This window comes from Talpa occidentalis, unplaced genomic scaffold (assembly GCF_014898055.3).
Source record: "Talpa occidentalis isolate TD23 unplaced genomic scaffold, MPIMG_talOcc4v2.1 talOcc4.5, whole genome shotgun sequence".
NCBI classification, from domain to species: Eukaryota; Metazoa; Chordata; class Mammalia; order Eulipotyphla; family Talpidae; genus Talpa; species Talpa occidentalis.
The window spans coordinates 31,345,415-31,417,503 of record NW_023604861.1 but is presented as its reverse complement, the minus strand read 5'-3'; positions in this window follow the sequence as shown (position 1 = coordinate 31,417,503).

Below are 72,089 nucleotides of genomic sequence, written 5' to 3'. Positions count from 1 at the left end.
TAGTTTGTTTGCTACTTTCATTTACATTTGACAATTTGTTCAAAATAAATGTTTGCCATTTATTTCATGTCAAAGTTTCTATTTTATTCCCATTGCATCTCCTCCCATGTTTATCTTGTAAACAGTCAATTATTTTGTGGTTCTTAAAACCCACCCACAGTTTAAATTCCCATACACACATCTTTAACTCCTTTTTCCACTGTCACCCAAAGTATTGACATTTTCTTACATGTTCAAGATCACTCTATCATGCTCAAATGTAACAACTGTCCCGAACTTTCCAAGTTCATTATGTCTCTATGTACCTTCATTTTTAATATTTTTCATTTCTATCACAAATGTTGATAATATTTTTGGTCTTTCAATATTTGCAAAGCACTATTTGATAACAACTTTGTGCCTAATCTCAAATTTCTTTCTTTTAATACAAGTGATTTTGAGTTTTGATGAAAGAAATCAAGAAATTGAATTGACTAAATGGTAAATTTGATAGTTCTGTTGTTATCATCAATTTCAATCTTAGTAAAATTGAAAAACTTTTTTTTCTTACCAAATTAGATACACCGCAGAACATTGAGTCTGTAATACTATCCTTAACCACCATACTGATGTTATAGTTCACTCATTTCTAAAGTTTCTGAATAAAGTACAAGTTAATATTATACTTGTATTTTATGAAAGCATATTTTTCCAAAGCTATAGGACAGACTTCATAATAACGATGTATCTTTAAAACTAATACCCATTCCTATTTCAGTAAGAGTTTATTTATAGTAAGTAAAACATATAAATATCATTGAGTTATGAAAGAATTGCTAAAAATTATTTGAAAATTTCCAGATTAATCTGAAACATAAAATATAACATGATGGGCCTAACATGATGGGCCTCCCTGGTGACAGCACTGTGAAGCTGTCAGCAGCCTCTGCAGCGCCGGTTCAATCCCAGCCAGCCGGCGAGGGTCCCACTGGGCTCAGCAGACCTCTCCTGTTGCACCCACTACTCCCCTCAGTAGTGAATTTCATCAGTCTGCCTGTTCTGTTCCCTGCTCTGTCTCTGGTGAATCCTTTCACCCTCCCGTGAATCTGGCCTGTACCCCAGTTCTTGTATAAATAAAGAATCTTTAAAAATATATATATGACATGATAATTTACTTTTTATTTTTTTCTCAACTAATGTGTAAAGTAACAAAATTGATAAAATCAGGTACTCTTTTTTTTAAAAAGATTTACTTATTTATGCCTACAAGAACTGGAGTACAGGCCAGAGGTGTGGGGTGTCAGAGGATTCACCAGAGACAGAGTAGGGAACAGAACAGGCAGATTGACAGAAATATACTGCTGAGGGGAGCAGTGGGCAAGTCAGGACAGGTCTGCTGTACCATGTGGGTAGCTCTGGGGCCGGGGTTGAACTTGTGTTGCAGTGGCTGCAGATAGCTTCATAAATTGTGTCTTAATCCTTTGCACCACCAGGGAGGCCCAAAATCAGCTACTGTGAAAAAAGTTGAGTTTTTATGAATCTGTATTGAATTGACATTCAGATTTGTGAACCTTATTGAATAAGCAAATCTTTTATAAAAATTGCAGCTTTAACAGAAAAAAAATTCAATGAATATTGATGCTTCAAGTAGTAATGTATCCAAATGTAAAAGAAAGTAAAGATGTTTTCAAACTTTATGGTCATGTCAAAAGTATTTAGGAGTCAAATTGAAGTGATTCCCATTGATCAAGAGGGGTAATCTGAGCTTCAATAAGAACTTTAATGAATTGAAACTAATCAAATATGTTTAAGCTGATGAGTTTTTAATGATATTGAGAGAAAAGCAAAACCAATTGGTCGCCTTCAAGATAATAGAAATAATTTATTATCTGGAAAACTTTTAAAATACAGGAGAAAAAGTCATGAATGTCCCCCTTCTGTCTTAACTCAATTGTGCTCTAGATAACTGAATAAAAGAAGGGGACAATATTGTAATATTATTATATATTATTATTGTAATATTATTATAATTACAATATTGTAATATTATTATATATATTATTGCATATATTATATATAATAATATTACTAAAACTGGAAACAAAAGCAAAACATGTATTAATGAGTTAAAGGACTTGAACATCCTTTAATAAATTTAGGATTTGAGAAACAGTGGCTACTAATATCATATTAAAGACAAGTGTCATTGAAAAATGAAAAAGACTGGGCACCACCAATAATCTTGTCAAATGAAGTAAACCTGAATCTGTTAAGTCTCTGAATTCATCTTCTGATTTTCATGAATAACAGAGGTCAGAGGAATAATATATACAATTCCACAATGAATTTGTAATATGTAAATTCTATATTATGGGGCTAAATTGCTTATTACTTCAGTTTGTCAAAATTTAATTTTCCCCTGCAGAAGTTAATTCTGGGATAGTTTTTTGTTCAAGTTTAAAAAGATCCCTGATGTTCTTCAAAGCTCAACTATCCCTCCATTATACAATATGTAACAGACAACTCAATAGTCACCTTCCTGGAGACAGGACTACAAGGAGTGACCCTCTATCCTGGTCACATTTTGTTTCCTTCTCATTTCAGACTTCTTGAATTCTAGCTTGCATTACTGAAGTCATGTTTGTGATGTTATTATAATGTAGAGGCAAGAAGTATAATCACAGCTCTTTTAAATTTACATGGTATTATATTTCTGTAGAAACTGGAAAAATTAGTATCTTCACTTAAATTAGGCCAAAATGCTAGGAGTTTTCTCTCTTTTTCTTTTTCATTTATTTTGAAGAAAATATAGCATATTCCATATCCACAAGATTAAGAAAATATTTTTTCATAATTACATAGCCTACGTCTTAATACAAAATTATATTTTTTGCCAAGTACCTCCATATTACTCAACTTACTGTTCTTCTGTATAATTCCTTTCTTATGGAATGGTAAGGAATTGATTGAATAGCATCCATTAGATTTCAGTGCCTGGGTTCCTGCAGCCCTGTCCTCCCCCAAATCTCTAGGTATGTGTTATATTCCTGAATCAAGAGGGTTTGGCATGAGAAGGAGAGTGTGGTTTCATAGGACAAAATTTTGCTTTTAAATGTTGCCTGCTTAAGATAGGTTTTTCTGATGAAAAGGTTGTTTCTGGAGATATTCTTAAAAATCTAGGTAGTTTTTATTCTTTAAATTACATTAACAGTGTCTTCTAACACACAGAGGACCCTAATCGACCTTTCTCTATATACAACAGTGACATCTTGGGAAAGCCTGTATGAAGCTTTTTGGGACAACAGTTCCTACAACTGGTAATTTTTAAAATATTAATAGTTATTTAAAGGACAGCTGATAGTGGAAAAATAATAACAGTGTAATGTGGAATTTATAACTTTTTTTATTTTTTAAAAGATTTATTTTATTTATTTATGCATACAAAATAAAGGTAGGCTAGAGATGTGGGGGGAGGGAGGGAGAGGATTCACCAGAGACAGTGGGGAGCAGAACGGGCGATCTGCCGAGATACACTGCTGAGGGGAGCAGTGGGCAAGACAGGAGAGGTCTGCTGCGCCATGTGGGTAGCTCCCTGGCTGGGGATCAAACTTGTGCTGTAATGGCTGCGAATAGCCTCATAGTGCTGACACTTAACCCATTGTGCCACCAGGGAGGCCCCAGAATTTATAACTTTATTAAGTAAAATATATGACTGCAGCTATGAAAAGAAAGGGAATTATGCTGTGGAAAACTCTTACATAATAGATAAACCAATGTTCTATTAAGTAAATGATAGCTGTGTGATGTTAAGGATATATTATAATTATGTATTATAATACCTAGAGCTACTGTTATGTGTGACTTAAAAACTCAAAAGATATAAAAAAAGGGATTCTCAAATATTCAAATCAATTTTAAGGAAAAAAGAAATGAGAGAAAAATATGAAATAAATGGTAAAATGGTAGATACAACTTTTTTAATTACAACTGAATGTAAAACATCTTTTTTTTTCCCTCAGAGCCTCAGCCATGGTATCCTGGGCAATGTTCTCAGCCATCGTGAGTGCAGAAAAGTTCTGAAACTGGTGGATGAAGCCAAGACTGTCACAGGTGGTACCCCTGGAGGGGACTGCTGGTGAGGATAGATAGCCCCAGGGAAAATGCTAAAAAGTATCATATTTCAGTGTTTTGGGATCTTCAGCATTGTGGGGCCAGTGGATTTCAGCTCCACCTAGCAGATCTTCCAGAAGGCAGTTGTGGGCTTCTGAAAGTGGAGGCCTCCTGATATCAAGACTGAATGAATTGGCACCCTTTTCTGCAGTACCTTATATTACTTATCTGTTGCTCCACCCCCAGAGGAGATACTATTTGGCATTTTCCCTGGGGCTATCTATCCTCACCAGCAACCCTCTCCAGGGGGCACCACCAGTAATAGTCTTTTGGACTCAGTTAACGGCTACAGTTCCAATTCTGTTTACTCAGTAAGAAGACTGAATTATTGAGCGCCAAAAAAATTTTTTTCTCGGATTATTGAGCGCCAAAAAAAAAATTTTCTCGGGCCTCCCTGGTGGCACAGCGGGTTCTCTCTCTCTCACACACACACACACACCAGATTTTATCTTTCCTATCATATTTATATTCTAATAAAATATAGCATTTTGGGTACAAAATTACTTTCTTTTGAAAATGTAAGAATCTTCGTTATCTTTTATTTTAATAATACAAATGTAAATCTAATGGCCACATAACATTTGTTCCATTGCAACCAAACCACTTTTTATACTCTCAATATTATTTTAAAAGTTTCTTTTATGTTTAGGATTATGATATTTTAACATAACATGTTCATCTCTATGTTGATTGCTTTGAACAGTCTATTGACAGAAGGCAAGAGGACTATCATCTGACTAGGAAAAATTTTCTTCTATCATTTTTAATAATCTGTTTCCTTTTTTTTTTTTAACCTGTTCAGTAACACTGATTATTTTATTATGAAGATGTGGAACAAGTAAACAAATTTTCTGTGTTGCTGATCTCTAAAACTGCCTTTTTTGTATATTGTGTTTTCATTGTTGAAGATTTCCTTAATCTAACATGCTAAATCAATTAGTAAGTTATAATTGGCAAGGCAATTATGGTTAGAAAAGTGAAGTGGAAATTTTTGGAAATAGACGTCACTCTCAAAACAATAAAACTGAGACCTGCAGGTATAGCCATATTTATTAGCACCTTACATATTTGAAGAATCCATGGTAATAGATTTATTTTCTCACTTAATTATCCTTTGATTTTACTGATGACAGATGTACCTTGATGCATCACCACTATTATGAACCAAGTTAGAATATAGTTCAAATATCAAATGATGTTTCAAATACAGACTTTTTGATAAGACAAAACAACACAATGCTAGTATTTGTTGAATAGCTAATGATTTTTTAAAATTATATCTTTGTGAATATGACCTGAGAAGAATAGATGCAATTTACATTCCCATGAAAAGGACAGCATGGTAGTTTCAATCTAAGTTATAACAATTTTGCTAAAGGCTATATCAACACTTTCCACTGTGTCTCATAATTAATATACAAAGACTTTCATTATACTGACCCATATCATTAATGAATTTTCAGGATCCCTTGATACTTCCTCTTAGGAAAAAGTAAGACCTGCAGCCCACACTTACAGAATGAGTGAAATATTTTCAAAAAATATTTTGAATTTTTCATGGGTTATTTGTACATTGTTTCAATTATTCATTTTTTAATTGTATCATTGGTATTTATCCTGGATATCTTTTGAACAATTTTGATATACTCTAATATTCTGTATTTATTTTATTGTTCAAAATTTTCTAGCATTAGCTATTAGTAGCTATTTCAGTTATCTCTTACATCCTTTTGACAGAGACCCATTGTCATGCGTTGTTGTTGTTAAACACTTTATTTTCTGGCATGACGGGGTGCTCTAGGATCTTCTTATATGTTTCATGTATGCTCTACAATCAGTCCTATCTACAAGCGGGTCTGGTTCCCTTTTTGGGGGGGTATGGGGGAAGAACATTAGAAACCAGTATCTGGCAACTAGGTATGCTTATTGCTATAGACTATCTTTGTTTCTAGGCCCATTTATTCAGCAATGAAAGATATAGATATACTTACATATATATTTATGAATAATTATCTGTAACCATCTCAATCTCTGTTAAGCTAAACATGAGTTCAGAGTTCATACTAATATCCCAACTTTAATCAATTACCATGTGGATCATTTTAGATAATTCCCCTCACTTATGTGTAATCTTCTACTCTAATACTGATCAATCTTTTTTATATCATTGGCCATTCACTAACTAATTGTTCATTTTCAATATACATTTACAGTGCTTTAGGAGTTGTTAAGCATACTTCCATGGGAAACAGCTTTATCAATTAGAGTCTTTATGTACATCTCCTTTTGACTTTTCTTATAAACTCTACTTATTTCCAGTCACTTAAGTTAGCATCTTCCCCCATCCCATGTAGGGAGGATGTTTCATATATTTGCAATATAGGTAGATTATTGTGCTATATTCTACATTCATTATAGTATTCCTGAATATTCTAAATCATTTTTTTAATTTACATACAGTAAAGTTACTTTTTGCTCAAGAAAGGTCTATAGCATAATGCCATGTACTCACACTACTGTAATACAGATTATTGTGTAGCAAAAAGTTCTCATGGATTTTGCTAGGTACAACACAGAATTAAAAGGTGTATTTCCTCTTTTTTAAGAAATCAATTCCAATTGTTATTATTGAAAATTAAATAAGCAATTGCAAAATAATGTAATAACTGCTATACTAAAATACTGTGAGATTGGGCTTCTCCGTTGGAAGCTCTTCTAGGCAGATTGGATACCTTTTAATCTGAATTTGATACCGTTCATGGTAGAGGCTATCCTTGTTTCAATTAAGTATGATACACTGGATTTCCTAAGTGGCACTGGATTGCCTCAGTCAGAATTCATGCTTCCATAGTTAAGTAAGGCTATTGGAATACTATCCTCTTAATATTATTAATAAATTAGGTGATAGTTGGTGATTATATGGATCACATGTAAGAAGTTAGAAGGGAATGAAAAGATGAATATTGTCTCATAGTTATTCTGAAAATAAAACGAGGAAGTTCTCTGAAAACAATTTGAAATTCAGTAAAATAAAAGGTACATTCATCAGGCATCCCACAAAATTTATGTTATCTAACACTTTAAGGGAGTGAAGATGACTGCTAATAAATAATTTAATATTTCCAAAATTAATCGCTGTAACTAAGGCATTCTGCCTGAGAATATATTTTCCTGAGTACTCCTTCTTATGACCTACACAAATAAGAAAAGGTAAAATAAATTGTTCATGTATACTCCCACTCCTTGCAAAATTCTGGCCAGAAGAAAAACTCTTGGTAAAGAAATCTACAAGCACATAAAAAAAGTCTTATGACCCATATCACCTACATTATCTGTACTGTGAAAAATAATATTGGGATTCAGCACTCTAGTGTTGACAGGTAAACTGCACTGTTTTTAACCAAATATGTTCACAAATGGGCTATGTCATATTTCCACATATATTCTGCTTTTGTCTCACATTCAACTGGGAATCCTTTTTTTTGGCCTGTTATATAAGCAGGCCAAAAATAATATGGTAAAGGTACTAGTGACCTTGATGATTATGAAATGTCTCTGTGCTCTTGTGTCAAATAGAAGTACAAGTTTTTTTTCAGTTTTATACATTTCAACAAAAAACAGTGCTAGAGTAAAATTGGAGAGAAAATGTGTGCTTTGTTATACCTCTGCTGGATGTTAATGATGTGCTGGCAAGTAAGAGTCCTTTTACTCATGACAGATGAAGATACCATTTTAAGATTATGAGTGGGAAGGAAACATGATAAAATGGTCTATTTCAAAATAAAACCAGATTAGAAATTCTTTACATGACATATAAAGTCATAGTAAAGTAGTAAAATCTTCTTTGATGTTTGTTTTGTGTAGAGGTATGAGATTCAGAATCTTAAGGAATTCTGATAAGATTTGGAAATTTTAGAGGATTGTTAACTTATCAGAGAACCACAGCTTATCATGTAAATGTGATGCATGCCGATTTACAAAGATAAGTAATAGACACCTTTATAATCTTACTCAGAGATTTTGATACTTGCTAGGTGAGATGAAAGTATACTGAGAGTACATCTATTTATTGACTGGTGCTGGATATAATGAATGCAGATAAACTTCACTAATAATTGAAGAAAATAAACAGAAACTGAAGATTTTTCAATAGTGTAGGAAGTAAAATTTCTTCAGAGAGAAGGCAGATATCTTGAAAGATAGAGCCCAAGAAGGAAAAAAATTAAGAGGTAGATGACATAGGACTTTGGGACTTTTTCTGTCAGGGGAAAAAAATAAAATGAATTAGTGTTGCAAAACTTAAACTGTGCCACTTACTTGTCTTTAATTATTGCTGCTGCCAGGTATTCTTATATCTCTTTCCTGAAAAAAGTGTCCTCCAATTTAGCAAATTTCATCTCCAGTTCAACAATTGAATTCCCAAATTATAATTTAGACATTGCTACAAATCTGAACTGTTCTACTACTGAAATAGGGAGCTCCGTGTGTACCTGAACATAGTCCTTGGATAGACTCACATATCTTTAACTGCTTTTAGTTTTATGTAATTTCACTTATATATGCTCCATAGGGAAAGAAAATGAATAAACTAAATAAAACAAAAACAAAATTCTGGACTAAAAGATAAAAAGAGTCAACTCTATGGTGATAGATGGAAGCTAGAAATTTAGTGACTGCCATAAGGTAGTGTATATACATATTGATTTGAAATGCTGTATACCTGAAAACTATATATATAGATAGATATAGATATAGATATATATACATATGCATAAATCAGTGTTATTACAATAAAAAATAAACATCAGAATTGTCACAAACTGTAACACAAACAGAAATAAAAGAATTACAGAAAGAGAGAGAGAGACACACACAGAGAGAGAAGAGAGACAGAGAAGAGAGAACAGAGGAGAGGGAAGAAATAGGAGAGAATTATTTGTGACCTGAACCAGGCTCATGGCATAAGGAGGGGCAAATATGCAAATGTGAGAAAGACTTGCTACATAAAATTAGATTGTCATGTTAGAAAAACAAAGAATGGGGAAGAAGTCAGTAATACATTTCAAGTTTTTAACTTTATGTATGTTTGCATCCAATTAATAAATATAAAAACAAATAGTAAACTTTTTTTGATAAGTGAGGAGTTTCTGTTTTTATTATTTTGACTATTAAGCTTCTAAAGGGGATCTATAAACACAATTGTAAAAATAGATCTGAGGTTCAACAATGTTTTCTATGTAAGTACATTAGATTCTGATGTTCTAAGTGACACATCCAAAGCCTGAGAGTGCATGGTACATCTTGGGGGAGAATGTAACTTGCAGTTCCCAAAGTCAGATGCCTATCCTGATCATCCAGATAGTGAAAACATGTAAAGTTTTTCAAATATAGAGTAGTGGGGTGGTTGACAATTGGAGACATGCTTTATTTGATGCATTCTGCTGGTCTTCAACACTGGAGAATCGCCAGATCATCTAATTTTGAAGAAAAACACAATGCCTATATTTTAGTACACTGTCTTTTGTGTATTTTGGTAATTCTTTTAGTAAGCAAATAAATGGTCTCTTTCTTAAGTATAAAGAATTTTTATGATGATTTTTATCCTCATGATCAGTGTTTCAGGCTTACAACACAGACAGGAATGAAGGAGTCCTAGTAGACTTGACATTATGAACAATCTGACCACAACATCTTCAACATAACCACTGAACATCAGCTCAGATCCATGTCTACTCTCCTAACTCTAGATTCAAAATTCCATGAGGGAGTATCTGATTGGGCAGACGATGGCATTATGCGATCTGTCTCAGCCCTCATAAACAGTTACAGAGATTTACTCAAACAGCCTTCCTGGATAGTAGGGAAGACACTGAATTTTATTATGACTAAGATGACATTATTACTAAAGGGAAGAGGTTTCTCAACTGGTAGTGAGAAGCTGAGAATTTCTTTCTACAAATTGACAATCTAAAATATGAAACACTACTACCTCCAGGAAATGAGAAATAGCAAGTCAATGCAAGTTTTATGGATTTGTTCCTTATAGATAAAAAATATTTTAAATAGTTTTGAGAATGGGATAATTTCTCTTTTTTTAATGTAATATTGCCCAGTTGTCAAAAGTTTAATCTCTTCATGATTCTGATTTTTCCCGTTACTCTTCTCCACTTTACATGTCCCCTTGCTCTTCAAATCTGGTCAATACTATCAATCAAAAATCCCTCAATTCCATCCTTTCTCACCTATAATATTATTTCACAGTTGTCTTTCATCTAGGATTTTTTAAAATTCAGTTAACTTGAGTCATTTTCATTTTCTACTTTTTTACTTCCACAACAATTTTTTGATAATTATTTAGAAAAAAAATCTTAGCTGATTGTCCCATATGATAAGATAGAAAACTGTTAGCAGAAACAAATTCTATGATAGTCTAGTACAAAACTAAATTTCTTTTCTAATCTTTTCCCCTTTCAAACATTATGTAGAAATTTGATGTTATTAAATTTTCTGTAATTAATATTAATATATTTATTTATATCTATTTTACAGTGTACTTCTTTTCTACCTTTATTAAGGAATCTCTCTACATTTAAGGTCTTGAATAAAATTTTTCTTTTATTAAGCAGAATTCTTTCTTCCTTTATTTCTTACATTCCCACTAATATTTCACTCATATTACCAAAGACTGAGTACATGTATTCTTATAGTACTTATCCTTCTAGATGTTACTTAAGATATAATGTCTTTCATATCCACTCCAATGTCTGCAACTTTATTTTATTTAAGATTTATTTATGCATACAAGAACTGGGGTGTAGGTCAGAGGTGCAGGGGATGAGAGGATTCATTAGACAGAGTGGGGAGTAGAACAGGCAGATCTACTGAAATACACTGGAGAGGGGGGCAATGGGCAAGATAGGAGCGGTCTGCTGCACCATGTGGGTCAGCTCCCTGGCCAGGAATTGAACTCATGCAATAGTGGCTACTGATAACTTGATAGCACTGAAACTTTAATCCCTGAGCCACCAGGAAGGCCCTCTGTAATGGTAACAAATAGTCAATATCTTCTGCATTAATCCTTTATTTTCCAGTAAATATTCTGTTCTTTTCTTTATGAAATAATGCCATCCTTTTAATTTTTATTCATTTATTTATATGTAAATTTAGAAGTAGCATGAACTCTACCTTAATCTTTCTATAGCCTATAGAGAAAAGAAAGGTTCTTTTACACTGGAAATGTTTTTCTTTTCTGAAAAGTCGATGCCAGGTTAGAATAACTAAATCCAGTGCTGGTCAACATACAGACTGTGAATTTATAGCTTTCCTGTAAGTGTTTTTGCCAAAATGTTTAGATATTTGAATAGCCCTTGGGTATATTTATTCAGGTAGAATAACGTTCTTAAAAATCCCATTCAGAGATATATTTACAGACTCTGAGAAACATGTAGAAAAGAGTCAATGTCAGCAGTGGGATTTGCTGCCAGATACAGTTTGGAAATTCTTTAAATGCAGCTAAAGTTCCTATGTATAGCAAAAAATAAACGCTTTTCCATTTGCAGGTCCTTAGAGTTAGTTCTCTGAGGGAAATATTAGCTGAGACATGGTCAGAGAAATTTAAAAATCACTTTGGATAAATTGATTATTTTATACAGAAAAATATAATTTGTGACATAGCATTTAATGTTTATTGTTACCATGTTTCAGAAATTTAAAAAATAATGATTGTCTAGCATATACTGAAAGAATGATATAAAAATATGTTAGCATTGCTGAATTTATGGACCATTAATTACTGTGTATCTGTTACTTAGGACCAACTTACAAATAAATTTACCTTTGCACTAGAAAAAAGGAAAAATAATAATAATCTAATTAATATCCATAATTTACTCAAATTTGCATTATTTCAATAAAACTGTTGCTTTGACATAGAGTTGCTAATTGATAAGTCCATATGTGTATATTATAGCAAGTTATTGTCATTGTCGTAAGGCACTACTTTACCTTTGTTATGGCTGCCTTCAGTATCTGCTCTTGGACACTTGTTACTCTGATAAAATCTATGTTAAAACTAACAATGCTCCCAGTTCCTCTCAGGTAATAAAAAAGCCTCTGGTCATTTCCAGTCACATTGAATATTGCCATCTAGTCAATATAGTCAGTCCAATGTAATTGAAATTCAGTTCAATCTTTAAGCTTCAAGTTAAAACTCACCTTGTCTAGCCAAGCCTTTTGGAAGGAAAGGTAATTGGGCCAGTTTCTCCTCTCTTTACCTGTCTTATTCTCCTATTTTTCTTTCCTTATTAACTAGACAGGCTCTGGTGACTCTGGAGTTGAAAGGAGGCAAAGCAGGAGAGGTAAGGTGCAAAAAAGGGCCTCCTTTCCTGGCATCAATGTAATTAAATTTTGTTACGTCTGGTCCTGGCAATTGCCAAGCCAGCACATCTTGGCTTGGCAGATAATAATAGCAAGCTGTTTTTCAGGACTTATTTGTGACTTCCTTAGAGACACCCACAGGGGATATTTGCCTAGACTTCTTTTGACATGTGCAATTTATTTTGTTCCTGGTGATCACTTACATTTCTCCTCAGCACTGAGAAATTTGGCTTTCTGGCTACCTTATTTTTTTAAGAAGTGGTGTGAATTCTTTCTTTAAGCATCCCCATAGGAATGATTTAAAGCCTATAGGTTCTTGTTCTCTGTTATGTGCTATATACTTGATAACCAAACCAAATAATCAAAAGAGCAAGAATAGAGAAAAAGAAAACTCCTGTATCCCTTTCTCTGCAAACATTAAAAATATAAGCCATTATAATGCATAATTTAAATGTCGAGATCTTTGCTTCAAGGGAAGGAAAAGGTGCTGCCAAAGAAACAATTTGAAAAAGTGCCTTTCTTCCACAGTCTTTCTGTCCATCTGTCATGACTTTTTATTTGTTATTTAGTGTCAAGCTCCCTCAGGTACAGAAAAGCATGCCAACCCTTACAAGCAGTGAAGTTCTGCCTTTCAACTCCCTAGGAAGCCCACTTTATGCCAGCTTGGCTCTCTCCTTCAAGCTGCAAAACAAAAGCTAGTGTCCTGACTCAAGTTCACCCTACCACACCTTCCCGGGACAGACCAGCAGCCCCCAAATGATTGCAATCACAGCACTAGGTTACAATATGCCCTTGAATTAGGAGGTACATGAGAAGCATGTCCCTTTATGTTTCCAGCTGAATATGCCTCTCAGCTGACAGCCTAGAGCAGAGGTGCCTCTAGCATACCCACACCAAGGTGCCACAGAATGGGACTTCCCCGGTGGCACTACCAATAGTCTAAGTGGGTGAAATTCTCTCTCTGCCTCTGCCTCATTATCTCACATGTTGTTACTTTCTTTGTTCTTTCAGGCTTTCTCTCTGTTTCTCAGACCCCTCAGAGTTAGTCTCCGTCTTTATTAGTTGCTCTAAGACTGTACAATTCTTACTATATACCTCTCTCCACCCCTTACAGGATTTACAAACATTCCTCTACAAGGGATATTCTTTTTTTTTTTTTCACGTTTTATTTAAATTTTATTTTTTATATTCCCCATACAATTACAACCCCCTTATTTTGACCCCAAGCCCTCCTTTCTCCACCCCCCACCCCCCACAGAGTGTCTCTGGTTCATAGTTGTTTGTTGATTTTGATATTTTCTTTCTTATAGTTATTCTTTTTCCTGGTCCCTACAAGGGACATTCTTAAGTCTTTCATTATAGGCTCCAGCGAAGGAAGGAGAGGCAGTAGTCACCATCCTTGCTTTCTGAGAATAGACTGCATGGGGGATACAGATTGGACTTACAACACACTGACACGTTTTTTCAAATAAAAATTCACAGATTAATTTCCAAATTGCTCATTTTGGTATAGAACCCAGATGTGAAGTCAAATTTGAATGATAAAATCAATTAACACAAACTTCTTTAGGTGGTCTAATAAGCCCTGTGGCCATCAGTAAGAAAAATTAGCATTTATTCTTCCAGGATTGTCTCATTCAAAATTGAGATATCCTGCCAAATATGGATAAATGTGCACAAACCTGAAAGTAAATATAGATACATGTGTAGTATATGTTATATATCCTAGACTAAATTGTGCCTGTTAAGCAATAATCTCTTATGGATCAAGAATTCTTTTGCATATATATATATTCATGATGATTCAAGTAGTTATTAATAGATTATATTCAGAATTGTGCCCAATTCACCTCAAAATAATCATGACAATAGCCTAATTTACTGAAAACTTTCCGTGGGCATTTTATTCCATTTCTTTTACGAATGTTAATATCTAATAAATATTAGATATTTATTTAGCTTGTGTAAAAAGGAGTTTTTTCAATTTATCGTCACCGAATAGGCTCAACATTTCAGCACTCCTCAAGGAACATGTAACTATTTCTCTGCTTCCTGTTTTCCTGATCTATTTCCTGGCATTTCAAACCTTATTGAAATTTGTCTACTCTCAATCATTTAGCTTCAATTTTTAAAAAAAATTCCTATTTTTTCTAAAATGTCTATTTTCCTCTCCTTCTGTTCATTCTGTATTTTTTCTATAAATATTCCTAAAGATCCCTACAGCCAAACTATTATTTTTTTAAAAATAATTTTAAAAGTTGTTATAAACTCTTGAAGTATTATATCAATTTAATTTATAAAATCTGATGCTATAATTTTTTTTTTATAGATCAGAACCTATTGATTATGTGTGCCATACATAATTATTTTGTGGAGAAGGGAAATGTAGTTGAGAAATGTAAATAAATTAAGTAAATTGATAAATGACTAAATCAATAATTTGAAGGGGTTGCATGGGGAATGTTGATGCAATGGCACAAAATAAACTTCCGTAGCTTCGTTCAAAAAAAATGAAGTATGCAAAACAGTAAAAAAAAAAGTTTTATTTTTTTCATTTTCAGAAAATGGGAGCAATACTAAAGGCACTTATTTCCTGTTAAGTTTTCACTTATTCACAAGACCCTTAAAAGTCAAATATTTCAAGCAATGATTAGGACTTATCTTTTTTTCTCTGCAAGTGTAGGTTAAATGGTTTTTCAGGCTTTTCTGCCCTCCCACCATTAGGATTGCCCTGCCTGATGGGGCACTCTTCAGTTGTTATATTGTTGCAAATATCTTATTTACTTCTGTGGGCCATGGGAGGGTATTGAGATAGTCACTGAGAGAAGCAGAAGCAGGAGAGAGGCCGGAGAGAGAAGGAGAAAAAAAGAAGTCAGAGAAGCCCAGAGTGAAGACTTGCCCAGGGAGTGGAGGCCTACCCTTCTCCTGGCCCCCCAGGACCCCTGACTGGCTTATACCTGGTTGCTGCTCTATATGTAATAGCTCAATAAAAGCCTGTTAAAGCCACCGAGGGCTCCAAGACTCTCCTTTACCCATCTGCCAGACCATAGATTACCTGCACTGTGCCATCCTGCAGCTGTTATAGGGCAGCCCCGATACTGAACGGGTTGCCTGGCTGTGGGTCCTCACCCGCGCGCTTAAAAGGGACTTATTAATACTCCACTACAGACACACACAAAAGGTTAATAAAAGGTTTATTTACAAGGGAAAAGGAAATAAGGAAAATGTACAACTCAGGGAGAAAATAGGGAAATAAAGTCTGTAATGAGTCCTACCCGATCCGCCGACCTGGAAACCCTAAAAGCACTCTCCAAGCTGGCCTGACGCTGCGAGCTGGCGGAGAGCCAAAATGGGGGACCCCCTCCAAAGCCCACGTGTCTGGCTTTATACCAACCTGGCTGCTGAACCCCACCCTCAGGTCCCAGCCACCTTTCCTTTGGTGGTGATGGGATTTGGAGTTCCCAGTGTCTTTGGCTTTGGCCTGGGGTGGGGGTGGGGTCCACAAAGCCTGTATGGAATTAGCTTTAGGACATCCTTTTCCCCCTAACACCCCTACAGTTAGTCTAAAAAATGTATCTTTAGGAATCACCTTTTCTGGCTTGAGAAAAGAAAATGGGCAGCACTCTGCCCTGGCATAACTTAGAATTGCTGGAGCATTAAGGAAGACAAGAAGGAAATACTGCATGTGGGACAGGAACTGTGAAAGGAGTCTTGATAGGAAGGGGAATGAGATACGAACTTTCCCATAAAATGTCGTATCAAGGACAATATAGATAAAATGAAAAAAAAATAGATTCATGAAAACTAATAATACCTTGAAATCAGGAAAACTAGAGGAATTGTAAATTATTTTCTTTGTTTCTTAAGGCCTCTATATAATACATCTTTGAAAAATGTATGAATAAATTGAGGACTTAGTAAATTTTCCTTTAACTTTTTTGTTCTCCTTTACTATTCTATATCTAAGTTTAACATATATTACATGTTTGATAAAAATATGCTGATTAAAAAAATATACTGATTAACTAGGTTAAAATTTTCCCACATAATGTGATATTGAATATAGTAGGCAAATAAAGTAATAATTTGCATTAGTAGTTAAAGATGACCATGCAATGTGTAATTTTCATTGTGCACAATAGAACTCTAAAATATAAAAAAAAATCTAGACAATTCTTGTGGTTGCCTGAGTAGGCCCCATGGATCATAGAACATGCATCTTGAACTCTCACATGGAGAGGGTTTGCCACATTTAAGCAACAATTTCTAGCGACTTATTTCAGAGATTTTTCTCTGTTGGGAAAAACTTATTTTAGATTTTCTACAAACTGGACTTTTCCCCCCTATTTCATAAGATGACCAAACTATAAAACTCTTCTATTTCTGGAGCAGAGATGAGGTAGTTTTCTAAATGGAGCTCATAGAACACCAAAGACACAATGTAGACAGAAGCAATTCTCAAAAAAAAAAAAAAAAAGAAAAAACCATAACAACTGTACAGCACACACTGGAGAGTAGAACATATCCTCATCCATCAATGGTGTTCAAATTAAGCAGTATCTAGCAGGAATTGTGCTAATTATAGCTACAGATGTGTGAATTTTTAAAAATGATGCACCCATAAGGTAAAGGGTTTTGATACAGAAATTACATTCCTATTATTTTAACTTGTATGAGATTGTTTAAAATTATAAGAGAAATATCACAGACATATACAAATTAATTTAAGGTGATATGTAAGATCACACATATCTTTTAATATGCTAAAGAAGACATTTACATAGGATTGGACTTGGTATAAAAAGAAGTGAAAGTAATTCAAAATGAACATATTACAAGTTATTCATAAATTTACATGCAAACTATCAAGGTTTTAATAGGAAAAGGATGGTGCACTCAAAATAGGTTATGTATATGGGGTCAAATTATAATTTTAATATCTAGAATGGTGTAGTTTTAGGAAACTGTAGTAACTCAGCACTGTAGTAGCAAACAACTCCCAGGCTTAAACACAAAGAGGGAAAAGGAGCAAATCATCACAGAAGCCAGACCTCATAGCCTTTCAGAAATCTATCATAGAAATCAGAAGGACAGAACACAGGACAGGGTTAGCAGCCTTGAGATCAATGTGATTTGGGTCAAGAATTGAAGTCAGAAGTCTAAAACAACTTCATAGTAATGTAGCCGAAAAATCAAATAATCTCATCTCATCTCCTTCCTCTCTCAATCTATAAATGAGACTTTCCATTGTCTAAACCCAGTTGAAACTCAGAGGTACAGAGCCCTGTTGATGAAACACAGGTCAATATTCTAGGTCAAAACGAGAGGCAGAGGCAGAGGATGAAGGAAAATTGAAGACATAGAAGAGCTAGAACAACCAACCAGCCTTAGCTTAACTGATTGATTAATCATAGTTCATTTCGTAATTCATTCTTAATTACTCCTTTAATTTTTTAATCATTTTTGTTTGTTTTGGTGATAAATTCCTATGTTAAAATAATCCGTCAAATTCAGGTGATGCCTTCCGGATACTGGTGCTTCTATTTAAGTAGACCAGTAAGCTGCATTCCTATTAAAAAGTGATGTCGCCTGTGTCATCTTCTCCATTATAGAAGTGCTTTGCATTTGCAATCTCCCGAAGCAGACTCTGAGGTGACAATGTGTAGGCAATTGGCTTACTAAGGCAGCACACCAGCAACATGAGTAGAGTCCGGGTAGCAGAGCAGATGAGGGAAAGCCAATCCAGGCTGCGCTTTCAGCCTGGTCCTGTAGGGAGCGCTGGAGTGTAAATTGCATCTTAAATTTTGCTAAGGGCACACCATTCGCTTATCTTGGTAGAAATGTTTATAAAATTTTAAATCGTTTTATTAATTGAATAATCAGGTTGTAGGGGAAGAAATTTGAATATTTATTTGTGACATAGATATATTACTAAAAACTAATTATTGTAACTTACTTAGAGACTGCTGAGATAGGTGAATGTTATTATCTACCCCAGAGTTGCATTGTTTGGATTTTTGAAACGGAAATAAAAAGAGGGAACAGATTTTTCAGGCTCTCTTATTATATAATCATCCTCTGTTGTGCCTTGTCTCCATACAGTCCTTCATCCTCACCACACATATACATACCCTCAGCTGCAATTTACAGTTTATTTTGATACTGTGAACTAGTGAACCAGATAGCAAATTTCATTTAAGTTAAATTTAAAGTAAAAATGACAGATACTGTAATTAGACAGTTTCAGGTCAGCAGAAGCTTTGCTAGATCCTGTGGAATCAGTAGTGAGGGGAATTTAAAAACTTTTTAAATTTTTTTCTTTGTTTCACCAAAGTGTATAGTGTTCCTGAAAAGAGTGTCTCAGCTGTGACATGGGGAGAAAACAAAACAAAACAAAAAACAGCATTTGAATTTTATGATATCAGTTTTGGGTATTAAAACCTTTTTTTTTTCTTTAACCTCTGTCCTTTCAAAAATGTTAGAATTGAGGTTCTCATCAGCGTATTAAAACTATCTTAAAATAGAATGAAGAATTTGTTCAATTTGAAAATTTTACAAAACTATAAAACCATTAATATATGTCAATTATCTAAACCTGTTTCTCTTGAAAGTTACTATAAATACACACTTTAGGGGCTCCCCAGTGGCACAATGGTTGAGCACTGGGCCAGTGGTTGAGCGCTGGGCTGCAAAGCTGCCGCAGCCTCTGCAGCGCTGGTTCCATCCCCGGCCACCAGCGAGGGTCCCACATGGCGCGCAGACCTCTCCTGCTGCGCCCGCTGCTCCCCTCAGCAGTGTGTTTTGTCAGTCTGCCTGTTCTGTTCCCCACACTGGCTCTGGTGAATTCTTTCACCCTCCTGCGCTTCTGATTATACCCAGTGCTTGTATAAATAAATAAATAAATCTTTAAAAAAAAATAAATACACACTTTAAATATTTTCTAAGTTCAGATATAAGGTATAACGTACACAAACATGTATTGATACAACCATATTATAGGAAGATGTGTATATGTATATGTACTAATTATATGTATAATTAAATTTATATAATACTATGTTATATTGCATTATATTACATTATATTCAAAAAATACAACAGATAAAATATAGGGTCCCAAATTTTGATTATTTACTTAAGGGATATATTTTTAGGTCTGCTTAATTTTACTCTACATGCTTTCCAGAAAGTTTTGTAGCACACATGGCAATGTCAGGGTTTTGTTCTTCCACTGCAGATTCCCAGTACTGAATATCTGCTTTCTTTTTTTTTTCCTTAATGTTTACCAATTTTATACACACAGGGGAAAAAAAGGCAGTATGTTGCAAATTAAATATAAATATCTTTTAATTCTTGGATATTTGAACTTATTTTTGCTTATTAGCAGCTTGTATTTCTTGTAAAATGTTTGACTATTTTTTACTATTTAATTATGGCCCTTCACAAAATAAGAACAATAATATACACAATAACAGTTATATTTATTACATGGACTTTTTATAAATATTCTAAACTGTGACACCTTATAAATGCTGCCACTAATGTAAAAAGTGTTGCTATTAGTGAAAATTTTATAAATCATCTACCAACACTCTCCAGACTTGTGCAATTTTCTGTGACCCCTCACAGTTCAACAGTCACTTATAATTTTTACTCACTTGACCTGTGTCTATTCTAAATCTAAAGTTTAGCAGAGCTACTTCAGGAGTTTGTACCAGGCCCACTTAATTGTGCTCCACATGGATCTACCTACTTTCATCGTTGAAAAGCTCAAAAGATAGTCAGGGTCAGACCAATTAAACAAAGTGTTATGGAACTAGCAAGAGGTTAGAAAGTGTGTTTGGTTTGTTGATGACAAAATAGATTGCTTTTTTCTTTAATGAATACAAGTAAAGGCAAGCACTTTAATGAATCTATATCCTACCAAGAAAAGCCAAGAAAGTTGCCTTAGGGAGGTCAATTATTTTTTATGTCTTTTTAGTGCTCATTTTATGGCTTTGTATGGCCGGATTAATTAGCACAAGGACTATGTAGGAAAATGACATGAAAATAAGCTGTTTTACCTAATGTGAGTAAGTATGACATAAAATAATTAAAATGAAGTCATTTCTTGAATGTTTTCAAATGTTATTTTATCTATTTTGAGTGAAAGTGTAATTGCAAAATGCAAGATATCATTAGCAGACCCGATTGAACCTTTATATATCATTTATTTCTCAAGGTTCAGGTGATTTTTTGTTTGTTTTGTTTTTTGTCTTTGCAACTTTCTATTTGCGGTTTCATGAAAATATTTGATTCCCTTTATCTTTCATATAGACTGATTATAATAAATCTCCCACTTCTGGTATGACCAGAACCTGAGATGTATATTATGTTAAATAATATGCATGCATATGTTTTTAATATATAACATACATAGACATAGATTATAGATATATCTGCTTTTGTGTGCTAGCATTAATATTCAAAATCTATCAGGTATATGTGGAACATAATTAAGTGGGCTTGGTACAAACTCCTGAAGTAGCTCTGCTAACCTTTAGATTTAGAATAGACACAGGTCAAGTGAGTAAAAATCTGTTAGATATATATCACAAAATCAAAAGTGTTCTGTTAGACGTAAAATTAGGGCCATCCAGTGTTGTCTACTCCTTAAAAAATGAAAGATTTCATATGCCCATTAAAAAAGCCTATGATCTAACTATTTGCTCCACTTTATAACAAAACAGTAATTAACATTCAGTGACCACTTTCTGTATCAGAGGGTGTTCTTATTTGTAAGCATTTCAAGCAGCTCTTGCTGGGTTAAGCAGAAAGGGAGTTTATTAAGAGGATATTGGGTATTTCGCAGAATCATTAGGAAGGCTGGGAATGAAGCCAAATGCTAAGCGGTAAGAAAAGTGCCCCAAACCTTGTTTAAATGACCAGGCAAGCACACTGGTAGATGTAGGCTAATGCCAGCCTTTTCCATAATAATACCCCAAACTGTTTTGGTAATGCCTGCATTAAATGACCATGTGCCAGTCACCATACCCAGAGATTTGTAAGAAAGACCACCTTTTCTGTTGTACATGTGAGAAAAATGGAGACAAATAATTAAATAACTTCTCCAAAGTCAAAAAGCTAATGAATAACACCTTCAACATTCAAACCAATTTTTCCCAAAGCCAAGGTTGTAAAATCTGTCTTTGACTATGCCCTTAAAAAGCAGACATCATTAAGGAGCATGTGAATTTTCTTACCAATAATATTTATTAAATGACAAAATTATTCAGATTTTTTTTTTAAATTTAGAATCAGTTCCACTTACATTCTGAGCACTGAGTAGACACAGAAAATTTGAGGGTAGCATCCACTTAATCCAAAGTGATTAGGTTCATGTTAAGAAAGAATTTTGTTGCTTTTTTTTTAATGAATCACATCAATAGAAGTATACTTGTAAAACCATGTTCTTTTTTTAAAAATTCCCTAAGATAAATGTATTAAATAGTTCTCTACTGAAAACTGTTCACCTCTAAAACAAAGTTCATTCATCAAATATTTATTTATTTATTGAGATTTATTGAGATTTATTTATGCATACAAGAACTGGGTTACAGGCCAGAGGTGCGGGGGTTAGGGTGTGTGAGGATTTACCAGAGACAGAGTGGGGAGCAAAACAGGCAGATCTACTGAAATACACTGCTGAGGGGAGCAGCAGGAGAGACAGGAGAGGTCTGCTGTGCAATATGTGGGTTAGCTCCCTGGCTGGGGATTGAACTCATGCCACAGTGGCTGGGACTGCTTGATAGCACTGAGACTTTCACCCCTGTGCCACCAGGGAGGCCCTCATCAAATATTTATGGAAATGTGTCCCTCCTAATATGTATAATAAAATCATAAAATGTGTCAGAAACTCTCAGAATAGTATAATTAAGAACCCATTTATATTTTTATAATGCATTAGATCTGCAAATACAAAATTAAAGTTAAACATGATGCAAATATTGACTTTGAATAAAATGTAATGATTATCGTGGTAAACAAGTCATTGGTCTGTATTTTATTGAAACCATTCTCTGTAACTACATAATCTCCCCTTCCCTTATTTAAGGAGCATTATAGGAGAGTATGCAGGAGATGAAAAGCGAAAATCTATGGTAAAGGTAATGATCTTTGAAAATTTTCTCTAATGAGTAATTTGTGGCTCAGTGGATTTCAAGAGATTATTGGTTTTGGAAATGGATTCTATCAACTAAGGAGATAATGAAAATCATTAGGGCTGAATAAAATAAAATAGCAAATTTGTAATGCATGCTAGTATTTTCCAAGTCTCTAGTTTGCACACAAGTTGAAAACCTTGTTTAAAAACACAATTAGGAAAGTTTTTCTATGTAGACCAATGTATTTCTGTATACTACAGTGTATTTACATTTATAGCAAGAAATAATAATACTTTGAATGAAATTATGAATACATTTTTAACCTGAAATTTAGAACATTATTATATAAATACAAAAAGCAAGACATCTCTACCTACTTGAAATCAATTAATTAATTAATTTACATATATATTATATTAAAAATAATTTGAACTAGAGCATTTTTGTATTATTTACTCAATATAGAAATAGCACCCAATATCATTTCTGGATAATTTGTTTGACATTCTAGAGAAACAGTTGTTTTACCTTTTTTTCCTTCACACACTTTTGTCTGTTTTGCTTCTTATTTTACCCTCAGGACTTATCAGTGGTTTGTACACAAGGTGAATTCAATTAAATATGTTTAATAAATACATTAATAAATAATATATATTCACACATAAAAGAAAACTTGAATTATATGCGATTGAATTTTATGAGATTTGGTTGGTCAGCTCCATAAACTCCTTGAAACAAGAAAACTTTTATTTGTATTATAATGCATATGTTATACAAATAAGGTGGTATTATATTTAAAATCTTGGCTTGATAATCTAACAATTTAGTAGAATAAATTATTAATAAAATTCACTCATGATAAAATTTAGATTTTTTTTCTTGTGGGAATGTAAAATATATGAAAGAAAATTTAATTAACTATTTGTTTCAAAAATATGGAGGGAGTGATCTTCTTCACAGAGTTCGTCTGAATAAAATACTTTCTTTTCCATATTCTTTCTTATTAATGAAGTATATTTGAACCTACCTCAAGGAAGTAGCAAATTGTAGCAAGGAAGTAGCAAGGAAGTAGCAAATTGTACAGTGTGTCTTTGTTACACAGATATAAGTTGAACTGACTGACAGTCATTCTTCCAAAGGCAAAGAGAATAAAAAGTCCATTCCTTTACATGGAGTGTAATGGAAAGTAAGCCATATGGTTCTAGAGTAGATTATTTCCAATAGCTTTGTTGTCATAATTTTGTTTTAGTAGAATATGGCAATTAGATGTCAGGATGATTGCCACTATCCCCACATGTATCCAAATTGGTTCTGTGATCCCCCATAAAATAGTGAAATTTGCATTGCCTCCGTTCTTGGTCAATTCCTGTCACAGAAATTAAGAAATAAAAGTGAAACAGTGACATTTTCAGAAAAAAAATATTCAACATCCTACCTGTGTGCTGGAAAAGAAAATTTGAGACATCATTTTCTCAGTTAAGTTGACATAATTGAAAATGGAATCACGTTTTGAGCAAAGTGAAACCTGACCAATTTGATCATCTAAAATCTACTACAGTCTTCTTCAAGAAGTTCCTAGTGAATTCCACATTCCTTTCAATGTTCAACACTTGCTGAAAGTGCTTGAGTCGAAATTATGAAAGTTTTACACATCTTGGGCCCATATTCCAGAATCCAGTGAGGTAACACATAAGCCTTTTGTCAAGTATAACAGTGCTTGACTTGCACAACTATCAAAAAAATCTTATTTTAGCATAAAGCATATCAATACATCAATCAGCAAATAATATTACAAGAGCCTTTTCTCAGACATTGCATTTTTAAGAAGTAGCAAATAGAATACCAGACTTGGAACATAACATTTCCAAATCCTATATATCTAATACATATGAACAGACTTTCAAAAGAGATTTCACTATAGCCAAACACCAACCTTGGAATTTTATCTTGGTCTCCAATATATATTCTAGTTATGCTGTTTTCATTTCGTCATCATCTATTACTGACTCCAATTGTAAAGTTCTTATATTTTTTATTAATAGGGTAAATTCTAATACAATCATGTAATTTCTTTGAAGATGCTTACCTTGATGGATTCTTACTACATACACTAAGATATACTTCTGGTAACACATATATGCTTGTCCCAGGATATGCCATCATTATGTGTAAAATCTTCAACTACCCAACTCTAGAGTCAGAGTAAATATTTCACAGAAAATATGATCTGATGAAGTATAACATATTTTAAATAACATGTGGATATAACAGAAATTACTGTTACAGCAATTCCAGAGACATAGTCAACAAAGTCATTATGAATTGTTGAGCAAAAATTGTAACTACCATCTGTGGTAGAAAATGATCTTAGTTACACTTGCTAAATGTATTTGGATAATATTCAATACATCCATAATAAGATCTGGTAGATAACTAGATCCAACCATGTATTTATTCAAACAAGGCAGATGTACTGAAACACACTGCTGAGGGGAGCAGTGGACTCAACAGGAGAGGACTGCTGCACCATGGATCAAACTCGCGCTACATGGGCCTCCCCTGGTGGCACAGTGGTTGAGCGCTGGGCTGCGAAGCTGCTGGCAGCTTCTGCAGCGCTGATTCGATCCCCGGCCACCAGCGAGGGTCCCACATAGAGCTACAGACCTCTCCTGCTGCACCCGCTACTCCCCTCAGCAGTGTATTTCCTCAGTCTGCCTATTCTGTTCCCTGCTCTGGCTCTGGTGAATTCTCTCACCGTCCCGCTCTTCTGACTGTACCCAGTGCTTGTATAAATAAATAAACAAACAAACAAATAAATAAATAATCTTAAAAAAAAAAAAAGTCGTGCTGCGGTGGCTAGGGATAGCTTCATAGTGCTGCCTTTCAACACTTTGTGCCGCCAGGGAGGCCCCTTGAGCACTTATTCTTAAAAAAAAAGGCAAAGGACCTGAATGGCTTTGTCTCCAACTATGTATGAAGAGCCAAGAGGTACATGAAAAGCTGACCAACATCACTAGACATTAGGGAACAGCAAATTAAAACCACCCTGTTAGTATGGCCTCACCAAAAAAGATAAGAAATAAGAAATGGGTGGGATATACAGAGGCAGTGTGCAACATAATGACTAATAGCTACCAATGCTGTTTTACACATAGGGAAGTTGAGAAAATAAATTCTAATAATCCTCCAAACAAGGAGAATTTTTTCTCCTATTTTCTTTCTTTTTTTTTTTTTCCTTGCCCAATTGTTCCTTGTTTGCTAATCTGCCCTTCAGGTTCTTGTTATTGAGCCAAGTGCTCCTTGATTCCAAGTGCACTTCAGCTTTCTTATTCCTTTTTCCTTTCCCTGTTATAGTATTACTATGAAAAGGTGTTGGTTAAATGTATTGTTTGATCACCTCAAAATACAGGCAAATCAAATCATTGTGCTAAATGCTATGAACTTACAAATGTAATGCAAATCACTTATTTGTCAATGGAACAGGAAAACTTAAAAATTATAGGTAAAATCACAATGTATCAAGAGATGGTTCTTTGGCTTCAAACGAGCCCTTTAATTTTTAGGAAAAAGTCAAATATTTGTAATTGTATCAGAATTTAATTTTTATTATATTTAGGATTTAAATTTTGATAGAATAACCTATTTTACAGTTAGGATATCCATGTAGGATAAATGGAAGTGATCATTTTCTCCCTGCTCTCCCACCATTAGCATCCATGATCAGCATCTGTGGTTTTACACGCGTGCCAGATGGCGGCACCGGGAGTGTGGTGTGGGCGGGCATGAGTGGGCGCACCTGAGCCAGAGACTGAGCGACCTCTAAGGGTGGCAGCAGAGGGCCTTGCATCGGTGTGCAGTGGAGAGCGGAGGAGCGCTTCAGAGAACAGGTAAGAGAAGAGCAAGCAAGCGTATAGTGATTCATAGGGGCGTCCAAGTTGCTGTTCCCCTTCTGGCTTGTTTCCCATAACCCGTGGGGATGATGCCAAGGGCTCCAAGGTTCTCTTTCAAGCTTCCTGAACCGGTAATGAACATACTCAGCCTGGGATAGTTGCAGAACAAACGAGTTAAATTTAACTACAAAAGTTTTTTGGAACTATAGAAATGAAGTTAATCAAATGGATTTCTTACTCATGATACTACCCATATCCAGGAATATTAAGAATTTTGAATGTGCCAAACACTGTGTTCAGTTATTTGTTCATTTTGTCACCCAATTTCCTCAAAATGATGTAAAATAAATACTATTATTAATCTTGAGACGTCAAACATTTAAGCTTAGAAAAGAGAAGTAACTTGACCAATAAAGATAGCGTTGCTTTGTGGAGGATTCTGTGGGAATCAGATGCTTGATCACGCCAACTTCACACTCTTCATTGATATTTGTTTTTCTTCTTTGAGGATTTGGGATGGGAGGGAGCAAGCAGCTGGGATGACTTAGCTTGCCAGTCAGAAGAAACAGGATATGTGACTATGCAGAAAAATTCAATTTCTATTGGGAACTTCCAATCTAGTTATTATATGGAGACTTATAAGTCAGATTCAGGTTACATTCAGAGCAGTCTTAAATGTTTATTGATAAATCTATTCCAGCAGTCTGATTAAGGAAAACTGCACCTTTGTTGGTTAAAATTCTATTACCTACTCTTTAGAAAGAGGGAAGAAATTCTCCTTTTCCTCATTCACTGGTTGAAGTTGTTAAATACGATTAGTACATATATAAGTAGGATATTAAATATTACATTTTGTATTTATGTGTATTTTCCAAGGTACTGCAGTAACAATCATTAAAATATTTTTAAGTATTGTTTTTTAAAACTGATTTACGTTTTACTGATATTTTAATTTTTTTTTTACTTTTCTTTTTCAAAGATTTTGTTTTTATTTATTTATGCATACAAGAGCTGCAGAATAGACCGGACATGCAGGGAAAGGGAGGGTGGTGAGAGGATTTTCTAGAGACAGAGTAGGGAGCAGAACAGGCAGATCTACTGAAATACATTGCTGAGGGGAGCAGCAGGTGAGACAGGAGAGGTCTGTTGTGCCATGTGGGTTAACTCCCTGGCTGGGGATCAAACTCAGGTCATGGTGGTGATAGCACTGATCCTAACCCCTGAGTCACCAGGGAGGCCCCTAGTGATAATTTAATAATGAATATTTTTTTTTTCGTAAAGTTGTTTGATCTTGTAGATTGTAAACTTTCACTGATTATCAGCCATAGGCAATGGATGATTGCAAAATATGAGATAAATGAATGATATATAAATGAAAATCTTTCCCCAAATTGGCAGTCCTCTATTTACTGTTCTCACCTAGTAATATCTGTAGATGTTCTCTTTGGAAGCATAGGTAAAATTATTATTTGAATCATTTAAAAAGCTATACCGCTCTCCTAATACCTTAACTTATGTTGTGTGTGTGTTTTTTAAAATAACCATTATGACTAGAGAAATCTAGTCATAAGTCTAGTTTATATGAAATGTGATATCATATAAATTATAAGCCTTCATCATATGATCATGGTTAAATTTATCTTAGACTTCCATTAAACAGTGGGCTGGACTATGCACTCCTCTCCCACTTATGAAGACACATGCCTTCCCAGGAGAATGACCCATATCAAAAGACCAGAAACAATAAATGTTGCCAAAGGTGTGAAGAAAAAGGAACCCTGGTGCACTATTGATTAGAACATAGATTGGTCCAGTACCTATGGAAAGCTGTATGCAGATAAAATATTCAAAATAGATCTATCATATTATCCAGTAATTCCTTTCCTAGTTACCTACTGAAAGAATGCAAAAACACTAATTTGAAGGAATTTATGCATCCCTATGTTCATTGCAGCACTATTTACTATAAACAAAGTGTAGAAACAACCTAAATGTCCACGAACAGATGACTGGATTAAGAATGGAATACTATTTCCAAAGCTTAGCTATTGTAAACAGTGCTGCTATAAACATAGGGGTGCAGGTGCTCTTTGGAATTGATGTTTCTGTGTCCTTTGGGTAAATACCTAGGAGTGGAATTGCTGGATCATATGGAAGCTCTATGTTTAGTAGATGACTGGATCAAGAAGATGTGGTACATATATACCATGGAATATTACTCAGCATTCAAAAAAGATAAACACATGCAATTTGCAGCAACATGGATGGCGCTGGAAGGGATCATGCTCAGCGAAATAAGCCAAAAAGAAAAAGAAAAATACCGGATGGTCTCACTCATAGCAGGAATCTAGAAAACTTAAATAAGGGACCAGGAAAATGAATATAAGAAAGTGAAAATCAAAATCAACAAAAAACTATGAACCAGAGACACTTTTTGGGGGGTGGGGGGCGGGAGGGAAGGATTGGGGTCAGAATGGGGCATTTGCAATTGTATGGGGGAATATAAAAATAAAATTTATTATTTAAAAAAAAAAATAAAAAGGATATGATTTTAACATTTCAAAATGAACCAAAAAAAAAAAAAAAAAGAATGGAATACTATTAAAAGGTAAAAAAGTGATGAACTCTTGTTATTTGAGACATGTATGCAACTGGAGATTATGGTAAATGAAATAAGTCAGAAGGAGAAAAACACACTAAATTATTTCATTCATATGTGGATTATAGAAAAATGAAACAAAGGGTAAAACAAGTAAACTAAAGCAAACTGAGGCTACCAGAAAGAGAAGGTGAGGTGTTGTGAGGAAATTGAGGGGGAAACAAGACTTGTATATAAGAGAAGAACAGATAGGGAATAATGGCACAGTACTGAGGAACTGATTTTTTTTTTTTCACACTTTAGCCTGTTCATCATGAAGTAGCTATTTCACTTAACTATTCACTCCCTTAGTAACTATTTATAAATGAAAGGCCCACTAGGACACTGTGTTAGCCACTGGGAATAAAATAGCAAAAATATAAAGCACTTTTGCTTTCAAGGAGTTGGCAATCCAACTGGGTAAGCAATCCAAGTTAATGGAAAATATAATATAACCTGAGAATTGCAAAAATAGTGTTATAAAGAAATGCCTCAAGAAATATACAGAAGTAATATATTACCTAGACTTGGAGAATCAGGCATGGTATCCTGGGGAAGTGATATCTGGAAGATGAATAAGAGTTCTCAGGACAAAATTAGCAGGTACATGTGATGCAAGTGGGAATGGATTCGAGACAAAGGAACAGTCTATATCAAGTCCTTGTCAGTAAAGAAAAGTGGAACTGTATTTCATTTTCTAAAGTTGAGAGTGGAGATGGGATTTAACATTCGATGATTGATAAGGCAGTAATATAATCATAAAGGTTAATTTAAATGAAATTCAGAAGTTTGGACTTAATCCTAGGGAAAAGTTTTTATAACGGGTCAGATTTATAAAAGAAAAATCAGATGATAATATGCAGATTTGATTTGGAAGATAAGACCATAGGCAGAAAGACCAATTAGAAAATTCTTTCCATCAAACTGAATAAGAATTAATGGTATCTTTAATTAAATCAAGAAAGCAAACCCTTTTGTTCCCAAGAAAGTTAACAACTTGTATGTATATCAGCTTTTGTTTCAAAAGTTCACATCAGACTTAATTTCCTACCTAGATCATAATAGTGCATTTTTCTTTAGTTGTATTGGTGAAAAATATTTTGCAGTGTTGAGTAGAACATGAAGATTTATGATGTATATTGATGACAAAGCACATAACTTACACTATTACCTCAGTGATTTTTAAAGCTCTGAGGACCAACATTCATTAACAACTTAGGAAATTGTTTGAAATTCATGAAACCTGTTTGAAAAATGCTGAACTCAGAATTCCTTCAGGCGGACCTGAGCTCTCTATACTATTCTAAGGACTAGGATTTAGATTACTTGATCCAAGTCATAACAACATACTTAAAAGTACAGTAAGTCTTTAGGAGGAAAGAAATGTATGTTGTTTTGTTTAAAAAGTATACCAGAAATTATAAAGTAATAATAAAAGCAAAAATCCCATTTTTACATAGAATGCATGGAACTTTATTGTGCATTTTGTTAGATTGTTTAAAAAATAATATCCTATTTCAAGTTGTTAATCATTTCTGCTAACTCATCTAACGCGTGAGAATTTACTTTATGTACCACAATTGATCTTTATTATCCAAAGTAACCCCTACCTAAACAAACAAACAAACAAACAAACAAAAAAGTAACCCCTACCTGTGGGGAAAAGGGAAGTAAACTTCCTCCAGATGTAAGTTTTTGACCAATTAAGTCTCTAGGAGAAAATGTTCTGGAAGGAGTTTTAAAAACTGTCCTAGATGATAAATGTTGATATAAAAGAGATAAAATTTACATTTTAACTATGGCTTTCTTAAAAATGGAAAGTTTAATGAAACCTTTTTTCCCATATTCTTTTCTTACTTCATATAACTTTTGTCATTGAACTGTACCAGTGACAACTTTGTAAGATACAAAGAAGACCAAAATAGTAAGGGTGACATATTCATCACAATTTTACATTCACAGATGTATCTTCATTAACTCTCATTATTGTTAACTGATTTTATAGATGTGAATTTCTCTAAATCACTTTAACTTGTTAATATTTTATAAAGTTTGCTTGTCAAGTTTGAAAGTTAATGGGTATAAAGGGGAGAAGGGAATAGGGAGTGAACTAAAATCACAATAATTGATAGATAATTCTGATTGTTCTATTAAAAAATATAAAGCTATTAAGCCACTATGAGCAAAAACCTTGTCATAAATTATCTTTTGTACTGGGACTAGTTCCAAGTATCTGATCAGATTAAATGATAATAGTAAAATCTCTATATCAACATGTAATGAGAATCATACTTTTTGTGCTAATCTACCCCAAATTTTGACTTTGCATATATTAGTTAAGAAGGGAAAAAAAATCCAACCTGATAAAAGCATTGCATTAGAAATTAAAATTTATTTACTGGATGATAGTTTTTGAATAATTTACATAATTAAATTTTCATGCATCCCTTGAGAAGGGAAATATATCAATGTGATAAAGAACTTCTATAAAAAAGCTATAGTTCATATTATACTTAATAGTGACATATTGAAGCTTTCTCTGTAAGATCTAAAACAAAGGTTATTCAATTTCATATCTTCTTGCCAACATTTACTGATGGTCCTTGAATTGAATAAAGCAAGTCAAATAAAAGGAATTTAGATAGTAAATTAAAAAAAAATTAAAAATTAAATCTTGGAAGCAGGACAGGCAAAGATGAACAAAGTAACAAAAATGCTTTTCAAAAATTCAAAAAATATTGAATAAGCTTAAATTCAACCATATCAGAATTACATTTAATACTTTTAAAATATCAGAGCTTAAGCAATTTAACATATTCATTAAATAAACTATTGCATGTCCCCATAATAAAATTCCATGCAGCTATCTAGTATGATAATGTCCATTTATATAATCATCTTGGCCACATAGATTTAGAAAGTGTTAAAGAAAAAATTCAGGTGAATCTTTAATGTTAATGTAGAAACTATGACAAGATTTTTAAGCAATTTTTACAACTTGCCTTTTAGGATTCCTATTCTTATTAAATATATTTATATCTCACAAAAGTCATTGCTTACATAGAATGATGCTGTAATTCAGAGTGTAGTGAGATTATGCTTTCTTGTTATTGACAATTTAATAAAAGAGAGAACACATCCATTTTCCTGATACATTTTTAAAAGCTAATATTGGCCAATTCTTTCTCACAATTCTCTTCTTTCTGCTAGTGAAATGACATGCCCTCCATCATTCTCTCTGCGCTTTAAGGAAAAACAACAATATGAGTATTGCAACAGAGAAGCACTGTGTGTTTTAAAAATAACCACAACTTCCTAATTATTTCAGGATAAAATTCCCAAAACATTAGTTTTCCAATCAGATAGCAATATAATTGGCAGGTTTCCTACATGGTATTTATATATTCCTTTCTGTTAAACTGTTCTAACTTGTATACCTTTCACCTGACATTATTATCTGGGATGTATAAAAGTAAGGTTAAAGATTTGTGTTTGTTTACAACTTAGAATTATTTACAATGTAATCTCAAATATTGGTCATTTGGATTTTTGGATTTTGTAGCACACAAAAACTTTTTGCTTTTTATCATAATACCTTTCTCATTCAAATTGCTTTGTGGAATTATGCTAACAAATTATCTTCCTAAACCTTCCAAAAGATATTTCCATGTACAGGCATCAAGCATTTGTTTAATAAAAATAGAATATCATTTCTGAGACTTTTAAAGGCTCGTCATCATAATAAATATTTCCAATAGACAAATATATTTTATATATTTTCCACTATTTAGAGAGTTGGATGAAGTCTCATGATTTTATACATGCAGTGAGTTCTTTATGTCAATATGGCATAAACTGGATATGTATGTAATTTAAATTAGTTCTAATGAATATTGTATTCATACTTAAGCATCCACATCTTAGCCAGATAAAGATGCCTGTCTAGTCTAACCCTTTCCCCCTTGTGATCACAGCACTTTCATTGTCACCAAAGATCCAAAGGAGTTCTATGTGCAGAGACACTGTCAACTCCATAATGAAGATATGTTAATAGTAAAATGGCAAAGCTTTCAAGGCTGTATATATTATAAAAAGGTTAATGAGTAGTGCTACCCACAGAGCACTATTTAGCTGACTTTGAAATTTTATTGATGAGAAAACTTTCATGGATTTTTTTTTTTCCTGAAGAATAAGTTGGTCGATGACACTAGCTTCACAGGAGAATATACATGGTTATGTCTTTTAGTTATCAAAATGACTTTAAACTGTGGGAATATAGACTACCATTTCAAAATAATTATATTTCTCAAGGATTAATTTGTTGCTTGTTAGATACAAAAGTAGTGGAGAACTGTTGCTTTGCCTGTTATCTTGTACTTGTTGCCTCCTCATATAGACTGAGAAATGATTATAAACAAATACAATGCCAATTACATGAATTGTTCTTGATTACAAGGGACAGAAATGCATTCTGGCTGTCTTGAGGAAAAAGTTGAATGTGCTAGGAAACTACTATATTGATTGTAGGTTGGAAAACTAAGGTTAGGCAAATGTGCAAAAGTGAGACTCTTATTAAAGTTCTTGACAGCAGAAAATAGGTTAAAAAAAAGTTGTCACCCTGTGTTATCGCTGAAATATTTCAACTGGCAGCATTAGCAATTTCAAATTTGTCTTAATTTGTCATTAAACCTTTAGATTTACACGTCTTTTTTTCCCACCACCATTCCTTATGCCCCTTTGGCCCTTTGGCCCTTATGCCCCTTTAGCCCTTCTTTTTTTTTTTAAAGTTACTTTTTTTATATAGAGGCATTTTTTTTTTGTTTGCTTTGTTTTATTTGTTTGTTTGTTTTTTGTTTATACATGCACTGGGTACAGTCAGAAGTGCGGGAGGGTGAGAGAATTCACCAGAGCCAGAGCAGGATGCAGAGCAGGCAGAAGGACCGAAGTACACTGCTGAGGGGAGCAGCGGGCGGCAGGGGAGGTCTGCGTGCCATGTGGGACCCTCCTCCCGTGGCCGGGGAGCAGCCAGGGATCGAACTGGTGCCGCAGAGGCCACCGGCAGCTTCGCAACCCAGCGCTCAACCGCTGCACCACCGGGGAGGCCCCCTTTAGCCCTTCTTCTATCACCTCCCTCTTTTCATTTTGAGGGGGAAGCATGCATCCCGGCAACATTTACCACAGAAACTTCACCTGCTTTACTCATACTCACCAGTTTTTCTTTTTTCTCACAATAGATTTTGCTATTCCAGGTCATTTATGGTCCGCATAAATTTTAATATTTGTATTTGATTTCTTTTAAGGATATTGTTAGGATTTTGTTGGAGATTGCCTTAAATTTATGTATTGTTTTTGTTAAAATATTTTCACTATATTGTTTCTCCCCATCCATGAGAATGAATTTTTTTTTTCCATCTTCTTATGTTTTGATCTATGTCTTTTAATAAAATGTATTTTTCATTGGATAAGTCCTTGACCTTCTAGGTTAGGTTAATTCCCAGGTATTTGATTCTTTTTGAAGTGATTGTGAATGGATTTATTTTCTCAATTTGTTTGTCTTCTCGTTCTTTGCTTGTATATAAAATGCAGGTTCTTGTATGTTGATTTTGTAACCTGCCACTTTGCTGTATTCAATTATTGTTTCTTACAGGTTTTTGGCAGTGTCTTTAGGATTTTTTATATATAGCACATTCCCTCTAGGGTTTTTGGATAAATTACCTTTCACAATGTGGGATTGGTTTCATTGAGGAAGAGGATATTTGAAGCAAAACAGAAAAAAACAAGTAGGGCTCACTATATTTTACCACTTTGGGTACCCAAATTTCAAAATCTCTATCTGTCCCATTTTAATAATTATAAGTAAGATCATAAGGCACCTTTAAAACATGGTCATTTTCTAACCCAAACAAAAAGAATCCCAAATATTGGCTGTTACTGATCCAACTCTCCACACAGGAAATTAAGTTTTACTTAAAAAAATAGACTTTATTTTTTAAAAACACCCTTAGTTTTACAGAAAAATAAATGAAAGTGGATTTCCAATATGTTTATACTCCCCATCTTCACCGTTCCACCCCCAAGTTCCTCCTATTATTATATCAGTGTGATATATCTGTGATAATTGATAAAGCAATATTGATATATCATTATTAAATATATAATTTGGGTTAGGGTTAATGCTTTGTGTTGTACAGTCTACTGGCTTTGACAAATATACAGCAATATGTATTTACTTCAGTTTAATAGAATAGTTTCACTGCTAAAAAAATCTCCAAATCTCCATTTATTCATCCCTCCCTTCCCACAGAACTTTGAAAACACTGATCATTTTGAATGTCTCTATAGTTTTGTCATTTCAAATGTCATTTCCTTTGTGAATTTTCCTGTACCTTTAGTATACTTTGTACTGTACCTTTAGTATACTTTGTACATAAAACACTCATATTAATTGAAATTATTTGTTACCCATCTTCTTTACAAACTGGTTGGTGAGAATAGAGATTATGTCATAGCCATCCTTATATCTTAAATGATAAGTGTAGGTAATCATGTATTGAATGTTGAACGATTGTGCTTTTCAGCCACTTTGGGAAGCAGTTATTTATGTGAGCAATATCTCAAATGGAACTTGGCTCTCGGACTTAATCCATATTCAGTATGTTGTTTTGTTTTTTATTTCACATACACTTATTCAGGATTTCAAATTTCATCATCTGGCTTGATAAAACATAGATAGAAGAAACAACCCAAAATAAATTACTTTTCCCCTCAGAATACTCAAATATAGACTGTTAGTTTGTGTTTTTTTAAATTGAGAAAAAGAAAATAGAAATTTTAATTTGTGATTCTTGGCAATTTTTTCAAATTATGACCTTTGAAAATAACATGGACTTTGTTTATTTTATCAAGAAAGAAGCAAGGCAATTGACAAGTGAATGAATAAAAATATTATAAAGCTTCAGCATATGATTACAGATATCATTAATGTTACCAAAAATAATTCTTAAGAGAGCTGTTGTTTTTATTCAGATGGTGAGATTGCTAACAAAGACATTTAGATTTTTATCTATAAGACTTAGAACTAAACATAATAAAAAATTTTAATGACCATTGTTAGACTTGACAGTTAGGTGGCATGTGAATTCACTGGACAGCTAAAATATATCCCAAAGCAAAGATAGTTGAAATAATAAGCAGTCTCTCTTTTAGCCATGTAATTCTGAAATTCTATTCCCAGTTAGCCCCAGGGAAAAATGTTAAATACCTTCAAAATGATGGCAAATGTCACAACATCTAATATTACAAACTAGACAAATCTCCCTGTCACTCCAAGATAATACAAAACAGGATTCAGTCAACACATCTTGATGTATGCCTAATGTGTTTTGTAAAACCTGAAGAAGAATCTAGAAAATAAAACATCAAGACAACTTGCCAGCTCAGAAATATTTGCAGCACAGACCTCAAATGATAGAGCCAATGATGAAAAAATCTGAGGCCTTGGAGATTATCAATAAATGATAAGCTGCCGTGGACATGTAACCATTTGTTCATGTTTTTCCCAATAATAACAATAAACTGATCATAGGAACAAAAAGATTCAAATAACAATTATTGAGAATCATCACTGTGATAAATGGATTACAAAATTTGTCTTATTTGTTGTCTTAGTCTTCTCAGGCTGCAATAACAAAATGTCACAGAATGGGGGGCTTTGGCAACAGGAATCTATTTTTTACAGATTACAGTGTAAGAGATCCAAGATGAGATTCTGTTCCATGTAAAGCTTTCCTTCCTGCCTTATGTTCTCACATGGTCATTCCCACAGAAAATGCTCTATCATGTCCCTTCTTATGAGTGCACTAATCCCCTCATGAGCTAGCCACACCAATTCATCTAATTTTAATTTTCTCTCAAAGATTTCTCCCAAATGCCATTACATTGGGGAGTTGGGTTTCAACATAATTTTTAGGAGACAGAAACATTAACCCATACTATTTAGCCCACACTAAACACACACATGCCCCCCCCCCACACACACACAGAAGGAGAGATAAAAAGGTGGTTGGAGATTAGTGAGAACCCAAAATACAATCCAAGGTTTTGCATGAAGTTATGAGACCTCTGGACTTGGATCTTGAAAATGAGGGAGAGCAGCGACAGCGGTGGTAGAGAACTAAACTTTAATTTTGCAGCAAAGTTTCCTTTCATTGACAAACTTCACTTTTTCATCACTATTGTTAGGACATTTAAAGAATGAGAATAGTAGATATCAGATTCATTAAATAATTCAAAATCAAAAGTTATAAAATAGAAAACCTGGAAATTTCTATGCAGAACAGTTTGAAACTTAAAAATCATTTGTAACAACCAAACAATTACAGTACAATTGCTATGTGCCTTTATATTACTGATAGGGTTAATAAACAGAAGTTATGGAATAGTTTTAAAATGAAGTCAGTCATATATAAAATGTCAATCCCAGAGTGATTGTTATGAATTGAATGATTCTGTCCTCTCCAAATTGTTAAAATCCTAATCCTCAGTGTGATGCTAATTTAGGGAAGGGATTAGGTCATGAGGGTAGAGCTCCCAGGAATGGGATTAATATCTTAAAAAAAAAAAAAAAAAAAAAAAAAGACCCCTAAGAGCTCTCTTACTTGTTTTGCCATCTGAGGACAGTGAGAAGAGAATCATCCATAAACTGGGAACAGGTTCTTCACCAGACACCAAAACTGTTGATCTTCTTGATCTCCCTTCTGAAATTGTGAGAAATGCTTATTCTTTTAACTACCCAGTGTATGACATTTTTGTTACAGCAGCCTGAATATACTAAGACCGAAACAAAAGAGGTAGTTTATCTTACAATGCTTATTTAGGTTTCAAAGAAACTTACAGCAAATATATTTAAATGAAAGTGTGATGGTGGTGATATCTGTTAGTTTTTATTACATGGAATAATCTCTCAACTCACTGTTAATTGGAGAACCTAGTAGCAAAATTCAAAATGTATTTTTATGAGACTTTTAAAAATCTATTATGAGGAAATAGGATTAACCAATCCTCAAATTCACAACTCTTCCATCACCCATGATCATTTTTAATGCTGTCACTTAGATTTGCTCAAATTATCTAGCTGCAATTTAATCAGGAATACTTTTGACCCATATGAACCTGCTCTACAACAATTTAGTCAGACAATTTTTGGTTATTTCCTTTGAATCTAGAAACTTTTCATTATGCTTGTGTCAGGTCGCAGAGGAATACTGATCTGAAGACATCATCCAAGCAGAAAAAGATGCACGGGTCACATCTGTATTTCAAATTATACTTCTGTAGAGTCACCACATCCTTTACTACTCTACTTGTCATGATATAAAGTCCACTTCAATGGAAAGGTTATGACAGCAATATAAATTAGTCATCAGCATCTATATAATATAAAAAACATGTAGCTGTATGTATAGTTCTGATAAACAAAAAGTTAAATGACACATATCTGGAAATAGGTGAGGAAATTAAAGAAAAATCATTCTAGTGAGAAAGGAGATCCATGCAAGGCTTCTGTCTCATGAACCAAGTGAAGAATGATTGAAGAAGTAGGGAGTGGATGAACAATGCCAGTTGCTGCTTACAGGATTAGTAGCATGATACCAAATAAATGGTTACTTGTTTTGGTGCGATGAAAGTGAACTTAAGAACATAACCCAGACCAGGATCTCACAAAATATCAAATATTTACTAATTCCAGGTGATCTAGACTTTTCCATTGGCTTTGGTGCTCTCACCACTTTGAGCATGAATAAAATTGATTTGATATTGTTGAATCATCATTTGAATTAGGCATCTTAAAACTTTCCAAAGCTTCTCTGTCACCAAAATCTGGACAGATTTTTAGATGTCTATTGTGGCAAAGATTATGTGAATAGATAATTATGTAAATTGTTCAATTGTCTTAATTTGCACATTTGTCCTCTATATATTTTTTTTAATTTTCTTACATCATTGTACTCCCCATAATTCTCCCACCACCATATCACCCATGAACTGTCACCATACCCTGTTTTGACCCCCTGTTCTCACCCTCCCTTGCGGTATGCCTCAGATATACAGTGAGCTTGCAAGTTTGTCTTTTTTTCAATCTTTCTTTGGTTCCTCTACATTATACACATAAGTGAGACCATCCAATATTTATCTTTTTCTTCTGACTTATTTCAGCTATCATAATTCCTCCTAGCTCTATCCATGTTGCCTCAAATGGCATGAGTTTGTCTTTTTTAACTGCTGAGTAATATTCCATTGTGTAAACATACCACAACTTTTTGATCCATTCCCCTATTTTGAGACATTTGGGCTGTTTCCATATCTTGGCTATTGTAAATAGTGCTGCAATAAACATAGGTGTGCAGGTTTGCTTTTGAATTAGTGTTTTTGTGTCCTTTGGGTAGATTCCTAGGTGTGGAATCACTGGATCACATGGTAGATTAATGAGTGTTATCTTGTGGAAGTTACTCCTCTGTAACTTTGGGGACATGACAGCCAGTTTCTGTATTTCAATAGCCTTCTGCATACAGAACATACATATAAAGTGGTCGCACAAATCTCATCTGTCCACCCTCTAATCTACCTCCTTGAAAAATATTACCTTTGTTACAATAACGGTAAAGTTCAATGTAAACAAAATTTGCTCTATAATAGGACCCGACTCAAAGAATCATCTGATACTATTTTGACCATTCAATTATATATTCATCTTCACTCTGTTTTTGATATTATTTTGTGGGTAATGGTATAGAAAGGTCAGTCACCAATGTTATATATAATTTTGAACTCTGATTACTTATAACAAGAGCTGCTATTATTTAATTTCTCATTTATTTTAGTTACTTTGCATTTATGAGCAACTACCACACAATTTGTTTACTTTCTATGTATAAAAAAAGTAACAGGTGACTTTTCTTTCCAAAAATTCTGCAGAGGTCTAACATTTTGATTAGAGTTTCAAATCAATTTTAAATAATCTGTGCATATTTAGCAAAAAAAAATGCAGTACCCCTCCTGCTCAAATATTTGGTATTAGCCCTTAATATAAACAATAATTAATATTGATTTCTTCATCATTTAAATTCAGTAAGTTTTTCTTATAAACTGCTATGACTGGAAATCCTCTTAACATCATGTGTTGCCTTTTTAACAAACCTTGAATTGCTTCTCATGAACAACTGCAAGAGAACAGCATTACTTTGCATTTCCCATTTTTCTCATTGCTCACCTACTGATTCATATTTGAATTTCTTTCTGTCTAATTATGAATTCCCTTGAGAAAAGATCAAGCAGAAATTGCATGTTTGTTTATATTAACCATACGGCACAATGGAGAGCCTTCCAGAAGATAGTACTCATTAAAAATAGGGTAAATGTGTAAATGAAGACAATCTAGCATATTAGTTTATTTACTCATGATATGAAATAAAAACTATGTGTTTCTTCTTTGTGTATTTATGTTGTTATGCACATACACTTCTGCTTATCTTGGCTCTAGAATAGTCACATAGCTAAAGAGCATGGTAATATTTTATATACCTTTGAATTCTTGGATCCTGTCAGAATGTCTGGTGCTTAGTGAACAATCAGTAAGTGTTAGTTGAGCTCAATTGAGTTGGCATCCAATGGAATTCAAATTTGAACTGATTACTATATCCTTCTGTAATCCAGATAAATCAATATAGGAAATATTTTTATATGTCTCTTAAATATGTGAAAATTGCCAATATATTACTCAAAAGCTTCTAGTCTCTTAAATGGTAAAATTTGGAAAAAAAATCCATATTTTCTACATTAACAATTACAAATTTTTTAAGAAGTCATTAATATTTTGGAGACTAAGTCAAAATATCCAAGGGTCTTCACCTTTGATCATCCACATATATGGATATAAAGTTTGATTCCAGAAGCTTCATATATGCCAACTTCCAGTATCTGTGGATCATAGATAAAAACACAGGTCAATAACAATTCAAAGGAAATGATCAAGATGTATCATTTCAGTTCATGATGAGGAAACTGTACTTGAATGATACTCTCAAAGCACCATGATAACAACAGAAGAAATAATAATAATAATCATCATCATCATCATCATCATCATTATCATCTGTAGTACAATGTGAGGTAAACAATAATGAATTTGGAATTAAGAAAATTACTTTCATATGTACAACTTCATGTAAAAATTGTATTCTTCTTAGCCTCAGAAAATTGGTCCACATTTTAAACATTGTATAGCAAATGGTATAGTGCAGGCAACCAGTAAATATGTGCAATCTGACAATTATTTTCCCATCTTCTCTGCCTGTAAGTCACAGGTTATGAGCTGAAAACATGAGTAACAATAATTTATTTTCTAATAGCATTTTCTTATAGTTCAATAAATGAACTTCCACTTTAAATTCAGTTAAAATTTTAACTTTATGTTAGATTAATATTTTAATATCCAACCTTGGATTTATTACTTCATTCATAAGAAGTATGATTAGGACTAATAATTAAATGACTATGCTCAGGGAACATTTTATGTGGTTTTACTTTTTTTTTCTTATTTTCTATGTTTAAAGCTGATCCAGCAGAAAATATCAGTGTAGTATCATTTAAGGCAAACAGAATGTGTTTGTTACTCTATATAACATCATTTCTTCTATCCAGATGGTAGGTGACAATTCTCATGATATATGAATTCAGATATTTTCTCAATTTTTTCCTCTTAGTTCACAAATGAAAGCTCAAGATATATTAATATGACTTTTATTTCTTTAATAAAATCATTAAAAAAACACATCTAAACTCAATAAAAAGGCATAACCTTATTAAAAAATCTAAGCAAAAAAATAGAATAAACCTTAGACAGTAAGCAAATTTAGACCTCCACAGTGTAATTCTACATATACTATATTTTTCTAATATTTTTCATCTAAATAATATTAATATTGTAATTCCTATCCCATGAAATTCAAACCATAGGCAATTATGAATCAACAGTAGCTATACAAATTATAAAATTTTAATGAGTTGGAAAAATTGGAGAAATTTGCAGCAAATACAATTTATTTCAAATTCAAAATATACTCTCCACATTTATATGTATAAAACATTAATGAGATAGTCTATAATAAAAAGAAAGCATAAAATATTCAGAATATCTGTGTTAAATTTGAATACCTATGTTAATCTTAGTAAATTCTCAAAATTAGCTTTGGTGAATACCCAGATGTTTATTGTATTATCCATTCTATTATATATATTCATTAAATATATCCTCTGGTGTGCACAAAACATTGTAAAAAAATGGAACAAAAATTTATAAATGAAGGAATTTCTAATTGGGGCAATAATTCATACTCATGAAAATCCTACATGCAGTACATGTATTTAGAAATTAATTTTCCTGTTAACATTTAAAGTATTTATGTATCTATGTAAATAAGGAATAACACTTTGGTAAAATTACAGAGATGGTTTTGTAAGTTGCCAATCTTAATAATACAACAAATTGCTGCCTTAAAATTCCTTACATTAATAATTCATGTATTTGGCCAACAAATTTTCTCTACTAAGGAAATGGCTATTTTCTCAATGTTATTATCTTATTATCTTAATTATCTACCTACCTATTGATATAATTAAAATCCATTTTGATGATTCATTTCTTTGAATATGACCTGTTTTGTGAATTAATGTTGTAAGTTCCAGAAAAGGTACTTTTTAATTTTAAAAGGTTACAGTGTATATAGATAACTTTTATCATTCAAAATTATTTTTTAAAAAACTTGGAAGACTATAGCTTTATTTTCTTAATTTTCAATAATTAAAAGTACATTGTTTTCATTATATGAGCACACAGATGACAAGTCATATCTTTAACACAACAAAATTGGGGAAATTCTAAGCATATTTTAGTCAAGAGTGCTTTGCTTCTTTTTCCCTTTAAAATTTTACACTGTATATAGATTTTCTCCTTCAATTTAAAATATTGGTTAAGAGATGCATACACACAGTTTGCAAGGCTGGGTAAATGACAAGAATGTGCAATATTTAACAATGTACTGTATTGCAAACAAAAAAAGCAGGTTTTATTAAAATCTAATTAAAACATTAAAATTCTCTCAGCATTTAGACAATTTTGTATGCAATCATTTAGAAAGATATGGCAGATTCATTAAAAGAATCACTCAAAAATTGAAATATTCAATATAAACTTAGAATGGCTTTAAATGATCCATTGCTAGTTTTCAGTTATTGTTATTCTTACTTGGTTGCTTAGTTTGCACATTAGTGCCTATTTTATTCTCTTTGCCTCCCTTTTCTTTTTCATTGTAGATAAAACACATTTAAGACCTCGATGTTTAAAGTATCTTGCTCCTCCTCTGTGCACAGTGTTGATCTAACCCCATCTTTAATCCCTTCTGGAAACCATTATCCTGGTCTGATTTCTAGATATAAACTTGAACATAATGTAAAATTAAACAAAGTCATAGTTTCCATATATAAAAAAATAAATATTAGTCTATTTGTTGTAGTGTTTCTGTTCAATAAAACAACGCACGTCAAGATCTTATACATATGCCGGCCAAGTAGTAAGCACAAGCTATATTGAGTGTATGCTATATATATAGTGTGTGTGTGTGTATGTGTGTGTTTGCAACCCTATAATTGAAAAAAAATCTTTTGGCATTACCTAATGAAAACAACTTTTGGTATATCTAACAAAAGTGAGAATTAATTTAAGTTGAAATCAATGCATAATATTCAGTTCCATAGAATGATTAATAAGCACATTATTGTCTTTTACTGATAACAAATTTATTTTTCCACTTACAGATAGAAGTTATTACTATTGGCAGAAAACTATAATATTCCTTTATATAACCATCTAATAAACAAACAATTTCTATAGTATATTGAAGTTTCAAAAGAGGTAAAATCATGCGGAGATTAAATATAATTTTCTTTTAAAATAAAATGTCATACTAGTATATTTTAGTATTGATTACAAAGATTAATGAAAGAGGTACCTGTCAACAAAGGAGGAATAACTAAATTATAATTGACATTAAATATATAAGTAGGGGTTGGTTAATTTTACAATTTTTAAAATATAGATATCTTTTCACTTTTTTTATCATTGTGGAAAATATGCCTGCATGACCAGAATTATACCTTTTTATAAAGTCATAAGAGGAAGGAGGCTTTTCTAACACGGAACTCAGAATAAAATCTCAGTAATTCCATCTTCACCTATGATGGCCTCATATTTTCCAAGTTCTTATTTGCATGTGTGTGCTAAATTCCACAAATACTTCATAATTTAGAAATCTAATTTCTAATATGGCGATGTAGAATAATATGTAAATCTAATTCTTAGTCAATATGAGTGATTTCTTTATTTTGATAATGTCTTAGAGCCATGCTTCCAAGCATTTATTCATAAGAATTAACTATACAAGTAGAAACATAGAAATCAGGAGTTAATCAACTTATCCATTTTGTCTTTAATATTTTGGACATCATGAAAATGTGTCCCTCATAAAAGCTATCAATGCTCTTTTAATAAAAATACTAGCATGCAGAAGGAAAAACAACTTTCCCATAGACACTAGGCCTGAACAAACAGGTGTTAAATGGGATATACACACACACACACACACACACACACACACACACAGTCCTTAGGCACATATAAACACTCACCTATACATACACCCCACACACTAGTGAGGTTAACCATGAAGATTCACAGAACTATACATATCCTATCCCGACTTTACCTCTAGTCATAAAAATGCATGTCCCTGTTTATGAGAGTGTATCTCCATATTCCTTTGGATAAATTCTTCACTCTCCACCCTCCACACTCCACCCTCTATTTCCTTTCGGAAATATCCATATTTTCTCCCCATGAAACAAGACATTAATGTTATCATTCTTGTCCCAATGGAGGTGAAAATCTTGTTGTTTGCATAAAACAACACTTAACATTCTGAGCAACTCTTCTGGGCAGTAACAGTCTTTCAAAAGTCTTTGAAGATTGGCTGATTAATTTGTTAATTGATTGAACTCATTCTGAGAATTTTGTTTTACTGAAATTGGATGCTTTTAAGTCAAAGGTTAGTCTTTGTAATTGCTTTCATTGAGGATTTCTGGTCTTCCAAGTACCCCCCAAAGACCTCGTCAGCATTGCAAAGATTAGTTTTTTTTCATTTCTAAGATCCTTATTTTGATGACCTGATGCCCTTCAGTAAGCAGAGAAATATAATCTCATCTTGGGAAAGAATTTATGGATGAGGGTGGAGGCTCTTACTTCAAGTAGATGCAATATTAGAGAAGCTACATTTATTTAAATTACAAATTTGAATTTCATTTTGTACTGCAGCAGAAACCAATCAATCTTCATGGGAAACAAAGAGTGTGAAGCGTATATGATGGAATCAGCATTTAAATGTGATGCAGCTTTATAGAAGCACTTGTTTTAAGCACTGCAAAAGACTGATTAACTAAAAGTACTTTCTGTTAATGTATTTTAGTGTTAATAATTCTTACATGGACTACAATCTAAGTATTATATACTTTTAAGAAAGCAAATTTGAAAGAGGCATAACATATTATAGACTGCATATTTCATTGTGCTGGAATATAAGATAGACTATCAAAAACTACAGGATTTTTTATCCAGAAATGAAAATTTTGAAAATTATTCCTGACTACAGAGTGGAAAAGTGAATGTTTTTTTTACATATAAAACTCATAAAATAGATTATGATTTAACTACCCTATTTCCTATTTAAATTAATGCTAATGATAAATCAATTGAAGGAGAATATGTATTGTGAATATAGAATGAATAAAGAATCATAATTTTTTTAGTTCTTCTACTTCCATAAATATACACATATTCAAAAGGGACATTTAATGAGTGAAACAAGAACTGTCCTACATATACATTTCCTAGAAATATATTAGAAATGAGAAATTGGTCAATAAAAAACAAAGAGATGCATATCAAAATTGAAATGTTCTTCAAGAGGCTAGATATTGTAGACATGTAGATATTATAAAATTAATGACAGATATTTTCAAGAAAGAAGTTTGATATCATGAAAGCTAAGTTAAGGCAGAACATCAAAACCACACTAAAAGGAAGATATTTTAATAGTAGCCATTTTTTTATTTCTGAAGGGTTTATTTCAGTAGATTTTTTCATTTATCTGTATTTTCAAATTTATATAGAGAATCCACACTTGTAAAAGTGATAAACAGCAGCCTAGTGAGACACTCAAGAGTAGAAAGCGTGAATTAAAAGGATGCATAAATCAACTTAAGCAAAGAGAAATGCAAAAATGAAAATACATAAACCAATGTACAAAATATATTTATATGTGCTTTTTATGTATGTACTAGAACTAAGGTACTAGGAGAAACTAATATATTGGACATTAGAGTTGGTAATTGGTAGACATAACTCTTTTCTTAGAAAAAAATTCCCAAAGAGAAAACTTCGAGAAACAATCCTTTAATAAATTCTCCATTTGCTAAGTTTGGTTTCTTCACTGAGGATTTCCTACCATTTCTCTCTAAAGAGCAGTGCAGTCAAATGGGTGCTCAAAAGGGATTTGTGACATGAGAGCCATCTCCACCCAGGAGAGCAAAAGGAGTCATGGAAATTGGAATCAACAACAACAACAAAATACTGAGTAGCACTGACATGGGCTGCAGCAGCAGGTCCCAGAAGTTGCTCCTGACTAGATGGGGTAGCAAAACCCCTGGAGTCAGTAAGAATCCAGAATACAAGGACATGCCTGAGAAATCAAGGACATGCATGAGATTGCATGGTGCTCCCACAGACCCTTCATTTTAGACCCCACATGGACAAATCTGTGGCTTGTGCCCTGATCTTAGAAACAAATGCAGAGAGAGAAGACACAGACTTGGCAGAGAAACAAACTTAAAGTAAAAACATTACCTCCCACTGCAGAGTTTAAACTTTTCCTCATTAAGGAAGATTATAATATTAACTTCTTACTCCATATCAAATAATGTTAGCCAATTCCAAGTATATTAGTTTATTCATAGAGAAAATACTTTTATGAATATCTTTGCTAATTGTTTTTCATTTTGATGATTTGTAAAGGATTTTTAAAAGTAATTGAAAAGGCAACATCTCACTTCATAGTTAATGCAACCAAAGTTACTGAGATAGGAGTTGTAGAAAAGATAGGATTTTAGAAATTGCATGTATGTGACTAATTCCTCCTTTTATTTAATGAAAATGACAGTTAAAAAAACATGGAAATCCAGAGGAATAAGAAACTGTTTTCCACAAATTGAGAAATAAATAGAAGACCCAAAGAAGAAATCCACAAAAAACAAATATATGAGGATATATCAAATGGGTTTCCCTTATAAATCAGAAGTGTATTTGCACATATGGAAGAAAACAAAAATTGAAACTATGAAAAGAAATTTAGTTATCATATAGGAGACTGAATGTAATTGTTTACTGGGGGAAAAAAAGGCTTTAATACAGGATCACTAAATCTTATTGTTGTTTTTTTTTTTTACAATTTATTTTAGCTATTTCTAAATCATATTCCTTATTTTCCTTTCTTTTAAATCTTGCCTAGGTATATACTAATTTTTACTAATGGATTAAAACTCTATTCATATCAAAGAGAAGGAAGTAAGAGTGAGTTTGGAGCAAAACTAAGTCTATTTAATTATTGATGTTATTGTGTTTAAAATACCTGAAATAATGTCAGATAGTCGTCAAAATTTCTTATATAGCCTCCCTTTAAAGGACTTTTAATCAAGCAATGTCTATACATGGACAAAAAATATTCTATTTTGTTGATTTTTTTGTTTGTCAGCTCCATAAATATCATATTCTGATGTCATCAATATATTAGTGTATTATGTAAATATTAGCATACAAATGTGCTTATGTTGTTGCCTAAGATCCTAACACTTTCAACATATAAATATGTAACATTTTAAACTAAATATTTAACATTGTTTTCTTGGCAAATTTTACACTCCAAATATTGGTAACTATTTGTTATGTTGGATTAATGATACTTCCTTTTTCTTTTGGGGGATCCATTTCTGTTTTGAAATCTTAATATTTATGTTCATCACTTTCCAGTGCTTAGCATTATTTCACAATTAGAATGGTTCCTTATATTTGAAAACCTAAAATTCTACAACAGCAAACATTGCAAACAAGATGTTACGGAGGAAAAAAAAATACAGTTCAAATGAGATTAATCTTTTGGGAGTTACAATGAAGTGGAGTCATGAGATGAAATATGTGAATTGCACTTTCAATTTTTATAAACATGCACACATGTTTTTACCGAAGGGTATTTTCCTCTCCCAGAACTCTAGATCCTACGGACTAGGTTAAATCAACTGACCTCCTCACCTAGTTTCCTTTAGGCTATTTCATTTTCTGTGCTGTTCCATTTAACCCCTAATGCATTTTTTAAGAACTCTTTAACCTTCTCCAATAAAAACACAAGCCTTTAGGGATGCTTGAAGTTTGTTACTATTTGTTTTTAATTGATTGAGTTTTCTAAAAAACATAAAGTAAAATAAATTAATAGGAGTGTTCTTTGTACAGTGCATTGAGTGGCCAGTTAAGTTTACAATGTTCTGTACTAACCAAACAGTTTTAAATTAAACTACTAATCAAATTTGTTGATAGAATTTGAAGCCATATTATCAACTGAGAAAAAGAAATCAAAACATTAGTCTGTAGTAATAAAAACAAAAGTGTGAACTAGAACATGTATTTTTTTTTTGCAATAAATACAGGAAATAGGATAATTAAGATAAGAGCAGATATTGAGTAAGTTGATAAATGGGGTAAATAAAAGTTACTCTTTCTCTGAAGTACATTTGTCACAACTGCGACCACCACCACCACCAATAAACTTCTCTTCTAAGGTAGAGAAGGAAATATTCAAACAATTTTTAAAATTATCTTGAAAAAGTTAAAATCTAACAGATACTCTGGACTCAGTTCAAAGAGATCTAATGTCTAGGTCAAAGCCATATATTTCATTTATGTTTCAATATTCTATTAAGAAAAGATAATACCATCTGCTGGTTGGTACTAAATAGGCAAGTGAGTGGTAGAATGCACTCCAAGATGTCAATTTCATGAAGATGAATGAATATGAGTTGCCCAGTTTTACATGATATGTTACAAATATAATTTTGCTTACACCTTAAAAATAAAAGATCACAACCAAGAGATTAAACTATCTCATCCATGTAACCATATCTTATAGAATTAATGAGGATGGATACTATGGCTCAATTGGTTGTATAGTATAGAATTCTATGAGATATCTCATTTGTAGTCAGTTATGCCAAGTGAAAAAAGGGTCAGTTGAGGAAAGATGAAAAAAAAATCATATAAATACTAAGATCAAACTAACAAGCAAAGAGTTGAATTATACTGCACATATATATGAATGTACACAGAACTTCTTTTGCATTCTATCCAGAGTTTGATTGTCATCTTTCTTCTGAAGCTTGGTGTTTCCAAGGTGGTGGAACATAATCTCTGCTTCCCTGGATAGGTTAAATCCTTCAAAGGCTGCTTCTTAACCTTAACCTTGCAGTATCACCTTCGTTTGGCTTTCTCAGTTGAGAATTGGCAAACCAGAGCCTGTGGATATGTCTGGATTCACTGAATCCAGTAGCATTAAAAGTTGTTTCATTTATACAGGCTTACCTTGACTATCTCATCCCCAATGTAATGAATGGAACAGATGCAATCATAATTTAACATTTTCTTTCTTTTTTTTCCCCCAAAGATTTATTTATTTATACAAGCACTGGGTACAGTCAGAAGTGCACGAGGGTAAGAGAATTCACCAGATCCAGAGTGGGGAGCAGAACAGGCAGACTGATGAAGTACATTGCTGAGAGGAGCAGGGGGCAGGGCAGGAGAGGTCTGCACACCATGTGGGACCCTTGCCGGTGGCCGGAATGGAACCGGCTCTGCAGAGGCTGCAAACAGCTTGGCAGCCCAGCGCTCAACCGCTGCGCCACCAGGGAGGCCCCATAATTTAACATTTTCAAGGCAGCTTTCTGGGCTAGTCCCTGGAATATAGAGTTTTATTTAAATTTGGCTTATATCAGCACTGAGAGGATCCAGTTTAGAAATAAAAGCGAAATAAAACTTGGAGACTGCAGCTTCCCGTCACTTCCTTGACAATTCTATAAAAAAACCAAATCTTTTACTTTGCAGTGAGAAAAATTATCAATGATTTGCATAGGAATGACCTGGAGGGAGGTTGGAAGGGACAAAGACAAATCTAAGAATATAAGATCATGTTTTTTAAATTATCTTGTATTGATAAAAATCCATTCTAATATTCTGAAATGGGGCACCTCTCCTACTGCCTGACTATGCGGCTGTTTCTTTTCACAGAACTTTGTCCTTTGCAAAGCAGCAGCGACAGCTCTCCTGCCCACCTGTGATTATGCAAGTGCCTCTCTTTTTCTCCTTTTCTGATAAACCTGTACTTTTAAAATGTGAAAAAAAAAAAAATAAAAAGGAAGGAGGGAAGGAAGGAAGGGAAGAAGGAAGAAATGTTTGCAGCCTTTCCTCACTGGCCTTTAATCTCCTGAATGAACTGTATTTATTTCAGATTTAGGAATTAATTACTTGCATTCTGTGCTACCTATAGCATAGAGGTCCACTTCACAGAAAACCATCTCACTAATAAATGAATAAGCTGCTGTAATTTTGTCCTTGGGAAAGATTTCTGGCTGTAATCCTGTTAGCTAGGGGAAGACTTGTACTTAGAACTAAGAATAATATTCTATTTCTTTACTACAAACCATGACATTCAAATGCCATAAACTGCCGGTGAGTGAGAGTAAGTTACTCTTATATATATTTGTGAAAATAACAAGTGATAGTATCTTTACTGGGGAGTCACAAATATTAATATATTCACCAATTATAGCTCATAAGAAAGACAAAATTACACTCCTGCACCTTGAGACCACAGTTCTTTATTAGTGCTATGGTTCATTCAGGATCAGTTAAAATAGGTTTTCTTCTAATGAGTTCTAGAAGCCAATTTACAACTTAAAGCCTTGTGGGCACTATCTGGCTCTTTATATCAATGCTAAGTTCCCAGTAAGCACCCAGACTAATAAATATGTGGAAAACATTCAGAAAACCTAAGTGTTTTTTTACGCAGGTCAAATCAACACAGGTGATGTTTGAACCCTCATTGTTTGGAAATTCATATGGATCATACTTTTTAGAGGGTTAGTTGGCTTTGACATAGAAAGTGAATGTCTAACATTATTCCTGATTATGCTGTTTTACTTAAAATCTAACTTTCTTACACATGTTTGTCAAAGTAAAATATAAAATGCATATTTTTTAAAGATTGTTTTATTTTAGTGACAAGAACTCCTTTTTCTTTCTTTTTTTTAAAGATTTATTTTATTGATACAAGAGCTGGGGTACAGGCCAGAGGCACTAGAGGGTGAGAGGATTTACCAGAGACAGAGTGGGGAGCAGAACAGGCAGACTGACTGAAAGCACTGCTGAGGGGAACAGCGGGCGAGACAGGAGAGATCTGCTGGCCATGTGGGTTGCTCCCTGGCCAGTCGGGAATCAAATCTGTAGTGCAGAGGCTGCAGACAGCTTCACAGCGCTGTGCTCAACCCACTGCACCACCGGGGAGGCCCTAAAATGCATATTATCTTGAAAAAGAAATATTATTTATGTACTAAGCTTTCCTGTGAGAGATGTTTTTTTTTTTTTTTTTTTTTTTTTTTTAGATTTTATTTATTTATTTATTTACTTATTTATTTATTTATATAAGCACTGGGTACAGTCAGAAGCGCGGGAGGGCGAGAGAATTCACCAGAGCCAGAGGGGAGAGCAGAGCAGGCAGAAGGACCGAAGTACACTGCTGAGGGGAGCAGCGGGCGGCAGGAGAGGTCTGCGCGCCATGCGGGACCCTCCTCCGGAGGCCAGGGAGCAGCCGGGGATTGAACCGGCGCTGCAGAGGCTGCAGGCAGCCTCGCAACCCAGCGCTCAACCGCTGCGCCACAGGGGAGGCCCATGTGAGAGATGTTTTATAGCCAAATTTGTTATAGGTCTATCTCTTTTAATTTTAGGTAAAAAAAAAGCTATTTGATCATCTTCTAAATAATTAATATAGGTTAAGTAATCCATAGGACAATATTATAGATCTTAGTTTTAGGTGGAAACTAGAGTAAGTCATTGGACAAAGCAACCAGAAATCTTTATGTATTTTGTGCTTCTCTCTGTTGAACATTCATTCTGTTGAACATTTTGAGGGTAACCGACCCACAAGGTAGAATATGCATAGTTCAAATTTTCATGATTATACATTGAAAATTACAAAGTTCCAAACACACAAAACAAAAACAAATAAAAAATACAAATTTGAATGTAATCCATGAATCATCTCATATTTCTAGGAGATAAATTCCAATTTGTTTAAATCGAGTCAATTCTCTGTCATGCCAAGGGACTCTCTGCCAATGCTTGTAGAAGCCCAAATTGTGACACCAGCATTCAGTGATGAAGGAAGTTTGTTTGTTTGTCTGTTTGTTTGTTTATTTGTTGAGTAAACTAGCAAGGAAATAGAAGTCAAAGCTCAAATCTATCTCCCAGCCCTGGTGATTCCTTTTCCTGTCTCTTTGATTCTCCTTGAAATCTCTTGATTGTGGCCAACTTGGAGTTTAGTTTAAGAGCAGTAATTTCTGTGTATGTGGGCTGTTTCACTCATAGACTAGCCTTGTTTCTGTAAAAACAAACTCAAAAGATAGTTAATTATGCCCAACTGTTGCTGCCCAATACTTTCATTATTGCCTACTCAACTTCAATCACAAGATAATAAAATGTGACTCTCTAGGAGTGCAGTCCTACGATAAAAACCATTTTCCAGGGAAAAATATGCATTAACACTAAGTATGCATTATAATATATCTATAGTGTTATATTATTTTTTATGATGTTGACATTTTACAACTGTGAATTATATATTACAAAAATTGGTTTACTAGAGTATATAAATATATCTAAAAGTTCTATATAGCTATATTTCATTGATAAAAATCTACTATTTACTACGGTATCACTTTAATCAGGGGAGTGTTTAGAGATAGGAACTAATGTCTGTTTTTATTTGGTGACTTTCTGGAGACAGTGAAGATACATTTAATTTTTATGAATGTTGGAATACACATAGGGATCAAAGATGCTTACACGAAGAAGAGAAAGAGCTGTATGTTCCCTCTCATAGCAAACTCTAGTCATAGCCATAGTTAATAAAATATGCTAAGAGTTCACACAGATACTAGGTAGCACAGATACTAGGTAGCACAGATACTAGGTAGGAAATTTGCAATGTGAATGCAAGAATCTGACTTGTCTGAGTAGAATCATGTGGATATGTACAACTTAAAAAAGATGTAGTTTGATGTATGAACCACTAAATGTTCTGGATGAGTTATACTTACAAGTTTCATGAAACTGATTTTTTCAGATTACATGATTTAATCCACCTTATTTGACTTCTTTTGCTACATTAAATGATAGCCTTAATTAACAAAGCATTATTCCTTTTTGGGATAGACTGGAATTGAACTTAATTAAGCAAATACTGAAATGTTCACCCATTTATTCCCTTACCTAGACCAAAAAATGATTATCATTCTCAGTCTTAGGATTTTGTTTGGGTCATATAACTAGATTGTAGTAAGTGCAATATGATTAGAAATTATTTGTATAAATCAAACCTCATATTCAAACACTTTGCAGGATTCTAAATATCTCTGTATTTGGACACTGACTGGAAGAATGCAGATGATACATAAGGTAACTTTCAGGAGTCCTTAGAAGAGAATAGAGTGGCATGATATAAGGAGGTTCTTTACCTCAGTTTTCACTGAGGAGATCTAGACAATTGGGATTATATAACAGTCATCCACTTGTGAATTGAATAGTAAATAAAAAATTATTGCATTGTCTGAAAATAGTTTATACAACTATTACCGATGATCATGACTCAATATGATAGTGTGGCTTATGCTATATGAAAGCTACCAAACCTTATAATTCTCCAATATTTTAAAGGGTCAATGATCAAAAAGTCAACTGTTCTTTCAAGTTCTAATGAATCCTTCTTAAACAAATTTAAGGTGTCATGTTTCTATCATAGCAGAATAAAAATTATGTGAAGGGAAAGAAGTGCATGATCAGGAGAACAGAATTTTTAGAAGATATGCCTATATTTGTAATTCTACCATCTACTAGCTATAGAGCCTGAAGCAAGTAATTTTGAGTGTCTAGGTTTCTATTTCCTCATACATAAAATGATATAGCGAGAGTGGACTCTGAGGGTCCCATCCAATTCCAAAATTTAATGATGTAGGAATAGCCATGACTTAGAAGGATGGGGAGTTGTAAGAATATTGGAAAAGAGAAGGATATAAAGATTATAGGTTGCAGAAAATAACTATTAAAATAGAGATTCAGAGATATTATAAAGAAAAAAATGTAGAATGACACTGTTTCCTACAGTTGTAGGAATTCTTTGCCCTGAAAGCTTGATATATTGAAAGTTAGTTTGTTTAGGCTGTGAAATAAATAAAACTGATTTCAAAGCCTAGATCATAAAAAATATGTAATTGGAAACTTACCTAAATCTCTCTGCACTTGTAAATCAATGTAATGGTAACATTTTGTTAAGTAAAAATTAATGTGAGAACTAATTGAGGACATGTAAATCACATATGATGACATTAAATGCATGAGATATATTCCAAAAATATTTAAATATTTATTTATAAATAAATTTTCATTAAATATTAACTAAATATGAATTTAGTTATCCCAAGTCAAATTAACATTTCACATTTTTGTGTGATATCAGTTTTTCCTTAACTTACTGTGTGAAATTGTAATATTAATTGAAATTTTGCAAATTTCTTACCCTTTATACATTTAAAAAGTAGATACTGAGAAATAAGAACAACACTTTTTTTAAAAAAAGATTTATTTATTTACACATACAAGAACTGGGGTGTAGGCCAGAGTCACAGGGTGGGGGGATGGAGGGATGGGTAAGAGGATTCATGAGAGACAAAGTGGAGAGCAGAACAGGCAGATCTACTGAAACATACTGCTGAGGGAAGCAGGGGGCAAGACAGGAGAGGTCTGCTGCTCCATGTGGGTCACCTCCCTGGCCGAGGATTTAACTAGTTCTGCAGTAGCTGTGGACTGACTGTTACATAGTGCTGACACTTAACCCCTTGCACCACCAGAAAGGCCCCAACACATTTACCCCTATATAAATCCTGTAATTTAAAACTTAACTCACTATATGTATTAGCTATTTTGGCAGTTGACTTTCATGCACATAAAACAAAAGGAATGGAATTACTTCCAAGTGATAGGTCAACATAAATAGAAGAAAGGTATTTGTTATTATGCTCACGATCTTTCACAGATGGTTTAATTGAATCACTGTTTTTCCTTCAACAGTATTTCTGTTGAAGTAATACTTTAAGTGAAGCTCGAGTAATCGCTGTACTAATTTTTTGCATTAATGTGCATTCAATAATTCAAGTCTTAAATCATAGCTTATGATTTCTTCTTGAGGACTACAAGAGTCATTTGGGATTTGACTCCAGATTTTCCAAATCTTACTGTGGCATGATGCATGAAGAAACACTAGTGATTGTACTCATGATAAACACAATGAAATGTTGGTTATCAGCAAAACTTTAAGAAGCATCAACATGCAGGGTAAATTATTTGTGGAATTACTGTAAATTCTTTGGGATTAATTCTCAAAGCTACATGTCAATTTACCAAACAGGTACAAAATAATTTGAAATTTAATATAATGTTTAATTTCAAAAACTATATTGAAATATTTCCAATTTTCCACTTGTCTTTTGAGTACAACTAGTGTGATTTTTAAAACTCTGTTCTATATTTTAGCTTCTATTTATTCTAGTGATTTATCAAGGGGATGAAAAGTACACAGATTAAAATGTCAAAGATTACATATATCAACTTAAATATATTTATCTAGAAGTTGTCTTTTAACGTGTTTCCCTATGTAATTGTGGGGACTTTGTTTCCTGCAAAATGTTCAGATAGTAAAACTTGACATTTTATATTAGAACTTAAGAATTACATGTGGTGCTGAATCAGTGAGTGAAGATTAAAGGAAACAAGTTTTAACCACAAAATTGGTATGGAAACTAAAGTGAAATATAGGTCAAGTAACATAAATCTGACTATACAACAAATTAAAAACTAAGATAACCTGATCATCTAAATCAATTATATTATTTGTCGATGGTTTGATAGTTTCCTACCTGTCTATTGAGAGTTTTTGTATAACTGGAACTATTGAAGTGTGAAAGGTAATGGTAATTTTCAGTTATAGAAGAAAAAATGTCTCTAACAAATTCTGTATTATCTACATAAATGAGAGAAAAGTATAATTATTTGTTATAATAAAAGTTGCAATGATAACCTTATCCCCTTAACTCATTCTTAATTGTATCTAGTGATTTTTCATTTCTTACCATATAAAAAGATGCTATATATACCTGCTTATCTCAGTTACTCAATAGTATCTTATGTTAATTTCATGTTAGAACAGGTGATCAAAAGCAATCATGACATTCTAGAAATAACTATATTGTAATACCATTGTTAAATAAAATTGGAATGTATTCTACTAATACTTTGATACAAATATCAACAGAGAATATAAGGTCATATGAAGTTAGTTTTAAATAGTTGTTAGTTTTCTATTATATTCATCTTTTCTGACACATTATGGAAAAAAAGTTTTCTCCTACTTACAACTGAGCCATCTGCCACACTGAGTTTTTAGTTATAATTCCTATCTCCATGTTGGCTTATTAATCTTTTCCCAGCTGCAATTTCCTGGTGGATTTATCATTTGACAGGGTGTGAATCCCTCTGTTGTTTGTGTAGGTGTGAATATCCCTTTAGTGCATCACTGTGCTATTAGATTGAACTGAGTAATGGAGTAACTCAGAGTTTACAATGTAAGGGGCATGGAAACTTCTCACAGGGCAGTCTAAGCAACTTAAATTATCTTCACTAACCCAGGCTAGTTACTAGGTCTTTATCCTCAAACCAGAACTTTTCTTAGAGCAGATCACCTACAAATTCCCACATTGAACTTAGGTACTCTCCAAATAAGCCTGCTTTCTACCCAGAGAGATTGTTCAGAATTCATAATGTGCTATCATTTCCTATGCAAAAATACTTCCACAAAATGAGAGAAACCCTGCCATTTCTTAGGTTTTTCTTTCCTAAATTGTAAGTTGTTCAAGCTAATTCTATTCTTTGAAATAGAATTTGAAGGTGAAAGAGTTGAAAAATATGAGGTATCTCTAGAATAATCAAGTATCACTTTTGTCTTCAGTGTTAAATCTAATAGTGCCATCTAGAATGAATTTGACCAATTTGCTTTTAAATCTCCTGGCCAGGATGAAATGGAGCAGACACGTTTCACTCTTTTCAGTAGTTGACTTTTCCATCATGCACATAGAAATTCCATTACTAAACAAATATTTATTATGTTTCTACTTGTGTCCATATTTGCATATGTCCTTTGTTTTAATGTTTAGGAAATGTGGATCTAGCGATGAACAAAACTGGCAGGCACTGTACCCTTATGGAATGTGCATTCCTTTGATGAAAAAGATAAAACAAGAAAAAATTTATAGTATGACACTAAGTAAAAAAAAAAAAAATCAAACAGGAAAAGGGGACAGGAAATATTGAGAATAGACTGCTTGTCTAAATGAGCAAACATTGAAATCTACAGAAAAATTCTTATCACACTTGAGAGGCAAAGGAAACCAGTGCAGCTAGAGCAGAGTACAAGAACTCTCAACTTTAATCCCAGGTGGTAGAGGAATTTATAGGGCATGCTACATGCTTTGGCTTTTATTGTGTATGAAATGAAAAGCACTAGAGGATTTTTAGCAGAGCAGCAATATGATCTGACCTCAGATTTAACAGAATTGTGCTGACTACAGTGTTCAGAGGTGATTGAAGAGGAGCAATGATAGAAAAAAAGAGAGCAGTTCCGAGGCTACTATGATAATCAGAGACTCATGCAATAAGCAGAAGGCTACTACCATAATGCAATAATGAGGAACTACAGTAATAATTAGGGGCTGCAGCAGTAATCAGGAGATGATTGCAATAAACATGGACTACTCAAACAACCAAGAAGCTACTACAATAATATGGGACTACTGCAATCATCAGGATTATTGCACTGATTTGCTAAGCCTGGACACGGTGTTACAATGGAGAAATTTAGCTTTTATTTTGAAAATAAGTCCTAAGGATTTCTAGATAGACAGTATATGGAATATAAAATAGAAGGATGAATGAATGGATGCCAAAGTTTTTGTTTTCTTGCTTTTGCTAAAGGAATTAGAAGACAGAGTTGCTACTGACTGAGATGCAAAAGACTTTGGAGAAAGCAGGTTAGGGGAAGTTAGATCAGAATTTTGACACTGCACATAGAATATGTTTGAAGAACTTTTACTGAAAGTGTATTCTGCAGGTTACCAGAGTTGACATGTGCTTCTTCAGAAAATGTTACATTTTTAAATATTTCATTTTTACTTCAACCATTCTCAAACTTGTGGGAAGATGTAATCATGGGTTTTTATTTATTTTGAGATCCATAGTTATGATTAGTATCTCTTACAAGAAACAATTCTATAGAACAGGGAAATGTGCTCTCTCTCACTCTCTTTCTATATATGTGTTTGTGTGCGTGTATGCATATGTATGAGAATATTATTTAGAAAATCTTTATTGAGCAACTATTAAAGTCTTCAAAATAATGCTAAGTAGATAATAACTAAGACAAACTTTCAATGATGGTTATTTATATAAAGTGTTTCTTTCCCACTTACCCACATCCCACTTCAGAAAGAGATTATGCTTTTTCCGATCACGTATTCTATTTTGAGAATAATCTAAATACCTCATATTATAGAATATTTCTTAAACTGACAAAATAATTGTATTTCAACGTCTCAAAATTCATTATTTTACCCTGTCTTGGCAATTACATTAGGCCCAGAAGCCAAAAGCACATCTAAACATGAGTTATAAGATAAAAGTTTCTCAACATTTGAATATTAGAGACAAGCATCCAACAAAAAAAATTTAAATAACTTCTTGAGGGGGAACAGTTTTAAAATTCATGAAGTGGTTTTATTAGTACCCACATTTAGCATTAGTCTTTAAGTAAATTATAGGAAGCTTTATTGTATTTTCAAAATTTTGATATGGATTTTAATAGACAGTGTAGTAGGAGACATACATTATTTAAGGTTTACCACTGATTTTAAATGTAATGCAAATAAACTCATCCAAGGAATACATTAGAACTTCATTTTTCTCAGGAAAATATCACATACATAAATTGAAAATTTTAATTTCAAAATATTTATAAATTTTCTTTTAAAGCAGGGTTTATCTCAGCAATTTTCAAGAGAGTTGTCTATATACTTGAGCAGGACTTGCTTGCCTAGAAGAGTTCCTGGTAAGGTTGATTAAATGCAGTACACGGCTATTTTGAAAGTATCTTCAGAAATCTAGTATACCTGTGGGGACCTCTGTGTTTTCAGTCATTTCTATCACTTTGTTTATGACAAAAAAAAGAATTCCAAATGAGGCAAATTCTCTATTAGTGAAAGGTATAAAAGTTTATTTTGTGGGTGTGCTGCCTTTGGAGATGGTATGAGACAAATTGTATGGTTACAAGAACACTAGAGATAAACTCCAAGTCATGATAGATTCCATGCAGCTGTATTCTCAAAGATATTAATAAATCATCAGATGTGTTATAAAAATATATTTGCTCAATTTTTATGCCCTCTAGTTTAGAAGCTTCTCTATATATAGTTATATGTGTTTTTATATACATTTATGTGTTTTATACTCATTTATGTATTACTTAAGCAGTTATAGTCAATACTAACTGTAGTTTTGTACTTTTCTAAGGTATTTTACATATTAACAGATAGTACTTACTACTTTTTGTTTTTCTGGTGTAAATTCTATAAGTTTTTTCCATATTATTTGTTTTTTGACATTAAATTTTATTAAACTTCTATTTAAGAACCTCGGGGAAATTTTCAGTTAAGGCATAATTGACATATAATATTGTATAAATTTAATATGTAAAGTGCTAAGGTGATACTTTTATATATTACAATATTTTTGCCACCTTAGCATTCGGTAATATCTCCACCAATTAAAAAAAATATGTTTTTTTTTTTTTGTAGTGAGAATATTTAAGATCTAATCTTAGCAATTTTGAAATATATAATATACAGTATAGTTAACTATAATCAAAATGCCATGTACTAACTCCCCAGGGCTTATTCATTTTCTAACTGGAAGTTGTATCCTTTGACCAATTTCTCAGTAATTTCCTCACTCCTTGGTAACTGCCATTCTACTCTGTTACTGTAAATTCAATATTTTTAGTTCCAAATATAAGTGATATATGTCTTTCTCTTATTTGTCTTTCTCTGGCTGACTTCCCTCATTTAGTATAATGCACTTAAGATTCATCCATGTTGAGGTAAATATTTCATTTTATATATATATATATGTATATAATACATATATGTACATATTCTTTATCCATTTATCTGTTGACAGGCTTTTATGTTCTTGCCATATCTTGGCTAGTGTTGAAACTGCTGCCATAAACAGTGGCCTACTGATGTCTTTTTTATATCTTGCTTTTATTTCCTTTGGATATATATATACCCAGAGGTGTTATTACTAGATCATATGTTATTTTTATTCCTTTTTATTTACCCATTTCTGTTAGAATTTTCAAATGATTTCAGATTATCTCAAGTAATAAGACCATATGTTCTAAGTAACTCAACAAGTGACTAAGGGACTAAGAGTGAAGATTGATGAAGAGGGAATCAATACTTTTTTACTCTCTATGAGAACATTTCTGTTAGCACATAGATATGCCCCTGAGGAATAATCCATCTTAAAAACAATCCAACAAAATAATAATTTTAAAAAAACTACTATAAACTACAAAACCAGCTCCAGTTTTTGCTCATTTCTATACTTTTCTGGAAAATGAAACTTTTCAAAGAGATATCTAGAGTCGCTATCTCTCCTTTTCCTCTAATAATTTCTCCTCTGTCCAACCAATAAGCATCCCTAAGGAAGTAATTGTGCAAAACTCCTACAAAAATCTGCCTTTGAAACAGTATGATAGGCAAGGGTATTAGTTTGTTTAAATTATAGATTAATTTAGGTCCATGTCAGGATATATAAGGAAAGAAAATTGATTATTCAGTTGCTGAAAACTTATAAAAGTATATTAATGTGACAATTGCATATGTAATTTTTAATTGTTGTGAAGACTCTAGGATGTCTTATAGCCCCAATACTTCAAAACATGACTATTCTACCAATTTCAAAATAGAAAAAAATGGTGGCTATAACACCATGAAAATATATTCTAAAATAGTATATCACACCAAAATAAATCAGGATCACAAAATAGTTACATTTTGGCCAGAATAATTTCACACCAATTTACTATAGGAAAATAGAAGTTTAGATAGTTCAAAATTACACCATTATCCTGATGAAGTCAGTAGCAATAAGTCTGACATTAGAAATTATTTATTAATTACTTTATTAGTTTTTAAAAAGCAAATACAGGTTTTGTTGATTTTTCTTTATTAATGTCTCTCCTAATTTCTAATTTCTCCCCTAATTTTTATCAGTTTACTTTTGCACCCTTAGGTTTCTATTGTTTATCTCTCTCTACTTTCGTAATGTGGGAGCTTAGATTATTGTTGTTAGATATAACTGATATTTTAAACTTTAATGTATTCTCTCCCCCCACCCCCATGCACAAACATACACACACACACAAACGCACAAACATATATTGCTCCTAGGCATTTTTGCTTTATTCTACATATTTTCAAAATTGTATTTTCATTTCATTTACCTCAAAAATTTTATTTTTAATTTCACTTGAGGTGTTTTCATTAACCCATGTGTTATTTAGAAGTATTTTATTAATCTTCAAATATTTGGGAATTTTCCAGATATCAGTTTTTGATAGATAGTTTAACTTATTTTTATTAGGACAAAATTTGTATGTCTATTCTTTAGATGTGTAAATGTGTGTTTTATGATCTCAACTTTGGTATATTATAGTGAGTGCTCCATGTGAGCTTAAGAATGTGTATTCGGCTGATAGTTGAAGTATTATGTAACTGTCAATTAGATCCAGTTGATGGATGGATATGGTCAGTTCAACCACATGCTTACAGATGTTCTGGCTGCTAGATCTTTAAATTCCTGATTGGGAAGGTGGAAGTGTCCAATTGTAATGATGGGCTTGTCTATTTTTCCTTAGACTTCCATCAACTTTTGTGTCTGATATTTTGATGCTCTTTTGTTTGATGCACATATTTTAAAGGGTGTCTTCTTGGATAACTGACCCTATAGTACACATCATACCCCTTGAAATTTTCCTTTTGTTGAAGTCTGACTTGTCTTAAATTAATATAGTTATTTCAATTTTGTTTGAATTGTTGTTAGCATGAGTAAATCTTTTCCCATGTATTTGTTTTTTGTCTATTTGTGTGCATGTGTATAATGAGTTTCTGTATACCTCATATGATTGAGTCCTTTTTAAAAATTTTTGTCTGTCTAAATAATTTAATTAGTGTAATTAGGCCATTTCTATATGTAGTGATTATCAGTATAATTCTATTAAGATCTTTCATATTTGTTCATTTTCTATTCATTGCATTTATTTGTTTTTGTTTTAAATCTTACTTTTCTGTCTTCTCTGACTTTAATTATTATAATTGATTCAATTTCTCTTCGTTTAGAGCATCTATTATACTTTATTAAAAAAAAGTGGCTACACATACCTCACAACACATATTTATAAGTAATCAAAATTCATTTCCAAATTATTAAATTGATTCACAAGAGTATTTCCAATTCCTCCCTCCTATTCATTATACCTATTTATTTTACAACACACATGCTGTAATCAACCAATACATTGATGTTATTATTTATTTGAATAAATTGTTAGCTATTACACCAGTTGAAATAAGAAAAGTGAAAGATTTAATTTTACCTTCACTTATTTCTTCTCTGATAACCTTCCCTTTTTTATGGAAAATGAGTTTCAGATCTATATTTTAATCTGTCACTTCAATGAAGATTAGATCTTTCTCTCAATGCAGATCTATGGCAATAAATTCTTTTATGGATATGCTGTTTGTCTAAGAAGTCTATTTTTCCTACTGTTTTGGAGAATAATCTTACTAGATACAGATTCTAGCTTGGCATTTTTTCTTTCAAAAGTTTAAGTATTTCTTCCTATTTTTTTCCTGGTTACATGGTTTCTTATGAGAAGGCCTATGAAATATCCTTCTTTCTCTAACATGTTTGTGTATTTTCTATTTGTCTTGGTTTTCTGCAATGTGACCATATGCCTTGCTGTAATATTTGGTATATTTCCTACCTGGCATTTTCTGACCTTTCTGAATCTTAAATTTTGAAACATTCTCAGTCTTTATTACTTCGAATGTGTTTTATGTTTTTCCTTCTCCTACTGTTATTCCAATTACACATCTGCTATAGCTATTGTAATTGTCCCACATTCTTATATATTCCATCCTTTTTTTTCTAATTTTTTTTTCTCTTGTATTTCATTTTGGATATTTTTGATTGACATATTTTTATTCTTTCCTTGACCATATCCATCATAAGCATTTTCTTTTCTGTTAGTTTTATTGTTACTGAACACCGATCTCAGTTTCCCTCAGCCAATAAAAGGAAACAGAGTTTGAGGAGAAGGAAAGTAATTAAATTTGTCAACAAACTGAGGAGGGGTGCAGACCACCATCCTGCTCTTGGAAGAGGGCAGGGGTATTTATCCAGAGTTACAAAGGAGCAGGAGGGGGGTGGGCAAGGGTCAGCATGTTTATCCTTGCAATCAGCCTGCTTTGGCCATCACCTGGTGGTCAGCAATTCAGAACGTTATCTTTCTAATAATACTCTTTTCCCTCAAATGCAAAAAAGGGACAAGGTTGTTAAACATAAACATAGAGGGTAAATAAAGGTGACAGGAATGCTTTTCTGGTGGGGCAAAGAGAGAGATCTTTATCACTGGTCATTAATTATATCTACCTTTTCCTCTGAATTATCGTCTAGAATGTTTTCTTTGTGTTGATATAACACATTTGTTCCTGCCAGTGTCTATGCCTTTCCTTTTGAATCCTGAACATATTAATAATAACTATTTTTAATTCTCTATTTGATCATTTTAAAATCTATGTTATATTTGAGTCTGGTTCTGATGCTGGTTTTATCTTTCTGAGCCATGTGTTTCTTGCCTTTGGCAAGCCTGAACAAATTTTTTGTAAATATTTTATTTGATGTATCCGAGGGCAGGGTCTGAGAATATCAGGCTTTCCACGTCAGCTTTTGTGCCAGTCTGTCTGGGAGCTAGATTGTGCTTAGTGTTCTTGGGAGCTGTTGGTACTGTAACAGGGTGGTCCCCAGGAAAGGGGGAGGTTCCCTGCCCCACCCAAGGGAGGGTGGAGCTGAGCAGGAAGAGGAGAAACAGAAGAGGAGACTGAGGAAGGAAGGAAGCAGGATGGAGCCTAGAGACACGTGAAGAAACTGTGCTTGTCTTTTGGTCGTGGACTGGGTGACACAGATATGGGTGAGACCCGTGGGGAGGTGACAATGGCAGCTTTTATCTTGATGTTGATTTTGCTCTTTTCCTTCCGGGCTTGTCCGGTTGTTTGTGACCCTTTGCTGTGGGTCCCCACTGGAAGATGCTTTAGACTTGTGGCAGGCTTTGGGGCCTTGTTCTGGACCAATCCCATTTGGATGGACTTTTACCCAGGAGGGGACGGGTAACTTTGGGTGCTTCATTTAGAAACTAGACTCTTTGCCTTTCCTGTATTGTTTCCTAGTTTTATTAAAGTTCCTTTTCATTAAAGTCTCATATGTTTTGTGTTGATGCGGCGGATGGCAGAACCCATTTAGAATAGGCAGGTTTGCGGGGTTTGGGCTGCCCCTCTCCCTGTCCTATAACAGTACCAGAGGCTTCAGTTTTCTTCAATTGCCTTTTGTTTTTTTCTCCCTTTGTCTTTGTTTTTCTCTAAAAGACTTCTTAAGTAGAGTCTTTTCTTTGTAATTCACTGCTATTTTACTGGAACCCTTTTGATAAAGTAGATGTTGGCGACAGGGTCACACTATAATTTTATTATTAAATTTCAGGTTTTTAAGTGATTCTGAGTTCTTTTGTTGGGGACCATGATGCTCAATAATCCTTGATAGCTTGTGGAAAAAGAATTTCAGGAAGCACCAGAATAAAATCAGCAACAAAATTTAATTAGGAAGCAACAGGACAGAACGCTGTAAGAGGCAGAGGACAGACTCAGAAACGTGGGAGTTACTCCCAAGTGTTGTAGAGCAACCCCGATACAAAACGGGGTGCCGGAGTCCACAAAGCCTGTATGAGATTATCTCAGGACATCCTTTCCCCCTAACACAAGCAGTTTTTTTTTTTTCTTTCTCAATGGGGAGGGTTCCCTCTTAATTATGCATACTTTGCTCCCTTCACTCCTCCCAATTCTCAGACTAATTTGAAATACTCTCCCTCCTTCTTTTCCAGCCTGGGAAGCTCTAGTTTAAAGGTCTTTCCAGGCCTCCCAGTCCTGCCGTGTCTTATCTAGTCCTTGAAGCAAAGTGAGTTTTCAGCTGTAGATAGACTCAGCTATAAAGTTGGAATGCAGGAATGCAGCTGTGCTCCTCTGGAGGACAGTGTGAGAGGCTTTTCTATCCCTAACACTTATATTTAGACTGTGTGAAGCACTTCTTACTTGTTTTTCTCCCCTTTGACAGAAGTCTAGAGGGGACTAGAGTTGTCTAATTGCCCCCCTGCTCGGTCAGATAAGACTCCACTGAGGAATATTTCTTGAGGATGGGTCTTTGTTAGAGAAGTATAGGTATATTTAAAAAGGTTTGTGTTTTGTCTTCTAGCAGCAGCAGGGACTCTTTCTGCTTTTCATCATAATAACTTAATGGTGATCCTCAAGGTAAAAATCTATGAACAAGTGGTGTTCTCTTTAAGACTGGGCCCGCAGGGATGTTCAGCTCCAAGATAGTCTATTCTTCAATCCATCAATTATGATAGTTTAAAAACAAAAACTTGTTTTGTAACAGAGTGGTCCCCAGGAAAAGGGGAGGTTCCAGGTTCCCTGCCCCACACAAATGGAGGGTGGAGCTGAGCAGGTAAAGAAGAAGCTGAAGCATTCAAAAAAGATAAACACATGCAATTTGCAGCAACATGGATGGCGCTGGAAGGGATCATGCTCAGCGAAATAAGCCAGAAAGAAAAAGAAAAATACCGGATGGTCTCACTCATAGCAGGAATCTAGAAAACTTAAATAAGGGACCAGGAACATGAATAACTATGAGAAAGTGAAAATCAAAATCAACAAAAAACTATGAACTAGAGACACTCTATGGGGGGAGGGGGTGGGGGGGAGGAATTGGGGTCAAAATAAGGGGGTTACAATTGTATGGGGAATATAAAAATAAAATTTATTATAAAAAAAAAAATCTTAAAAAAAAAAAAAAAAAAGAAGCTGAAGAGAAGACTGAGGAAGGAAGCAGGATAGAGCCAGAAGGAGACCTGGAGGAGGCACATGGAGCCTAGAGACACGTGAAGAAACTGCGCCATTTATAGCAGGCAGGTTTTGGGGGGGTCTGGGGTGCACCTCTCCCTGCCCTGTTACAGTTTGAATTTTTACAGGGCAGGGAGAGGGGCAGCCCAAACCCCGCAAACCTGCCTATTCTAAATGGGTTCTGCCATCCGCCGCATCAACACAAAACATATGAGACTTTAATGGGAAGGAACTTTAATACAACTAGGAAACAATACAGGAAAGGCAAAGAATCTAGTTTCTAAATCAAGCACCCAAAGTTACCCGTCCCCTCGTGGGTAAAAGTCCATCCAAATGGGATCGGCCCAGAGCAAGGCCCCAAAGCCTGCCACAAGTCTAAAGCATCTTCCTTTTCTGATCCACAGAAAAGAGTCAGAAACAACCAGACAAGCCCAGAAGGAAAAGAGCAAAATCAACATCAAGATAAAAGCTGCCATTGTCACCTCCCCACGGATCTCACCCACATCTGTGTCACCCAGTCCACGACCAAAAGACAAGCGCAGTTTCTTCACCTGTTTTTAGGCTCCATGCGCCTCCTCCAGGTCTCCTTCTGGCTCTATCCTGCTTCCTTCCTCAGTCTCCTCTTCAGCTTCTTCTTTACCTGCTCAGCTCCACCCTCCATTTGGGTGGGGCAGGGAACCTGGAACCTCCCCCTGTCCTGGGGACCCCCCTGTTACAGAATGAGTTTACATACATATACAATTGCCTTTTTTAGATGATACATATATTAGACAGCATTCCATGTAGCAAGGTGATCTGTGAGGATTTAAACAAAATGGAAGGTTTCTAAGGTCAAAACGAAGGTGGAGTAAGGTTCTAAGCAAGAGGAAATGAGGATTGTGTCAGTCAAAGCCACTTTGCCCCAGGGAAAGGCAGGGGTGGATTTATCATGCAGATTGCCTCATTAGTGCTGACCAGGAAGCTCCAGACTGACTGGTTTACTATAATTTCTGAATCTTTTTTTCATTCATCTCAGTTGCCTTCATTTCTACTGTCAGTAATTTTCTTTGTATTGTCTTTCATGTTAGAGTCTTTCTTCTAGAGTCTGTAAAACATAAGTGTTTATTTTATAGAACTAGAAACCTGTTTGTACAGGCAGAATTTGATAACTGGTGAACCTTACAGATACTCACCACTGAAACCATATTGTTAAAAATAGGGGGGTTGGAAGGAGGCCACAAATAGTCTTTCTTCTAACCAGACTTAGCACTTAATGGCAGTTTCAGTCTCTCCCAAAGTGTAATCTTAAACCTATGAATCTGGAGTTGTCTGGTCAATACTAGTCAGATAATCTGCATGATAAAACCCCTGCTGCTTTCCTCAGAGAGAAAGTGGTTTTGTCTGAAATAATACTCCTTGTTTTTCTTTTTTTTAAATAACCTTTTCCTATCCTCTTGGTGACTTTAGGAACCCTTTATTTTGTGCAAGTCTTTACAGCATGTTCTTACTTGCTGGTTAAGAAGCACCCTTTAATAAAGTCGACTAGATATGTAAGTTTATGAATTTTGTTTTTCAACAACTCACTTAGAAACATGGGTTTTAGAAGATCTAAAATTTCCTGCTCATAGTCTTTAAATACAGGCATGTCATTGTTTTTATCTTAGTCTTTAATTCTTTAATGTATTTGGTTTTAGATTATCTATATATTGGGGGGCAGATATTTTAAATATTCCTTGTAGGCCATAGTAAAATTTTACAGACACCTTTCAAAATAAAGTTTTCTATAAATGTGGAAAAGAATCATAGCACCCTGGAGGTGCAGGGGTGAAAGAAGAGGTCTGTTGTACAAAGAGGGGCCCCAGGCTCTATTTACACTCCAGGTGTCACTAATTGGTAGGGTGACTAGTCTTGGGTGTGTCCGAACTCATGATCAGGTTAACAGATCATCAGCTTAACAGCCCCATTCCCAAGGCAGTCCCATCCATTCCCTTAATCCATTCAAGCCTCCCAAACTTGCTTGGGAAGCACAGAATCCAGGCTTAGTCTTTAAATTTAGTAATTGATGTCAATTTGGAGAAATATCAGATTCAGAGAGTGGGGTCCTTGGGTTCCCTTTGAGAAAAGTTTCATGAGAGCTCCCCTTTCAGCAGCATGCAACAGAGACATTTAGTTAGTAATATTCAAAATGGCAGGTTGGTTATTAAAAGGGGAAAGAAGTAAGGGATGCTTGCACAGACACAAGCAGGCAGAAAGAGCTGCCCCTGAAGGGACAGGTTTGCTAACTGAGAAGCCTGTGTAGTCACAGGCAGTCAGACTTAGGAAGAGAGCTGCCCCTGCTGCTCTGAGCAAGTGAAGAGAAACACCTGCACAGTCACAGTGGGCAGGAGAGCTGCCTCTTGCCAGTGAGAAATTGCATTGATATGCTCTTCTTGTTACGGAGCAACCCCGATATAAAACGGTTGCCTGGCTGTGGGTCCTCACCCGCGCGCTTAAAAGGGACTTATTGATACTCCACTACAGGCACACACAAAAGGTTAATAAAAGGTTTATTTACAAGGGAAAGGGAAATGAGGAAATGTACAACTCAGGGAGAAAATAGGGAAATAAAGTCTTTAATGCGTCCTACCCGATCCACCGACCTGGAAACCCAAAGGCACTCTCAGAGCTGGCCGAATGAACTTTGTTTGCAAATTTTTGCTATGCTGTTAAAAGTTTGGGATCAAAGTTGAGAAAATTTGTGTTTTACATCAGTTGAACCATTTTAAGATACTTTTCCTGTGATTTTGACGTATTTGCTGTCTTGTTTTGGCTAATGCCTCCAGATTTTTTTTTTTTTTTTGGCTTGAACTGATGAACTGTTTTTCCACGAATGGAGGACTTTTGCTTTCCACAATGGACAAATACCTGGAGGACTGGTTTTCTTTCATACTAGAACCCGGTAAAAATTTTCATCTAAGACTGCATCCCAACATCCATATATTCGATCTTCATCACCATGGAAATGGTGGCAAAAGTGAAAGGGGGCAATTGTTACGGGAAAAGGATGTCCTAAAGCTAATTCCATACAGGCTTTGTGGACTCCACCCCCCACTGCCTACGAAAGCCAAAAGACACTGAGAACTCCAAATCCCATCACCACCAAAGAGAAGGTTGCTGGGACCTGAGGGTGGGGTTGAGCATCCAGGTTTGGTAAAACCGGACACTTGGGCTTTGGAGAAGGCCCCCCATTTTGGCTCTCTGCCAGCTCGCAACATTCCTTCAGCCAGCTCTGAGTGTGCCTTTGGGTTTCCAGGTTGGCGGATCGGGTAGGACGCATTAAAGACTTTATTTCCCTATTTTCTCCCTGAGTTGTACATTTCCTTAATTCCCTTTCCCTTGTAAATAAACCTTTTATTAATCTTTTGTGTGTGCCTGTAGTGGAGTATTAATAAGTCCCTTTTAAGCGCGCGGGTGAGGACCCACAGCCAGGCAACCCGTTTTATATCGGGGTTGCTCCGTAACATTCTCTTTGGGGGATTGTTAACTGCTGTTAAATTAGTTATTTGTAGAGTTAGCACCTAAGAGGTTTTCTGTATTTGGTTTGCCTATGTCACTTTGGAAGGACCTGTGATATTTTACAATGGTCTTTAATCTCCACCTAGTCTGGATACAGTTTATCTGATTCGCTCTTCAGGGTTTCATGAAGCTGCAATCAAAGTATCAATTCGGGCTGGATTCCCATCTGGAGACCTGACTGTGGAGGCTTTACTTTCAAACTCACTCTGGTTTTTGGCAGAGTTCATTTTCTTGCATCTAGAGGAATAAGATTCCAGGTTTCTTGCTGGCTGTCATTTGGGACTGTCTGTACTCTGGGGAGTCCTTTTGTAGTTCCTAGAGACTGCTCATAATAACTGGAGACTGTCTGCACCTCTTTACTATGTAAGATTTCTCAACATGAGTGAGAAAGGCAAGCAAGCAGTGCCTCAAGATCAAGAATGATAGCAAGACAGGGTCTTATATAACCTAATATAGTCATGGAGTAACCTTCTTTATCACATTTGATGGCTTAGAAGTAAATTGTAGTCCGAACCCACACTTTGATAGGGGAGGTGTATGCAAAGTGCGAATACCAAATGAGAAAGGCAGAAAGCATGTGTAGGGGAGGGTGTTGATCTGAGAAGGTATCTGCCTCACTATGGCTCTACAAATATACAGCAGTTCTTGAAATGAGTCCTGCTGTTTTGTTAGAATGTATATGTAGTGGCTAAAATTTCCATTTAATAGAAATAACAATTGTTATTAATATGTATGTATGTAAGTATTCTTAATGGAACTCTATTCTAAGTAACATTTTATTGCTTTTTATTTCATTTCTGAGTGTATTATGCATGTATTTCCATATCAAAGATTATACATATACATTATGACTTTCAGGGGCTACAAAGTGTAACCTTGAATGGCTGAACACAATGCAATTTAAAAATTTACTTATTGATGGACTCATGTTTCACTGCTTTCACTGTCACCCATATTGTTGGACACACACGCACATTTGCAAATCTGTCAAAGTATTTCATTATGTAATGTTTCTTGATAGAAAGTTCCTGAGACATCTAAAAGCATGCACATTTAAATGTTTATACCGAGTGCCCTTCAGAAATCTTCATTTACATTCTTACCTACAGAATCTGAGCGTACTCACTCATGACCTGGAATTAAAATTAGTTGAACAATTACAACACTTAAGCCTATAATGCCTGAACCAAAGTGTAAAAAAAAAAAAAAAAAAAATCTTTTCAGGATTACTTTAAAAGTAGATATTCTCTCCCTCTTTTTTTGTTTAAAATGCAACCCAAAGTGCTTGGAGACCTTTGAGCTATTTCTAATGTGCTCTTCATTATACCCACAAGAACAATATGATGTAAAACTTTTGACCATCAATGACTTCTGGCCTTTGGCTGAATTATTCATTAATATAAATGCATGTATTCAACACTGTTAACATTATCATTGTCTCCTTATTTCAAGATATAAAAAATCAAATTGCCAGTGAAAACCCCTCACTGA